This window comes from Dipodomys merriami, unplaced genomic scaffold, assembly GCF_024711535.1.
Source record: "Dipodomys merriami isolate MVZ:Mamm:240054 unplaced genomic scaffold, mDipMer1.0.p SCAF_16, whole genome shotgun sequence".
In the NCBI taxonomy this organism is placed as follows: domain Eukaryota; kingdom Metazoa; phylum Chordata; class Mammalia; order Rodentia; family Heteromyidae; genus Dipodomys; species Dipodomys merriami.
This window is the reverse complement of record NW_027202937.1, coordinates 13079539-13151627: the sequence shown is the minus strand read 5'-3', so window position 1 is coordinate 13151627 and position 72089 is coordinate 13079539. Positions and strand designations below refer to the sequence as shown.

At 36.4% G+C, this 72089-nt stretch overlaps 7 protein-coding genes and 2 pseudogenes across 7 annotated transcripts; 4 read left to right on the top strand and 5 right to left on the bottom strand.

Moving 5' to 3' along the window:
* Nucleotides 1–1444: 1444 nt before the first annotated feature.
* LOC138827799 (olfactory receptor 2J3-like) lies at nt 1445–2374 on the top strand. Its single transcript, XM_070023414.1, has one exon. The coding sequence runs from the start codon at nt 1445–1447 to the stop codon at nt 2372–2374; it is 930 nt and encodes a 309-aa protein (XP_069879515.1).
* Nucleotides 2375–6279: 3905 nt separating this feature from the next.
* On the bottom strand, nt 6280–7218 carry LOC138827798 (olfactory receptor 2B11-like). Its single transcript, XM_070023413.1, has one exon. It carries the CDS (start codon nt 7216–7218, stop codon nt 6280–6282), a length of 939 nt encoding a protein of 312 aa, XP_069879514.1.
* Nucleotides 7219–18540: 11322 nt separating this feature from the next.
* On the bottom strand, nt 18541–20137 carry LOC138827978 (ankyrin repeat domain-containing protein 13C pseudogene; annotated as a pseudogene).
* Nucleotides 20138–20720: 583 nt separating this feature from the next.
* Nucleotides 20721–21728, bottom strand: LOC138827977 (olfactory receptor 2B6-like). Its single transcript, XM_070023551.1, has one exon. It carries the CDS (start codon nt 21726–21728, stop codon nt 20721–20723), a length of 1008 nt encoding a protein of 335 aa, XP_069879652.1.
* A 9070-nt stretch (nt 21729–30798) lies between these two features.
* LOC138827797 (olfactory receptor 2B11-like) lies at nt 30799–31737 on the bottom strand. The gene has a single exon (XM_070023411.1). It carries the CDS (start codon nt 31735–31737, stop codon nt 30799–30801), a length of 939 nt encoding a protein of 312 aa, XP_069879512.1.
* A 12160-nt stretch (nt 31738–43897) lies between these two features.
* On the bottom strand, nt 43898–44848 carry LOC138827976 (olfactory receptor 2B11-like). Its single transcript, XM_070023550.1, has one exon. The coding sequence runs from the start codon at nt 44846–44848 to the stop codon at nt 43898–43900; it is 951 nt and encodes a 316-aa protein (XP_069879651.1).
* A 5261-nt stretch (nt 44849–50109) lies between these two features.
* LOC138827796 (olfactory receptor 2J3-like) lies at nt 50110–51002 on the top strand (annotated as a pseudogene).
* A 5927-nt stretch (nt 51003–56929) lies between these two features.
* On the top strand, nt 56930–57874 carry LOC138827975 (olfactory receptor 2H2-like). Its single transcript, XM_070023549.1, has one exon. It carries the CDS (start codon nt 56930–56932, stop codon nt 57872–57874), a length of 945 nt encoding a protein of 314 aa, XP_069879650.1.
* A 4956-nt stretch (nt 57875–62830) lies between these two features.
* On the top strand, nt 62831–63805 carry LOC138827974 (olfactory receptor 2H2-like). Its single transcript, XM_070023548.1, has one exon. It carries the CDS (start codon nt 62831–62833, stop codon nt 63803–63805), a length of 975 nt encoding a protein of 324 aa, XP_069879649.1.
* The last annotated feature ends 8284 nt before the right edge of the window (nt 63806–72089 follow it).

Below are 72089 nucleotides of genomic sequence, written 5' to 3'. Positions count from 1 at the left end.
TTAAGTGGTGGATTCTCCTGTATTAACAAGACAATTATAAGATAAAATGAAATATTAACCTTTCCACTGGAAAAAAAAAAGGAAAACACATAGGAGAAAAAGAACCACATATGAGTTATAGATCTTTGTGTATTATAGAAGGTGAAAAATAGGAACTAATGTTCAATCAGGTTAAAAAGTAAGTAGTGATTGTATCACATTTTCTACTCCTCTGTAAAGTAAAATATGACCAAATAAACAACCCTACCAAATGACAACAATGTAATTTTATATTTCATATAGATATTTGTGTTATCATAGAATAAATTACTTTCTAAGCATCAAGGTGACAGCTGAGTTAATGATAATCAAGGATATCCTTAACCTCACTAGGGAAGATAACTGTCACAAAATAGTCTTTTGATAACACATTAGTGACTTCAGCTTTCTTTTCAGCATTTTCCAGGCGATTTCTATTTAGTGCATTACACAAAAGAATGATAAATCAAATATCCTCATATAAGGATGAACAGTCAGAAGAAAGAATGACAAAGTTAGTAGAATATCAAATGGCCTATGTAGAATAAAGTACATCTAACCCCAATTACATCCTTATATTCTGATTTGCTTGTTCCACTCAAAGCTCATTTCTAAGTGAAAAAATAAAGCGTAATTAGGGATACCAACAGACACAAAGACACAAAGATGCATGCACAATAACCTATGAATATGGAGTGTAAGAATACTCCTAAAAGGATGTGTAAATATTACTAAATTGGAAATAGATAAGTATAGGAGAAGGAAGATAAAAATTCTGTGTGAAAGCATAAAAAAACAAAGAAGATACGAGAGTTAGGCAAGGTAATGTTGCTGATAGCATTTAGAGTGGCACATATGTATGCTACAAGGCTGAGAAATCTAAACACAGAGACTGGACAAAATCTCCACATAATATCAGTTACTTGTTGCACTTAACTTATACAAATTAAAAAAAACTTATTGTTATTGTTGAGGTGATGTACAGAGGGGTTACAATTGCATAACTCAGATAAAAACTACATTTCTTTTTTTTAACAATGACACCCCTTTCCTTACTCTTTCCCAGTTTTTCCATCCTGTACCCTCCCACAAGTTGTATAGTACATTTTCAACAGGGTCTAGTGAGTACCACTGCTGTACTTATTTGTTCGTACTTTGGTCCACCATTTCTGTGACCCCCCTCCTTACACTCCCAAAGACAGATAAACAAACAAGACAAAAGGAAAACAATAATTAAAATTATACGAAGAAATTTAAATTACTACATAATTTTGCTCTTCAGTTTAGAAAAGAATTATGAATCATTAACAAAGGCTATGAAGTGGATGTTGCCATTACTGTACTGTCCTTGTGAACCGTAGGGTATTTAATTATATGTTTTTGGAGATGATGTGATGTTTTTCCTTCAGATCACAGGGAGCACATAATGATGGAACAAACCAACACTTCTTCTAACGATTATTTTGTTTTGCTGGGGTTTTCCAACTGGCCTCATCTAGAAGTAATTCTCTTTGTGGTCATCTTGATCTTCTACTTGCTGACACTGATAGGAAACCTGTTCATCATCATCCTGTCATACCTGGACTCCCACCTCCACACTCCCATGTACTTCTTCCTCTCAAACCTCTCTGTTCTGGATCTCTGCTACACCACCAGCTCCATCCCCCAATTGCTGTTCAACCTCTGGGGCCCAGACAAGACCATTTCTTATGCTGGTTGCATGATTCAGCTCTATTTTGTTCTTGCATTAGGAGCCACAGAGTGTGTGCTGCTGGTGGTGATGTCCTACGACCGCTATGCAGCTGTGTGCAAACCCTTGCATTACAATGTTCTCATGCACCCTCGCTTCTGCCGATTATTGGCTTTAGGCTCATGGGTATGTGGCTTTACCAACTCAGCACTTCATTCCCTCTTTACTTTCCTGGTACCCCTGTGTGGACATCGCCAAGTGGATCATTTCTTCTGTGAAGTTCCAGCTCTGCTGCAAATATCATGTGTTGATACCCGAGCCAATGAGATGACCCTCATGGTCACAAGCTCTATTTTTGTTCTCATACCACTCATCCTCATTTTCACTTCCTATGGTGCCATTGCTCGGGCAGTGTTGAGAATGAAATCAAGCACTGGACTTCAGAAAGTCTTTGGGACATGTGGAGCCCATCTCATGGTGGTGTCCCTCTTTTTTATTCCAGTCATGTGCATCTATCTCCAGCCTCCAACTGAAAACTCCCAAGACCAAGGCAAGTTCATTGCCCTGTTTTACACAGTTGTCACACCTAGCCTCAACCCTCTCATTTACACCCTCAGAAACAAAGATGTGAGAGGGGCAGTAAGGAGACTGACAGGACGAGGGTAGTCTGTGTCCTTGTTACACTGACTCTAATCTGTATCTCTTCTTGACCAATAAGTCATAAATTCATCAGTTCACCAACTACCCTTCTATTCAATAAACATTTACTAAGATAAAACTTTCACAAGCATGGAGGAGTTCTTCCTGGCAAATATATATTAAGCACAATCTGCCTGACTCATACTAGTATGGAGAACACAGCCATGTAAATTCAAGATTGCCACATTTTTTTCAACATCCCAACAAATATGAATCTGAAATCCTTTCTTAATTGAACATGATTGTAAAACAAATTGTAAATATTTTCAGAAGAGCAATGTATAATTCCAGTGGAAAGTCAAATTTTTTGATTAAAAACATCTCTACAATGTATCCTTGAATATCTTGTTTCCTACATAGTCAAGTTAGAGACATTGTGAAATATTTTAAGTAAAGCTGGGGGTTGTGGTAATTCAAGCACTCAGGAGGTGAAAATAGTAATGTGAAAAGTTTCAGGCCTAGACAGGGGTTGGTGTGACCTACGTCTATAATCCTAGCTACTAAGGATGCTGAAATCTGAACGATTCAAAGCCAGCCCAGACAGAAAAGTCTGTGAGACTTGTTATCTCCAGTTAACTACCAGAAAAACAGATGTGGCACTGTGGTTCAAAATGGTTGAGTGCTAACCTTGAGCAAAAGAGCTCAGGGAAAGTGCCCAGGCCCCACAACCAACCATAAAAAAACAAACCTTTCAGCCACTCCTCTACATAATGAGTTTTCTCCCAGCCTAGGCTACATAGTATGATTCTGTTTGAAAACAAACTAAACAAAACAGAAAAAAAAAGAAATAACGGAACAGGAATAGGATTTTTTACAATAATTTTCTTCGTTGAGCTAGGGCTGTTAGTTGAAATAATTATCCTACAAAGGTTCCTGTGATCACATTTCTCACCATCTAAAGTTTTCCCTCCAGTTATATTAAGGTATATTTGACAAATATTGTATGTATTTATGATACATAATATGAAGTTTTAGTATATATACATCAGAAATTCACTTATTCAAGCCAATTGTTATGTCCATTTCCCTTTTTCTACTTAGTATCCTTTTTTCAAATATAACCATAGATTTGTTACATCACCATATTTATCCTTTTTCTACCATATTTTCATGCCTCAGTGGCCTCTGGGATTCCTAAAAGTAATATAATTCTGAGTATTACAGTTTGAAAAGACACTGTATTTATCATCTTTCTTATAAAAAGGATGACATACTTTTTTTACCAAGCCAGTATTATGCTGTGCCAATCTACAAATCTCTCTTTTTTTATTATGAAAATACTGTACAGAGGAGTTACAATTACATGGGCAAGACAATGAGTACATTTCCTATCAAGCATGGTTGCCTCCTCCTTTGTTTCCCTTCCTATCCCTTCCCATCTCCCCCACTACCACCCCCCATCTCCCCTTTCCCTTCGCCCCCCGCCCCCCACCCCGCAAGTGTTGAGGAAACCATTGTTTAACTAATTTAAAGATTTTCACAACATGCACTTTTGTTTTCTTTAAGGAAAGTGTTCAATGTTTTGATGTCTTCCATTTGTTCCATAAGAAAGCCCTGCCTGGCTTGCTTGGCCTTGAGGAAAGTTTTTGGATCTCTTTTATGGAAAGTGTAATCTCAGCATTTGTTTCATCTCCTGCTTAGTTTCAAGGACTCAACATACCTTCCTCACCCAATAGGTACTTTTCCTTTAACATATTTTTCCCAAAGTTAACTGACTCAGCATTCATGCTGCTTATACTGAATATACACCCCAGAAATACATTATTTTCTAGGAAAGTATCATATAAAATATTACTGTATTTTTTTACCCTTCAGCACTCATAATAGTCTTTATCCTGTGATATTCAACATATTTCCTAGAATTCCTATATTTTCAGAGTTTGGGTGAATTACGAGTATCTGTGGATTTAAACATGAGTGCACACATTAACTAGCCCAGGATTGAGGATGACTGAAAAACTTACAACATTTGTAACCTGTCTCTATTGTAATGCTTACAACACACATAGACCTTTCTAGGACCAAGCTCTAAAACTAAAAGCATTCTATATTTCTCTGTATGTAACACTGACGAAGATACTTTAACTGGTAATTATGATTTGATTTGATTATGATGTAATTTCCCATCAGAGAATCCCAACTCTTAATATGGATATGGTTTGTGCATGAATGCAAAATTCAGAGATTTTGGCGGTCAGAAATCTGCTAATTTTTAATTTCTTACCACGTGGTCTGTTATTTTTCAGAATTAATCTGGGTTTTTGGTTGTTTCTTGTGTGGAATAATATGAAATTAATTTTATTTCCAATTATTTTCTTTGATGGCTGGTCATATAAAAAGTATGTTAGAAAGATTCTATCGAATTGTTTTACTTACAAGTGTTTATTTCTTCATTACATTTGTATTGAATTCTCAACACAAAATCAATATCACATGACCATACAATCTATTCATTATTTTTATAAATTGTAACTAATTTAAGGACAGAGCATTAAATTTTCATTATGAGTCATAGATCTGTATGTTTATCATTTTCATCATTTAGTTATACAGACTTTGAACATTCTTATGCTCAAAAAATACATAAATAAATACACACTCATGTTGTTGGTTGAAGTAATTAAATTGCATTCTAATTGAGGGTAAGGTATTACTTTTTCATGGTGAGTGTTTTAGGTTGAAATGTTATTTTGTGTTTGAAGGGGTTTTTTTTAATTTGATAATTTATGTAATGTCCTTTGATTCGACTTATCACATCTATATTTTTTTTTGATTAAATCCCTTTTTCTCTTCTCCCCTCTACTTAAGTTTTTAGTGAATTTCATGTGTAAATAATCTTTGTTTCAATGAAATACTGAAATGTTTGCAAGTGGTCAACCCTAATAGCATATCTTCTTTCAACTGACTCAGAAAACTCATGCTAAAATATTTAAAAAGACTTCTTAGAAATTTACCAGTAGTAGAACTTCAATTATGCTACATGTTTTATTACTTAATGATAAATTCTTCACTGAAATATAGAAAGACATAGCACACTTGCTAGTCAAACAAGATTAATTTTTTGTGGTAGAGGTGTTTAAACTCAGAGCCTCATGTGTGATAGAGTCTCTTCCGCTGAGCTGTGTATCCATCTTTGTTACTGTGCGAGTTATCCTTAAGATAAGGTCTTGCTTCCTGCCTTGTCTGAGCCTGGACTGAGAACTAACGATTTTAGGCTTCCTTCCCATGGCTAGGATAACAAATGTGTGCCACCACCCCTAACTTCCTCTGATGAGATAGCATATAACAAACTTTTCTGCTTGGGATATATAATAGATACTAGACATTTGCACATGGCATAATATTCTTCTTAAAAGATAAGGCATCCAAATATATTAAAGTTGAGGAAGTGATGACTCATGAGTCTTTGAAACTTTAGAATGTTCTACAAATGATGGCCTGTGCGTAAAGCTGCCCCAGACTCTTGGGAAGCTCAAAGGATCATGGAATGTTTCTTAAAAGGCACAAATAGGAAGCCCACTCATGAGTGCTTGGCAGGGAACTTTTATGATTAGCTTAGAGTAATGGAATTATATCATAGTATTTTAATATTTTTGCTATTTCAAGAAGTTACTATTCCTGATAATTATCTTGTTATATTTTATTATTTTTATTCTATTTATTCTATTATAATTATTATATTATCTTATATTTTCAAATCAGAATGTCCATACTGGAACATTGTAGCCAAATATAATCATTGGCTGGTACAATTAAAACAATACATATAATGACATTTTACAAAAAGAATATATAAGAACTAATGAGAGGTGAGTCAGGAGAGACAACTTTATAAACCTATCCTAATTGTAAAATTGGATGTCTACAAACTTTCACTTCAGACGGAAAATGCTCCTCACCAAGTTGCCTAATGCCCCCTTCACATCCTTATTCCTCAGGGTGTAGATGAAGGGGTTGAGGGTAGGAGTCACCACTCCATAGAAGAGAGCCATGAACTTGGGCTGGTCCCTTGTGATGGAGGAGGGGGGTTGAAGGTACATGCTAATGGCTGGACCATAAAATAACAAAACTACAATGAGATGAGATGAGCATGTCCCAAATGCTTTTTTTCTTCCCTCAGAAGATTTGATCTTAAGCACAGCACGTCCAATGCTAGCATAGGAAGCAAGAATTAGGCATAGAGGAACGGCTAGCATAAAAATGCATACCACAGAGAGTGTGAGCTCATTGGCCTCCTTCTCACCGCAGGCAGTCTTGATCAGGACTGGGATCTCACACACCAAGTGATCCAGTGTATTTGTGCCACACAAGGGCAGCTTTAGTGTAACTGTGGCCTCTGATACAGCATAGGTAATGCCACACAGCCACACGATGCACATTAACAGGATGCAGAGGCGCTGGTTCATGATGAGGGTGTAGTGCAGAGGTCTGCAAATGGCTACGTAGCGATCAAAGGACATAAGACCCAGAAGCAGACATTCTGTGCCTCCCATTATGTGAAAGAAATAAAGCTGAACTGCACACCCCACATAGCTGATGTTCTTCTTAGAGCTCCCCAGGTTAAACAGCATCTGAGGGACGATGCTGGTGGTGTAACACATGTCCAAAAAGGAGAGGTTGGTGAGGAAGAAATACATGGGGCTGTGGAGCCGGGGATCTAATCTGGACACCAGGATGATGATGATGTTTCCCATCATGGCCAAGGGGTATGTAATCAGAAGAATAATGAATAGAGGAAGCTCCAGCCAAGGTCTTTCAGCAAATCCTAGTAGAATGAACTGCTCAGGATGACTTCCATTAATGAGAGCCATTCTTTTCAGTTTTTTTTTCTACAGTAATAGGGTAGGTTAATGATAACATAGAGAGAAATGACACATTAGTAATGTAATATATAAAATGGAATATTAGTGTCAGTTTGAAATACCATGAAGGATCTGCCACCGTGTGATCTAGATTTCTTTCCTAACACTAAAAACTAAAAGAAGTTAAGTAAGTCACGTTAAACAAGTAATCCAATCCCTACACACTGGATTTCTTCTGTAGGTGTCAATGGCTGAAATATTGAGATAGAGATAGAATAACATAATTTAAGAATATATTCTTAAGTTAAAAATAACGTAAGAATGATTAGGAGTTAGACAATGATCAAAATAGGTGCCACAGGCTCAATCTAGTTAGGTAAAAAAAATCATGTCATTTCTACAAGGAAGGGGAAGATTTTGAATTTTTTTAAATATCTATCTTTAGCATTTGAAATTAAGGAAGAATTTAAAAAACTGAGCATGTCATATTATAATTATTAAGGAAGAAATTAAAAAGCTGTTCGAGTCATATTATAATTATTGGTGACCTACTCAATTTCAAAGTTGGAAATCTTAAGGTTCTGAGGATTCTTCATGAAGGATTTTTTTTTCATAATGTACTTCTCCATAATTGTTTGTTCACGCTTTTGGTATCTAATATTTTATGTTGAATTTTCATTGCTTATCCATTCTGTAGAGATGTTTCTTTATCAAGTGACATTTATTTCTGTTAGCCTAAATTCAACTGTGCTGATAATCCTGTCAAAAGAGATCCTTATTTAGGATAAGTAACATTGAAATCTAAAAGCTATTTTACATTTCTGTTTTTTGTTGGTCATGGGGCTAGAACTAAGGGTGCTGTCCCTTAGTTCTTTAGCTCAGGGCTAGCATTCTACCACTTGAGCCCAGCACCATTTCTGGATTCCTGGTGGTTTATTGGAGATAAGAGTCTCACAGACTTTTCTGCCCATGCTGGCTTTGAATTGTGATCCTCAGATCTCAGCCTCCTGAGTAGCTAGGATTACAGGCATGAGCCACCAACCCCTGGCTGTTATTTTGCATTTTTACAATATATTTCTTAGTATTTTTAGTCTAAAATAGACATTAATATAGGAATAAAAGGAAGAAAGGAGTGCTTTAAAAAAGGAAAAGTTAAATTTCATTTACCCATTTGCCTTCATCAGTGTTTCAGAGAAAGTACAATCTGTAAAATGACAGGTATTTGGGCATCAAGTTAAGGAAACATCTCATTGATGGTATTCATTTTATTTATTTATTTTTTTGTCAGTCGGGGGCTTGAACTCTGGACTTAACTCAGCTCTTCAGCTCAAGGCGAATGCTCTACCACTTGAACTACAGCACCACATCAAGTTTTCTGGTGGTTTATTGGAGATAAGAGTTTCACGGACTTTCCTGCCTGGGCTGGTTTTGAACCACGATCCTCAGATCTCAGCCTTCTGAGTAGCTAGGATTACAGGCATGAGCTACCGGCGCCCAGCTCATTTTTATTCTTGTAGCCAGAGATGTGATTGTTCCAGATTATATTGTGAGAACTACAAGGTAAAATTTCCTTATACTTTATTTGAAGAAGTGCTCAAAACCATCCTGTGAGCTGCCATCCAAAGTGACTCTGTGCCAGAATGTGAACCTTGCCTTTCATTATACATTATTATGAAATAAAAATGATAATGTGATAACTCATATACTAATAAAATAATAATTACAATAAGTTCTTAATATCACATTTATATTAAACTCTTCCATAAATCTTTTCATCTTTTCAAATCATCTATTGCTCACGCCAAGTATTACAACATAGGGCATGTTATATATATCTTAGGCTATTTAAAAACATATATTTTGGTGTTCTGCTAAATAACTGGGGATAATCTAAGCATCTACCAGTTCTCTATGCCTTGTGATCATCAATGAACATGGCACTTTGATAATCTCCAGAAAGCATCTGTATTCTAAGAATGTCACTCGAAGAACTGTGGCCCTTACAAAATGTGTGACCTCAATGATCAAAGTGTAATGTGCACACAGTCAATTTAGGATCATCTTTAACCTCAGCTATTTTTCATGAGTATTATGTTTTGTATATGAGACATAAAATAAAAACAGTACTAATTAAGTTGATTATGAAATGACAATATTGTAATCTACCCATGTAATGGAAAAATTGTGATACTATACCTACTACGCATTCATTTAAATTCTTTTTATTTTCTTTTTATTTTTTTTCTGGTTGTGGGACCTTGAACTCTGGGCCTGGGCACTGTCCCTCAGCTCTTCAGCTCAAGGCTAGCGCTCTACCACTTGAGCCACAGCACCACTTCCGGCTTTTTCCTTATGTGGTGCTGAGGAATCGAACTCAGGGCCTTAGGCATGCAAGGTAAGCGCTCTACCACTGAGCCACTTTCCCAGCCCTCATTTAAATTCTTATATCATAATGTATTAGCTTGAGTCATCCATCAACTTCATAAAGAGAAATGCAAAATTTGAATATCCAACATTTTTTCTAAAATTCCTTTGATCTAACCCTAAAAGCAATGTTTATTTAGATTGCCTCAGCAACTATAGCAAATTTGTATAGTTTGAGAGATTTTTCATATTATTTACCTTGTTAAGAGCAGTTTTGCTGGGCATCAGTGGTTCACGCCTGTAATCCTAGCTACCCAGGAGGCTGAGATCTGAGAATCACAGTTCAAAGCCAGCCCAGGCAGGAAAGTCCACAAGAAAACAAGAGTGCTGCTGTGGCTCAAGTGGTAGAGTGCTAGCCTTGAGCTGAAGAGCTGAGGGACAGCATTCAGACCCAGAGTTCAAGCCCCATAACCAACCAAAAAAAAAAAAAAAAAAGAAAAGAAAAAGAAAAAGAGCAGTTTTCTTTGTGAGTGGAAATTGCTTTGAGCTTTGCTCTTTCTTTTTGTACTTTCCTTTCAGACTTACTCTTGCAGTTAAATTAAAGTCCATATTTCTATCCTTGGATTTGTCTTGTTTTATGGGCTTTTTCATGTTGTTTCATTATGTTTAGCTTTTTGAATTTCATAACTTTTGAATTTTGTATTTCTAGTGATTTTTAAAATCACTATGTCAATACCTAGAGATCTATTCATCCAGGAATACTCAACTTCTCTTCAATAAATCACCTGGCTGTAACATCTTGTCTCTATTTCCACACATTTTTATTCTCTTGTAGCTAATTCATACTTTGTTATATTTCATACTACATTATATTTCATTTATACTTGTTGCACATTTTAGCTTTATAGGTTGTAAAGAATAGGAAAAAATAAAAGCAATTTGAGACCATAGTAATTGAATGAAACAAGTAAACAAGTCTATTCATCATTTTGAAAATATATTTAGAAACTGAAAAGATTACAGACTTCATACATTGAAATTTTGGGCATATTGTATTTGGGGAAAATAGTGCTTGCTGAAATTGAAATAATTTTTAAGTCAGAGACTAAGAAAGAAATTAATTACAAATAATAGTCTAATTGTTCCTAAGAGGCACCAAATGAAGTCTTTGCAAAGTTTAAAAGAGGCTCTCTGAAATGCAATGTTATTTTTTTCTTTAAAATTATCTTTTCTTTTTATTATCATCTTTAAATAGTTGTACAAAGGCGTTACTACTTGACAAAGCAGTTTATGAATATATCTTGATCAATGTCACTCCTGTCAACATTCTTACACATCCTTCACCTACCCATTCCTTCCCTCACTCTTCTTAATGTTGTAGACTATACATGGGATTCTGGATGGCATTCTCCCCTTCGTTTATCTTCCCCTCTTCCATTCTTCCCCCACCCTACCCCGCCCCGCCCTTTTCAGGTCCCAGCTTAATTTCAATTTTGCTTATTTTTTGTTTAATTTTGCTGAACTTTGATTTTCTTTAACATGTACATTAGGCACTGTGATCTCCAACCTTCCCTGAGGATGTATGACCTTGGAAAAAAATAATCTTTTTACTCACCTTATTTTGATAATCTTTGATAAAAAATATGAAGAAATACCCTTGAATTGTTCAAAATCTGAGAGAAGGTCAGAGAAATTTGTCATAGGACTGTTAATATACTAGATAGAAAAATGCTTAGTTAAGGAAGGCAATATAGAAAAAGCTCACAGAGGATTGTGAGTATACTATTTGACTGCTATTCCTGAGGCCCCGTGAGCATTATTTCTTCGTAGGACACTCTTTAATTCTGCTTCCACATCAGACATATCCTGGGAATAGAATTCTCTATGGAAATATTCCTGTGCACAATTAGGTATCTGCTGAACTGAGCCGGTAGCAAGTATCTTCAATTGTTGGATGTGTTTCTGAAATAAACTGGTTCCATTTCCCAGCACACTGAACACCAGCTTAAAGTGAAGGCCAGCTATTAGGATAAATACTTCTAAGGAATTTAAGTGAGAATTTCTTGAAATTGTTACTTTATTGAGCAAGATTTTTTAAAAAATAGGTTATAATTTTTTAAAATAGGTCATGAAATGGTTGCAACATGAAAATAAAGTCGAATGTTTACTTTTCATAATATCTAAGATCATTGACTTTCTGTTTTGAGCTATATATTCTTTCACAAATACAACCAAACATTGATTACTTTGCAACATATTTAACCATTTTCACCCTACTTTCATTCCTCAATGATCTTTGAACTCTTGAAAGATACTGTAAGTTTGAGTATCACATTGTGAAAAGACTTGGAATTATATTAGTTATAATGTATTTGTTGAATTATAATCTTGTAAGAAATATGATGTATTAAAAAAAATCTTAGCAGGTGTAGGGTGCCAGTGGCTAATGCCTGTAAGCTTAGCTACTCAGGAGGCTAAGATTTGAGGATCATGGTTCAAAGTCAGCTGGGGCAGGAAAGTCCATGAGACTCTTATGTCCAATAAACCACCAGAAAACTAGAAGTGGCACTGTGGCACTGTAGAGTGCTAGCCTTGAGCTGAAGAGCTGAGGGACAGGACCTAGGCCCAGAGTTCAAGCCCCATGACTGAAAAGAAAATGATAGCAGGATTTTTTTGTATATATTTTTTATTGTAAAAGTACTATACAGAGGGGTTACAGTTACATGAGTAAGGTAATTAGTACATTTCCTATCTTGCATTGTTACCCCCTCCTTTGTTTTTTCCCTATCATCCCTTCCCTCCCCACCTTCCCAACTTCCCCCCTCCCACCCCCGCCACAAGCTGTAAAATTGGTTTTCAAAATAGCGTCTTGTACATCTCATTGTTACAATGGGTCATCCTGTTACCTTATTTCAGCATTTTGTTATTTCCCTTCCCTTCCCCAAATTAGAAAAATGTATGTACAAGATTCAGGGCACAGGAATCAAATGCAGTGAAAACAGGGATTATTTCATGGTGGAAGAACATACCAAAGAAACAAAAAAATCTTATGCTTGTTAGATATACATTTCAAAAATAAACAAACAAAAAGCATGTGTCAAGTGGTGTTGTAGCTCAACTGGTAGAGCGCTTGCCTTGAGCTGAAGAGCCCAGGGACAGTGCCCAGGCCCAGAGTTCAAGCCCCACAACCGACAAAATAAAAAAAGCATGTGTCACCTCTAGATTGTGGATGCATTTGAAGTTGTTTTGTATATACAAAGGTTTCTTCATTAATAGTTCTTTTGTGGGAGTAATTATCATAAATTTAACAAATAAGGCTTTTTGAATATCTTTTCCAATATAAATAACATCTCAGAGCGAGTCTTGCAATTTCTGAAAACCCTTTGAATATTTTAGTATTATTTCAGTTCATTGACTATAGAGCTAAAGACATTTCTGCAATAAACATTGTTAAAATCTGAAAATGTAAGTGTGTATATAGGCTTTTTATGCATCATTTTATGGAAAGCCAGTTTTTTATGAAAGTAAAAGAAATAGAATAAAAGAATGTAAGTGAATTGGGTAAGCTAATTATTAGTATAACTTTGTTTTCTATTAGCACAGTCCTTTGAATGTAAATGATGCTGTTAAATTATGTCCTTTGTGTCACTGTGCTTCAGTTACTTTTAGAATCTTTGTAGTTATAAGAGTGAATTTGTAGTATAAATAAAGGTCTTTGAAAATGAAAAAAAATCACGTTACAATTTAAATACATTACAAACAATAGCAAGAAACACATATGTGTTTTCCCATTCTTTTCTCAAAATTCAACAGATGCACATAGGGGTAGTGATAAGTCTTTGAATCTTTTTTATTAAGTTTTTTAATTGTAAAATACTGTACAGAGGAGTTACAGTTACACGAGCAAAGTAATGAGTGTGTTTCCTATCAAGCATTGTCACCTTCTCCTTTGTTTTTCTCCTACTATCCCTTCCCTCCCACCTCCTCAACTACCCTCCCCCAAATTGTAAAGTTTGTTTTTTAACAGTGTCTTGTACATCTCATTGTTACAATGAGTCAACCTGTATCCTTATTTAAACATTTTGTTTTTTCCCTCCCCTCCCCAAATAAGAACATCAAATACAATGAAAACAGAGGTTATACCATGGGGAAGGAACATACAAAGCAACAAAAGAATCCCATGGTACATTATAAATATGTTAAAATGATAGCAGAAAAAGAAAAAAATTATTTGTGTCCTTATCTTGGGGTTCATTTCACTTAACATCATCTTATCTGGTCATATGTACCTAGCCTTTGAACTTTTCTGCTTGTCCCAGACATATACTAGTTATTGCAAAAAAGGGAAACCATTGGACCTATGTTGCTTGGGACTGGCTTACTTCACTTAATATAATTTTTTCCAAGTCTTTCCACTTCCTAACAAATGGGGCAATGTCATTCTTTCTGATGGAGGCATAGAATTCCATTGGGTATATATACCACATTTTCTTGATCCATTCATCTACTGAGGGGCATCTGGGTTGGTTCCATATCTTAGCTATGGTAAATAATGCTGCAATAAACCTAGTTGTGCTGGTAGCTTTAGTATGGTCTTCTTTGTGATCATTTGGGTAAATGCCCAAAAGTGGGATTGCTGGGTCATAGGGGAGCTCTATGTGGAGTCTTTTGAGGAGCCTCCATACTGCTTTCCAAAGTGTTTGAACAAGTTTACATTCTTACCAATAAGACCCAGAAACACAACAAATCAAAGAAATGTTGGACAAATGGGATTGCATGAAGCCGCAGAGCTTCTGCATGGCAAAGGACATAGCTAGCAAGGTCAATAGAAAGCCCACAGATTGGGAGAAAATCTTTACTAGCCATACAATGGATAAGAGTCTCATATCTAAAATATACTTGAAGTCAAAAAATTAAATCCCCCAACAACAAATCCTCAAAGAAACAACTGCCTGATAAATAAGTGGGCTAAACAAGTTTACATTCCCACCAACAATGCAGTAGGGTTCCCTTCTGTCCACATCCCCTCCAGCATCTGTTGTTATTAGAGTTCTTGTAGCCATTCTAACGGGGGTGAGGTGGCATCTCAATGTTGTTTTGATTTGCATTTCTTTTATGGCTAGAGAGCTTAAGCATTTCTTCATGTGTCTATTGGCCATCCTTCTTTCCTCTTTGGAGAAGTTTCTCTTTAATCTTTAGCCCGCTTATTTATTGGGCAGTTGTTTCTTTGAGGATTTGTTGTTGGAGATTTAATTTTTTGAATTCCAGGTATATTTTAGATATGAGACCCTTGTCTGTTGTATGGCTAGTGAAGATCTTTTCCCAATCCATGGGCTTTCTATTGATCTTGCTATCTATGTCCTTTGCCATGCAGAAGCTCTGCAATTTCATGCAATCCCATTTGTCCAACCTTTCTTTGATTTGTTGTGTTTCTGAGTCTCTATTGAGAAAATTTCGACCTGTGCCAAGGAGACTTAGGGTTTCTCCTGTTCCATCCTGTAATGTTTTCAGAGTGTCTGCTTTGACTCTGAGGTCTTTGATCCATTTGGAGTTGATTCTGGCGCAGGGTGATATATAAGGATCTATCTTTCTACAAGTAGTTAACCAATTTTGCCAGCACCATGTACTGAAGAGACTGTCTTTCTTCCATTCTATTTTTTTTAGCTCCCTTATCGAAGATTAGATGGCTATAGGTCTGTAGGTCCATTTCTGGGTTTTCAGTTCTATTCCATTGGTCCTTGGGTCTGTTCTTGTGCCAGTACCAAGCTGTTTTGATTACTATGGCTTTGTAGTAGAGTTTGAAATTTGGTATTGATATTCCTCTAGCACTGTTCTTTCTGTTAAGGATCGTTTTTGCTATTTGGGGTCTTTTATTGTTCCACATAATTTTTTGGATTGCCTCTTCTATTTCCTTGAAGAATGAGGTTGGAATATTGATAGGTGTCACATTGAATTTGTAGATAGCCTTGGGAAGTATTGCCATTTTCACAATGTTGATCCTTCCAATCCAGGAGCATGGGAGTTTTTGCAATTTTTTAGATCTGTTTTGATTTCCTTTTTCAGGTTTTTAAAGTTGTCATCATAGAGGTCTTTCACTTCTTTGGTTAAGTTAATTCCTAGGTATTTTATTTTTTGTGGGGTTATTATGAATGGAGATGCTTTCCTGATTTCAACTTGTTCAACCACTTTGGAAAGTAGTATGGAGGCTCCTCAAAAGACTCCACATAGAGCTCCCCTATGACCCAGCAATCCCACTTTTGGGCATTTACCCAAATGATCACAAAGAAGACCATACTAAAGCTACCAGCACAACTAGGTTTATTGCAGCATTATTTACCATAGCTAAGATATGGAACCAACCCAGATGCCCCTAAGTAGATGAATGGATCAAGAAAATGTGGTATATATACCCAACGGAATTCTATGCCTCCATCAGAAAGAATGACATTGCCCCATTTGTTAGGAAGTGGAAAGACTTGGAAAAAATTATACTGAGTGAAGTAAGCAAGACCCAAAGAAACATAGGTCCCATGGTTTTCCCTTATTTGCAATAACTAGTATATGTCTGAGACAAGCAGAAAAGGTCAGATAAGTTGATGTTAGGTGAAATGAACCCCAAGATAAGGATTCAAATGTTTTTTTCTTTCTTGTGATTGTTTCTAACATATTTATAAGAAGATTTCTTTGTTGCTTTGTATGTGCCTCTCCCACCGTATAACCCCTGCTTTCATTGTATTTGATGTTGGTATAATTTGTGGAGGGGAAGGGCAAAAATAAACCATTTAAATAGGGATACAGGTGGACCCATTGCAACAAGGAGTTATACAAGTAGTTATGTTGAAAAATGAACTTTACAACTTTGGCTGGGCAGTGCGTGGGTTGTGGGGGGCAGGGAGATGGGAAAGGAATGGAAGGGGAAACAAAGGAGGAGGCAACAATACTTGATAAGAAATGTACTCATTACCTTGCCCATGTCATAGTAACCCCTCTGTACGATATTTTTACAATAAATTTTTTTTTAAAAAGTGGGCTAAAGATGTAAAGAGATAAGAAATATAGTTGTTATCTTGCCCATGTAATTGTAACTCCTCTGTACGGTATTCTCACACACACACACAAAAGACAAAGAGAAACTTCTCTGAATACGAAATAAGAATGTCCCATAGACACATGAAGAAATGTTCAACCTCTCTAGCCATAAAATAAATGCAAATCAAAACAACATTGAGATTCCACCTCACCCCAGTTAGAATGGGTGTAATCAAGAACTCTAATAACAACAGATGCTGGGGGGGATGTGGCCAGGAGTCTTTGAATCTTTAATGATAATCATTTTTCTTCACTGTAAGATATATTAAAAAATGTTAACATATGCAATATGTTTTCAATATGGAAGATGCAGCTTTAAAGATTATAAATTTTTTCTTTGTTTTTTTTTTTTTGGGTCCAGTCGTGGGGCCTGAACTCTGGGCCTGGGCGCTGTCCCTCAGCTCTTCAGCTCAAGGCTAGCACTCTACCACTTGAGCCACAGCACCACTTCCAGCTTTTTTCTTTTTGCTTATGTGGTGCTGAGGAATCAAACCCAGGGCTTCAGGCATGCAAGGCAAGTGCTCTACTACTGAGCCACCTTCCCAGCACCCTATAAAATTTTTCTTATGGTTTCTTTGGAATTTAAATAAATTATGTCCCAATAAAGGAGCCTAATATAATTTCAAATTATCTAAAATACTGGAAAAATGTTAAACTTCTAATCTTTAAAAAATTCATTCTTGACATATTCATTAGGACAAATTAAAAAAGATTTAGCTAAGTTCCTTAAAAAAAAGTTGGTATTGTATAACTGTTATACATTATCCTCCCTAATTTATTTTTGTTCTTGGACCTTCAAATCATCTTGTAATAAATATGAAAATTTGTTAGTGTAAAAGTGAATTCATGATTTTGTCACTTTGGAAACAAAATTAACAAATATTTTCCTGTGACTTAATAGGAACTGTCATTCTTATATACACTTCTGAACTTTATAACTTGTAACAAATATATTGCTATCATATAAAATGTTTTTAAGATTATATTGAAAGCACTAAATATGTATGGTTGTCTAAAATATGTGGGTTGTTTTTAAAATTGATATCAATGCATCCATATTGCATTGAAAACATACTCATCAGACTTATATGCACTTTTTAAGAAGCAAGTTTAAAAATCTGGAATTTTTTTTAAAGTGATATGACTTGGAAGAGAATCTTAAGCATGCTAAGCATACCTTATCTGAATTTAGCAAGGACTTTTAAACTAATTTAGAAAACAAAAAATTCCCTGCAGTGTGAATGCTCCTTCTGAAATATATTGCAATATAAATGCAATAACTTAATGGTTACCATTTGGTTACCATTTACAGAAAATTGCATTTCTTTTAGATCATTATATTGAACATTCAAATTACTGAACAATACATAATGTTACAGTTTACATTATTTGAAAACAAAGTGAAGGAGTATTTATGTCACCTTAAATATAAGATGATGAGTTTAAAAGGGCTTCATATCTCTTTTAAGACATTTAATTTATACTAATGGTTCAGGAATGTTTTTTATATGTGTGTGTGTGTGTGTGTGTGTGTGTGTGTGTGTGTGTGTGTGTGTGTGTGTGTGTGTGTATTTCAACAAGAAATGTAAGTATCTTTAAAACCAGAACATAGCACTGGTAGCTGCTTTACATATGGAGGTCTTAGGGTCATTAAGGTCAAGCTACTACAGTTACAGTAAGTATACTTTTAAAAAGACTGAAAACGGCAGCAAACTTGCTGAAATTCTTATTAGAAGTCCATTTCTTTAAATCCTACTGATGTGTCAATTCAAGGTGTAATTCACTTTACAGAAATCATTTGTTCCTTCCACTTGGATTCACTTCTGGAAGTCTCTATGTTCCTTGATCTTGTATGAATAGCATCATTTTCCATGTCAGTTAAAGATCAGGAAAACAGCTTGGGTCTTCCTTGTAGTCATCAGACATGATAAAGATAGAGCCAACAAACTCATCATATTGAAACTGATCATGGGAAATACAGGCATATCTAATTTTACAGGAAGCTTCATTTCAACAAATTCTCTAAGCTTGTTAAATTGCTTGAAGGGAGCTATTACTTCTAGAACATTCAATAATAATTCAATCCCTATGGGAAATTCCTGGCTCATGGCTCTTGTGGCTTTAAATGTCTTTTTACTTTCTTTGGATACTAGTTCTTTCCCCAGATGAAGATATATACTCTTCCCAAGTAAGAGTTTTCTGAGGAGGAGGATTAAGGGACTCTTCGAATAGGCTCAAAATTCTGTTCCGTTATGTTTCCACCATTACTCAAACTTTCCATGCCTTATTTCGAAGAATATCCTCTTCCCTAAGATGTTCTCTTCTTTTCCTTGATTCTAAAACAAGTCCATTCACCAGATAGAAGTCTGCCAAAAACTTTCCTACTCTCTGTTTTGTCTTCTCCAAGAGGCATCTGGTTAGGGAACATGTGAAATAAATTGATTTGGTTGATGAAGTTGCAGAATATCACTGCTCATTAAAATGTCAACCTCTTCTTTTGTGTCCATCTCTGATTTATCATGGTATATCTGCTGATAAAACTTTTGTTCATTGTCTAATACCTCAAAAGATTCAGAGGGTGCCACATACCCATTGAAAATAAAGCTCAAATCCGTCGTTAGCACTTCATGTCAGTAAAGTCTATGAGAGTTGTGTCAAGCCTGATACTGATAGCTTGTTTGTCTATTTTACATGCATCAGCAGGCAGAATTCAGGGAAATAAAGGCAACCAGCTTCAAAAAGTATTAGATAAAAGTAACCTAGCTCTTTCAAGATTTTCAATAATCCAGGTGGTTTTTCTTCAACACTTTCCCTGGATTGCTGCTTAGGTTTGCTTAAAAGAGCGGTAGCCGTCTATCTCCATTGCTGATGGCTTTTGCCAGAGGTCTCCATCCCTCAGCCTCAGCACTTTGCGCTTTTGCTGGAGCATTGTGAGCCAAAAAACAAATTCTTTATTTCCTAACATCACAGCAAGCTGTAAAGGAGTGTTTCCGTGATTACCCTTCTGCCCCATCCTGTGCGTGCGGATAAGGGAGGAGAGTCCTCACCACCCCCTTTAAGACGCACTGGTGCACCAGATAGTGTGCTGGGCAGTTGTGTCTCCACAGCCTTGGGGTTGGTGCCAGCCACAGGAGCTGCAGCTGGTGCTGATGGTTACTGACGATCTCATGGCAGGTTTGGCAGCCCTTGCCCACACTGCCTCCTGTGGTGAGGCCAAAGGAAGCCTCCAATTCCTCATCGCCAGACTCCAGCAGGTCACCCTCCTCCTCCTTGCTGGGCTTGTGGTCCCTCCGCAGTGAGTGGATCTTCTCTCTGTCATCACCTTCACTGGGGGACCTTGAGGGGATTTCAGAGGCTCACTGTGAGCTGCTAGCTGAACCGGGTAGCGGTAGCTGCGGTGGCACAGGTTGCTTAGAGCTGCAGCCTGGAGCATGGGGCAAAGCATGAACTACCAGAGTGCCCCAGGGGCCCACATCTCCCGGATAAGCATCATTTTGTATGTGCATATTTTCATAGCTATTGAGCCTTTGTGATCCTCTCCTAAGAATATCTTCCTTTGGTCTCACTGCCCAGAGATTTGGGATAACTAGAAGAGAAACACAAAATATAGGAAATCAGCTGGTGAATGTTGGCAATGCTGTTTTACTGATAATCTAATTAACTAAAATTAAATGGTCTTTATAATTAATTTATACTATATTATTAATAGAATTGTATGTAATATTTTACATTATTAATATTTGACTACTTCAAGTGAATACTGTATACTAACTGAAATAGAATTATTATTTATATTTATATTTTGTTATTTTTTGGTGGTTGTGTGTAGTGACCTGCTTTGTTTCTAGTTTATTTCCAGAGAAAGTCTCATTTTTTGTCAAGATGGACTTTAACCAAATCTTTTCTGCCTCTCAAGTAGGTAGGATTACTAAGTTACATACATGCCTGACAAATTATTTGTAAAATATCCACAACATACAATGCCATAGTGATACAAACAGCCTAAGTATAATCTGTACTAACATGATTATAAAAGAACATAAGTAAAATGGCATATTTTAAGAGAAGAACAGGGACTTTATAAGAGAAACCTGAGTAATAAAATATGAATTTATGTCTACAAACTTACACTTTGAATGGCAGATGCTCCTAACCAGCTTATGTATTGCCCCTTTCACATCCTTATTCCTCAGGGTGTAGATGAAGGGGTTCAGGGTAGGAGTCACCACTCCATAGAAGAGAGCCATGAACTTGGGCTGGTCCCTTGTGATGGAGGAGGGGGGCTGAATGTACATGCTAATGGCTGGACCATAAAATAAGAAAACTACAATGAGATGAGATGAGCATGTCCCAAAGGCCTTTTTCCTTCCTTCAGAAGATTTAATCTTCAGTATAGCACGTCCAATGCTAGCATATGAGGCAAGTATTAAACACAGAGGAACAGCTAAGAGAAGAGTGCATACTAAAGAGAGTGTGAGCTCATTGGCCTTCTTCTCACCACAGGCAGTCTTAATCAGAACCGGAATCTCACATAACAAGTGATCCAGTATATTTGTGCCACACAGGGGCAGCTGTAATGTGAGAGTGGCCTGTGAGACAGCTATGATCACTCCACACAGCCACACAGTGGACACTAGCAGAATACAGAGGCGCTGGTTCATGATGAGGGAGTAGTGCAGAGGTCTGCAGATGGCCACGTAGCGATCAAAGGACATAAGAGCCAAGAGGAAACATTCTGTGCCTCCCATTATGCTGAAGAAATAAAGCTGAACCGCACACCCCATGTAGCTGATGGTCTTCTTAGAGCTGCCCAAGTTAAACAGCATCTGAGGAACGATGCTGGTGGTGTAACACATGTCCAGAAAGGAGAGGTTGGTAAGGAAGAAATACATGGGGCTGTGGAGCCGGGAATCTAATCTGGACACCAGGATGATGATGATGTTTCCCATCATGGCCAAGGGGTATGTGATCAGAAGAACAATAAATAGAGGAAGCTCCAGCCAGGGTCTGTCAGTGAATCCTAGTAGAATGAACTGCTCAGGGTGACTTTCATTAATGAGAGCCATTCTCTTCAGTTTTTTTCTGCAGTAATAGGGTAGGTTAATGATGTTAGCATAGAGAGAAATGACACATTAGTAAAATAATATGTAAAATGGAATAGTAATGTCAGTTTGAACTACCATGAAGGATCTGCCACCAAGTGATTTAAATTTCCTTCCTGACACTAAACACTAAAGGAAGCTAGGTTAAATGAGTAATCCAATCACTACACACACACTGAATTTCTTCTTCTGTAGTGACAATGGCTAAAGGATTGAGATAGTGATAGAATAAAATAATTTAAGAATACTTAAAGACAGGGAAAAACCCTGAAGTCAGACAATTACCTAAATAGGTGCACCCTGTTCAATTTAGTTAGTTGAAAAATTATGTCACCTCTGCAGGGAGGAAGAAGATTTTGGAATTTAAACAAATCTATTCTTGGTGTTTGAAATTAAGGAAGAAATAAAAAAACTGATTATGTCATACTTCTAGATTTTTTTTCATGATCTACTCACTTTCAAGTCGGAAATCTTAAGTTTCTGAAGATTCTTCAAGAAAGATATTTTTTTGCATGATACTTCTCCATAATTGTTTGTTCAAGCTTTGGTATTCAATATTTTATGTTGAATGTTCATCACTTATCCATTCTGTAGAGATTTTTCTTTATCAAATGACATTTGTTTTCTGTTAGCCTAAGTTCAACTGCTGGTAATCCTGTCAAAACAGATTCTTATTAAGGCTAAGTGGCATTGAATCTAAAAGTTATTTTGCATGTTCATAATATATTTCTTTGACTTTATCTAAAAATTACATTAATATAAGGATGAAAGGAAGAATGGAGTGCGTTAGAAAAGGAAAAGTTAAATTTCATTTACCCATTTGCCTCCATTAGTGTTTCAGAGAAAGTACAATCTTCTGTAAAATGATGGATATTTGGATGTCAAGTTAAGGTAACATCTCACTGATGATATTCATTGTTATTCTTGTAGCCAGAGATTTGATTGTTCTAGATTATATTGTGAGGGCTACAAGATAAAATTTCCTTATATTTTATTTGAAGAAATACTCAAAATTACCCTGTGAGCTGCCATCTAAAGTGACTCTGTGCCAAGATGTGAACTGTGCCTTTGATTATACATTGTTGCGAAGTAAAAATGATAATGTCGTAACTCATACACTAATAAAATAATAATTCCAATAAGTTCTTAATGTGACATTTATGCTAAACTCTTCCATAAAACTTTTCATCTTTTCAAATCATCTATTGTTCATCCCAAGTATTACAACATAGGGCATGCTATATTCATATGTTCGGCTATTTTGTAATACCAATGCTCTAACCCTTGAGCTATAGGGCTGGACTCTTAGGCTGTTTAAAAATATATGCTCTAGTATTCTGCTTTAAAAAAATTGAGGATAATCTAAGTATCAACCAGTTCTGTATGCCTTAAGTGAGATATTGTGATCATCAATGAACACGGCACTTTGATAGTTTCCAGAAAGCATCTGTATTCCAACAATGCCACCTGAAGTACTGTGTCCCTTACATTGTTTGACCTCAATGATCAAAATGTAATGGGTCCACAGTCGATTTAGGATCATCTTTAACCTCAACTGTTTTTCCTGAATATTCTGCTTTGTACATGAGACATAAAGTAAAAACATATTGTTAATTAGGTTGATTATGAAATGACAATACTGCAACCTACCCATGCAATAGAAAAATTGTAATACTATACCTACTATGAATTTATTTAGTTTCTTGTATCATAATATACTAACTTAAGTCATCCATCAACTTTTTAAAGAGAAATAAAAAATTTAAGTATCCAACATTTTTCTAAAATTCCTTTGATCTAACCCTAAAAACAATGTTCATTGAGAGTATCTCAGCAACTATAGTAAATTTGTATAGTTTGAAATTTGTAGTTTAGTTTTGTATACAAAAACTAAACAATCTTTTAAATTGTTAAGAGCAGGTTTGTTTGTGAGTGATATTTCCTTTGAGACTTTTGCATTTGAAGTCTACATTTCTACCTTTGGATTTCTCTTGTTTTAAGGTTTTTTTCATGCTATTTCATTATGTTTAGCTTTTGAGTTTTGTATGTCCAACTATTTTTAAAACCACTATGCCAATACCCAGAGATCTATTCATCCAGGAATATTCAACATTTCTTTAATAAATCACCTGGCTGTAACATCTTGTCTGTATTTTCACACATTTTTATTCATACTTTATTTTCATCACCCTGTATTTCATTTATATTTATAGCACATTTTAGCTTATAGGCTATAAAGCATAAGAAAAAAATAAAAGCAATTTTGAGACCATAGTAATTGAATGAAACACATAAACAAGTCTATTCATCAAATTTTGAAAATATATTTTAGAAACTGAAATGATCAAAGACTTCATACACTGAAAATGTGGGCATTTTGTAACTAGGGAAAATAGTCCTTGCTGAAAGTCAAATAATTATTGTAAGTGAGAGACTAAGAAAGAAATTAATTACAAAGAATAGTCTAATTGCTCCTAGGAGCCACTGAATGGAGGCATCCCAAAATTTAGAAGAGGCTCTCTGAAATACAATGCTATTTTCTTTTTAAAAAGTTTTTACCCAGGCTGGGAATGTGGCTTAGTGGTAGAGTGCTTGCTTAAAATGCATGAAGCCCTGGGTTAGATTCCTCAGTACTGTGTAAGCAGAAAAAGCCAGAAGTGTTGCTGTAGCTCAAGTGGAACAGTGCTAGCCTTGTACAAAAGAAATAGGGACAGTACCCAGGCCCTGAGTTCAAGCCCAGGACTGGAAAAAAGAGCTTTTAACCTTTTCTTTTTAGTATTACCTTTAAGTAGTTGTACAAAGGAGTTTCCATTTAACAAAGCAGTTTATGAATATAATATATCTTGATCAATGTCACACCTGCCAACATTCTCACACATCCTTCCCCTACCCATTCCTTCCATCCCCCCCTTCCTCCTCCTCCTCCTCCTCCTCCTCCTCCTCCTTGTTTTTCTTCTTCTTCACCAGTTTTGGAGCTTGATTGAACTCAGGGCCGGCACACTGTCCTTGAGACTCTCTATGATCAAGGCTCTACTACTTGAGCCATAGTGCCACTTCCAGCTTTTTCTGTTTTCTGGTACTGAGGAATCAAACTGAGAGCTTCATGCATGCTAGCTTCATGCACTCTACCACTAAGCCACATTCCCAGCCCCCTCACTCTTCTTAATTTTGTAGAATATACATGAGATTCTTGTTTGGGTTTTTTTTAACTGTATTTTTTTGTCTTTTCTTTTTTGGTACTGGGGATCGAACCCAGGACGTTGTACTTGCTAGGCAAGCATTTTGCCACTGAGCTACATCCCAGCCCTACATGAGATTCTTGACTGCATTCTCACCTTCATTTATGTTCTGTTCTTCCCTTGTTTCCTCTCCACCCCTTTTCAAGACCCAGCTTAATTTTAATTTTGCTTAATTTTTTTAAGTCGAACAAGTGAAGGGAAAGAATTATTTTATTATTGTCAAGGTGATATGCAGAGGGGTCACAGTTACATAAGTAAGGGAATAAGTACATTTCTTGTCAAACTTGTTAGGCCTTTTTGCTGAATTTTGATTTTCTTTAACATGTGTGCATTAGGCACTGTGATCTGCTCACATTCCAACCTTCCCTGAGGATGTATGACCTTGGAAAACAATGACCTTTTTACTTACCTCATTTTGATAATTGTTGATAAAAAGTATGAAGGAAGACACTTGATTTGTTCAAACTCTGAGAGAAGGTCAAAGAAATTTGTCATAGGACTGATAATATACTAGATAGAAAAATGCTTAGTGAAGGAAGGCAATATAGAAAAAGCTCACAGAGGATTGTGAGTATGTTATTTGACTGCCAAGCCTGAGGCCCCATGAGCATTATTTCTTCGTAGGACACTCATTAATTCCTCGTCCACATCAGACATATCCTGGGAATAGAACTCTCTATGGAAATATTCCTGTGCACAATTAGGTATCTGCTGAACTGAGCCGGTAGCAAGTATCTTCAATGGTTGAATGTGTTTTGAAATAAACTGATTCCATTTCCCAGCACACTGAACACCAGCTTAAAGTAGTGCACAAATGAAGGTCAGCTAGTAGGATAAATACTTCTGAGAAATTTAAGTGAGAATTTCTTGAAGATGTTACTTTATTAGACAAGAATATTTTTAAATTCTGGATTATTTCTAGTCATGAAAATTATTAAACCATGAAAACTAAGTTGAATGTTTACTTGTCATACTATACAAGATCATTGAGTTTCTGTTTCAATCTAAATTATTTCACAACTACAATCAAACATTGATTCCTTACAACATATTTAACCATTCTTACCCAACTTTCATTCCTCAATGATCTTTGAACTTGTAAGAGTATTTTAACTCTGAGTACCACATTCTGAAAAGACTTTGGATTTTATCAGTTATAATGTATTTGTTGAATTACAATCTTGTAAGAAATATGATGCATTTTCACTGTATTTGAGGTTGGTATAATTTGTGGAGGGGAAGGGAAAAAACAAATCGTTTAAATAGGGGTACAGGTGGATCCATTGCCACAATGAAATGTACAAGTCGTTATGTGGAAAAACGAACTTTACAACTTTGGTGGGGGGGATTGGGTGGGGGGTGAGGGAGGATGAGAAGGAATGAGAAGGGGAAACAAAGGAGGAGGCTACAATGCTTGATAAGAAATGTACTCAGTATCTTGCCCATGTAATTGTAACCCCTCTGTACAGTATTTTCACAATAAAAAAAAATCTTAACAGGATTTTGCTATGTGGATCCTTGAGCATTTCTTAGTGTTGTAGAAAATATTTTTTAATCTTTAAAAATTCTTCTTTGAGAATTTTCCCCATGAATCTACAGTACTTTTCAAGTTAGGGTTAAATGCCTGATGATTCCCATTTGTTCTTTAAGAAAGGTTTGCCTGGGGGCTGGGAAGATGGCACCATGGTAGAGTGCTTCACTTGCATGCATGAAGACCTGGGTTCGATTCCTCAACACCACATAAGCAAAAAAGCCAGAAGTGGCCCTGTGGTTCAAAGTGGTAGAGTGCTAGCCTTGAGCTGAAGAGCTGAGGGACAGCGCCCAAGCCCAGCGTTCAAGCCCCACTACTGACAAAAAAAAAAAAAAATTGCCTGGAATATGAGAAAAGTTTTGAATTACCTTCCTGATTATGCTTGGTATGAAGGACAGAGCATATTTTCACCATTCAATATATACTTTCTCCTTAACCTGGCTTTTCAACAGTCAACTAAAGTAACAGTGATGTTGTTTACAAGGAATGTGAAGCATTCTGGTACCAGTAAAACATTTCTGTGATTAATACCATTCCCTACTATCTTTTTCACTCTGAGATTATTGCTCTGTGTGTGTGTGTGTGTGTGTGTGTGTGTGTGTGTGTGTGTGTGTGTGTGTGTGTGTGTGTGTGTATCCCGCCAGGGCTTGAACTTAGGGACTGGGTGCTGTCCCTGAGTTTTCGTGCTTAAGGCTAACCCTCTACAACTTGAACTACAGCTCCACTTTTGTCTTTTCAGTGGTTAATTAGAAATAAGTCTCATAGACTTTCCTACCCAAGCTGGCTTTGAGCTACAATTCTCAGATCTCAGGCTTCTGAGTAGGTAGGATTACAAGTTTGAGCCACTAGCACCCAACCTATTATTATTATATTTCCTCATATTGTCAGCATCTTGATATTATAAAGCCTCTTGAAATGAGAAACTTTATAATCCTAAATATTAGTAGCAAACTTAAACTATGGGAGAATAGAAGATGATTTTTAAAAACACAGTGTTTACTGGTGTGTGTGTGTGTGTGTCTGTGTGTGTGTGTGTGTGTGTGTTTCTTGCCAGTGTGGGGCCTGAATTCTGGGCCTGGGCGCTTCAGCTCTTCAGCTCAAGGCTAGTACTCTACGACTTTGAGCAACAGTTCCACTTCTGGCTTTTTCTGCTTATGTGGTGCTGAGGAATCCAACCCAGGTCCTCATGCATACAAGGCAAGCACTCTACCACTGAGCCACCTTCCCAGCCCTTACTGATGTGTTTTTGATATTTTTCCTTTTGTATTGCATCTCCAAAACTAAAACCACTATCTTATGTAATACTAACATAGAATATATTAACTAGTACATATTATCTAAGATATCATTATACATTTTAGAATTATAATTCTTTATTTTCCTATATGTTTATATGAGAAATTTTAAACATTTTCTAACAATCAGGAAGAATCTGCCAATTTAATTTCTTAGTTTTCTTTTCTAAACTGTACAGGGACTATCGGTCCAAAGAATTGTTCAATACCCAGTGACCTGGAATTTTTCTGAGGGAATCTGGGTTTTCAGTTAGCTCTCATGTGGAATAGGATGAGGCTTTTCATCCAATTATTTTGTGTTAGATCTTCATTATGTCAGAAGTTTTATTAGAAAAATCTGAATGACTTTTCATTTTTCTTTAAGGTGTTTATTTTTTCACAATATCTCATGCTAATTCCTAAGATATTAATTCAACAGCACAAAACACTTTGATCCACTCATTTGTTTTACATTAGCTACTACTAATTTTATGAGCCAGTTTCAGCTTTTTGGTGTGAGGCCTAGCCGTGTGTTTTAGCACTTTCAAATAATAGCAATACAGATTTAACAATTCTTATGTCCAAAAATGTATATCAGTAGGTACTCTTACTGTTTATCAAATAAATGAATTATAAATTATAATGCTTTGCTTTTTGAGTTTAATCCTTTGTACTTTTTTTTCTCTTGTGGGGCTTAAACTTGGCCTGGGCGCTGTCCCCAAGCTCCTTTGCTCAGGGCTAGGGATCTACCACTTTGAGCCTCAGCTCCATTTCTAGTTTTGAGTGGTTAATTAGAGACAACAGTTATGTACATATGACCATATAAGATGATGCTAAGCGATAGAAACACAAGTGGTTTTTATCTTTCTTGCTGTTGTTTTTAATGTATTTATAATGTACCATGTGATTTTTTGTTTCTTTTGTATGTTTTTTCCCCATGATATAACCCCTGTTTTCACTGTATTTGATTCCGGTGCCCTGCATCTTGTATATACATTTTTTCTAATTTGGGGAGGGGAAGGGAAGTAACAAAATGCTGAAATAAGGATATAGGTTGACCCATTGTAACAATGAGATGTACAAGAACCATGTTGAAAACAAACTTTACAGCTTTGGGAAGGGGAAGGGAGGAGTTAGGGAGGAGGGGAGGGAAGAGATGGTAGGGAAAAAACAAAGGAGAAAGTAATAACACTCAATAGGAAATGTACTCATCACTTTACTCATGCAACTGTAACCCTTCTGCACAGTATTTTTACAATAAAAAAATGTATACCAAAAAAAAAGAGCTTCACAGAGACTTGCTGCCCTGGAGTTGGCTTCAAATCAGGATCCTCAGATCTCAGCTTCCTGAGTAGCTAAGATTACAGGCATGAGCCACCAACACCAAACTAATCTTTTGTACTTCTAAAAAAGATTTGTTCTTGTTTCAATTTATGCACAGAAAACTTCTCAGGTTGTCAATATTTATATCACTTTCTTCTTTCCAGTACTTTTACAGGTTCAGAAGACTCAAAAGATTTTAAAGAAACCAGTAAAATATTTCCCCTTTTTTATTCTGTCCCTTTCAGTTTTTTTCACTAATTAACCATATAAAAACCACTGCACATTTATGTGTCCATCAAAAAATAACAATGCATTTTTAAGGAGCAGATCATCTACACAAACTGAAGTAGAACAGATAAAACAGGGGATTTTAGTTTTATTGTTATTGTAAAGGTGTTGTACATGGGGATTATAATTACCTAAGTCAGGTAATGAGTGAATTTCCTTTTGAACAGTGTCAACTCTTCCTTTATTTTCTCCCAGTTTTTCCCTCCCAGCCCCCATCTCCACAAAAGTTGTATGGTTCATTTTCTACTGAGGGTCACTGCTACATTTGTTTACCCTTGTCTCATGATTTCTGTGCTCCCATGTACCCTGCCCAAATCAGATAAACTTACATGCAAGACAAAAGGTCTAGAAAACAAAAGCAGTGACAAAGAAGGAAAAAATCCAAAAAACTAAAATAACAAAAACCCCACTTGTTTCCATTTCTCAGAGTTCATTTAGATAAACACCATTTTACATGTGCATATGTTCATAGCTATTGAGGCTTTGTGATCCTCTCCTAAGACTATTCTCTTTTAGTCTCACTGCCCACAGACTTGGGATAACTAGAAGAGAGTAACAAAATGTAGGAAATAGGCTGGTGAATGATGCAATGCTCTTTTTCTGATAAACTGTCATTAAATTAATTGACTTTACAATTAAATAATTTTATATTATATTATTAATAAACCTGAACATAATATTTTATATTATTGATATTTAGCTACTTGATGTGAATACTTCACTAATTCAAATAGTATTATTACTATTATTTATATATTATATTTTGTTATTTTTCATGGATCTGAGATATGAACTCAGGGTCTTGTGATTTGCTTTGCTTATTTTCAGAGAAAGTCTCATTTTTTTGTTTTTGTTTTTGTTTTTGTCAAGATGGACTTTTTTTTTTTTTTTTTTTTTTGTCGGTCATGGGGCTTGAACTCCGGGCCTGGGCGCTGTCCCTCAGCTCTTCAGCTCAAGGCGAGCGCTCTACCACTTGAGCTACAGCGCCACTTCCGGTTTTCTGGTGGTTTATTGGAGATAGGAGTCTCACGGTCTCTCCTGCCCGGGCTGGCTTTGAACTGCGATCCTCAGATCTCAGCCTCCTGAGTAGCTAGGATTACAGGCGTGAGCCACCAGCGCCCGGCAAGATGGACTTTAACCAGAATCTCCTCTGCCTTTCTAGTAGCTGGAATTACTAAGTTACACACAAATGCCTGATTTAAATTATTTATAAAATATCCACAACATACAATGCTGTAGTGATGCAAACTGCCTAAGTATAATCTTACTAACATGATTATATAAAAGAACATAAGCAAAATGGCATATTTTAAGAGAAGAACAGGAGCTTTACATTAGAAACTTGAGTATTAAAATGTTAAATTAATGTCTACAAACTTTCACTTTGAACGGGAGATGCTCCTCACCAACTTATGTATTGCCCCCTTCACATCCTTATTCCTCAGAGTATAAATGAAGGGGTTGATAGTAGGAGTCATCACTCCATAGAAGAGACCCATGAACTTGGGCTGGTCCCTTGAGACAGAGGAGGGAGGCTGAAGGTACATGCTAATGGCTGGGCCATAAAATAAGAACACTACAATGAGATGGGAGGAACATGTTCCAAAGGCCTTTTTCCTTCCTTCAGAAGATTTGATCTTCAGTATAGCACGTCCAATGCTAGCATATGAGGCAAGTATTAAGCACAGAGGAACAGCTAACACAAAAATGCATATCACAGGGAGTGCGAGCTCATTGGTCTCCTTCTCACCACAGGCAGTCTTGATCAGGACTGAAATCTCACATAACAAGTGATCCAGTATATTTGTGCCACACAGGGGCAGCTGTAATGTGAGAGTGCACAGTGAGACAGCAAGGCTCGCTCCACACAGCCACACGGTGCACACTAACAGGATGCAGAGGCGCTGGTTCATGATGAGGGAGTAGTGCAGAGGTCTGCAGATGGCCACGTAGCGATCAAAGGACATAAGAGCCAAGAGGAAACATTCTGTGCCTCCCATTATGTGAAAGAAATAAAGCTGAACCGCACACCCCACATAGCTGATGGTCTTCTTAGAGCTGCCCAGGTTGAACAGCATCTGAGGGACGATACTGGTGGTGTAACACATGTCCAAAAAGGAGAGGTTGGTGAGGAACAAATACATGGGGCTGTGGAGCCGGGGATCTAACCTGGACACCAGGATGATGGTGATGTTTCCCATCATGGCCAAGGGGTATGTGATCAGAAGAATAATGAATAGAGGAAGCTCCAGCCAAGGTCTGTCAGCAAATCCTAGTAGAATGAACTGCTCAGGATGACTTCCATTAAGGAGAGCCATTCTCTTCACTTTATTTTTACCTATGACAGAGAATTGTCAGGGAAGTTTAGTAAAGTGGTGAAAAGAGAAGGAGATTGGCACATCGTTTGCATGGGCACAAAAATAGGCTATGGTAATATGCTCTTAAAATTACGTATCTAAGCCGGGTGCCAGTGGCTCACATCTGTAAACCTAGCTACTCAGGAGACTGAGAGCTGAGCATTGAGGTTCAAAGTCAGTCCAGGCAGGAAAGTCCTTGAGACTCTTATCTCCAATAAACCACTAGAAAACCGGACGTGGAGTTGTGGCTGAAGTGGTTGAGTGCTTGCCTTGAGCTGAAGAGCTGAGGGACAGACCCAAGCCCAGAGTTCAAGCCCCATGACCACCACCAACAACAACAAAAATTACATGCATGATCTAGGACCAGGTGGTTTAAGTTTCCTTCAAACAGGAAAGTATTAGAGGTAGTTATCTTAAGCAACCAAGACATTCAGATATTGAATGTCCTTTGTCTGGTGAGGCTGGCAATTCCTGTTTTCTAGTGACGATTACATGAAAATAAAGTATGCTTGAGAAATTCCAAAACAATGGATTCTAAACTTTTACCACCATAAAAATCAGTTGAGAAAAGTTATTAATATCAAATTTATCGCTTTGTATTTTCAGTTGTTGCATCTGAGTATCTGAAGCCAAGGAACTGAATAGTTTAATTTGCAAAGCACAGCTGTAAGATGTTAAAAAGTCTGAAGAAGAAGAAACAACAGCTCAATGAATAAGTGGGCTAAAGACTTAAAGAGAAACTTCTCTGAAGAGGAAAGAAGGATGGCCAATAGACACATGAAGAAATGCTCAACTTCCCTAGCCATAAAAGAAATGCAAATCAAAACAACATTGAGATACCACCTCACCCCAATTAGAATGGCTATAATCAAGAACTCTAATAACAGCAGATGCTGGAGGGGATGTGGACAGAAGGGAACCTTATTGCATTGTTGGTAGGAGTGTAAACTTGTTCAACCACTTTGGAAAGCAGTGTGGAGGTTCCTCAAAAGGCTCCACATAGAGCTCCCCTATGACCCAGCAATCCCACTTTTGGACATTTACCAAAATGCTCACAAACAAGACCACACTAAAGCTACCAGCACAACTAGGCTTATTGCAGCATTATTTACTATAGCTAAGATATGGAACCAATCCAGATGCCCCTCAGTAGATGAATGGATCAAGAAAATGTGGTATATATACACAATGGAATTCTATGCCTCCATCAGAAAGAATGACATTGCCCCATTTGTTAGGAAATGGAAAGACTTGGAAAAAAATTATATTAAGTGAAGTAAGCCAGGCCCAAAGAAACATAGGTCCCATGGTTTCCCTTATTTGCAATAACTAGTATATGTCTGAGTCAAGCAGAAAAGGTCAGATAAGTTTATGTTAGGGAAATGAACCCTAAGATATGTATTCAAGTCTTTTTTTTCTTTCATGCTATTGTTTCTAACACATTTATAAGATCATTTCTTGGGCTGGGAAGTGGCTCAGTGGTAGAGTGCTTGCCTTGCATGCATGAGGCCCTGGGTTCAATTCCTCAGCACCACATAAGCAAAGGAAAAAAGCCGGAAGTGGCCCTGTGGCTCAAGTGGTAGAGCGCTAGCCTTGAGCTGAAGAGCTGAGGGACGGCGCCCAGGCCCAGAGTTCAGGCCCCACAACCGGACCCCCCCCCAAAAAGATTAATTCTTTGTTGCTTTTTATGTCCCTCACCCATGGTATAACCCCTGCTTTCACTGTATTTGAGGTTGGTATAATTTGTGGAGGGGAAGGGGAAAAACAAATCGTTTAAATAGGGAGACGGGTAGACCTATTGCAACAATGAGATGTACAAGTTGTTATGTGGAAAAACGAACTTTACAACTTTGGTGGGGTTGGGTGGGGGGTGGATGGGAAGGGATGGGAAGGGGAAACAAAGGAGGAGGCTACAATGCTTAATAAAAAATGTACTCATTATCTTGCCATGTAATTGTAACCCCTCTGTACAGTATTTTCACAATAAAAATATTTTTTAAAAATCTGAAGAAGAAATTATGTACTGAGAGAATAATAGAAGGAAGAGAACACATTAATATGTGAGAAACAACAAAACAGGCATGTCCAGCAACTTCCTATTAGTTGAATAACATATTTTCTTCGTGAGGAAAAAGAAAACTGAATTTCAACAAATCTAACCTAGATATTTGTAATGAAACACATTTAAACACCATGAACATACATTTCTTCATGCTTGTACAGTATTGAGGAGATACTTACAAGTTGGAAGAATTAAGTGACCCAAACAGAGCCTTTTTATATTTGCAATTTGATTTTGTAGTCTTTTTAAAAATATATTTCATTGTTATTGGAGAGGTTATGTATTAAGAGGTTACAGTTAGATAAGTCAGGTAATGAGCATTTCTTTTTAAAATAATTTTGTGCTCTTGTATATAACTAGTTCAAGCTTTGAGAAATTAATATCTGCTGTAAAATTTTAGTTAGTTTATCCACCTTGTAGGGATTTTCTTTTATCAAGCAAATTTAATATTCTCTTTTGTCTAACAGGTTTTGTATTTGTCAGGGACCCACTGATTTTATGTAAATACAAATACATATTTCAACTCAGATAACTTCGGTCAAAAAAATCTTAGTTCAACTGTAGCAACATTCAATTCTTGGATTATACATTTTCAGCATATTTTTGGTTTTTGTTTTTTGCTTTTCAGATAAAAGGCATATTGAACAACAAAATCACTGAGTAGAGTGAAGCAGTATTTTGGAAAAGAAAAATGGTTTTTATTTACAGATTTTCCTTTATTACTATTTTTTTAAAATCCATCAGCTTCTGTAACATAAGGAATATTCAATTGCATTTATGAGATGATATCCCACTGACAAAATTTCATCTTACCCTTTCACTCAATGAGCAATCTCGTGGAAACATTATATTGTTAGTTTTACAAATCACAATTTTTGTAGTCTCTATTTCATTAAATTCTCAAAGCATTTACGTGAATTTTCATACATAACTACTACTACTCATACTCAGAGGTAAGAGGTGAATGTTGCCCTTTCATTATATATTATCCTTCTTCACACATATGCTATATTAATTTGACAATGTAATTAGATATAATAATAAAATAATAATAATTCTAAGGAATTCTTAATGAAGATGTTTTGCTAAATTCTAAAAAGCATTCACCACCCTTTAAAGCATGTAATATGCACCCAAAATATTATAACAAAGGCTACTTTGTATCTATGTTGATGTATATTTGTTGTGCTGGTCTGATAGGAATAATCTAAATAGTAAAGGATAATAAACAATAAATAATCTAAGTTAATAGATAATCAAATAGTTCTCAATGCTTTAATTGAGGTAACAAAATTGTGGACTATAAAAATCAGTAGTTCAAGATTCCATAGAAAACATTTCTTCTCAAAGGATGTTATCTGAATGAGTGTGCCCCATACACATGGACTCACTTCAATTTTTATTTCAAAATTTAATATTTACACAGATAATTTAGGACCATCTCATGACCTAAATTATATTTTTCTAGGAACAGTTCTGTGTCAGAACTAAGATAGAAAACTGTGGTATCAATTAATTTGATATGAAGTAAATTAAATGAATATCTTAAAAAATCTATAACTCCATGCTATTGAACAACTAGAATATGACAACTACCACATATGTATTTAACACTTATAATTATCTTTTCAATTCATCAGTTTTTAAAGAAGGATTTTAGATTTAGGCCTCCATGAATTCCCCTATAGTTCCTTTGATCTAACCCTAATAATAATGCTCACTACAGTATGTTTTCAGTGCCTTCATTAAATTTGTAGTTTTTTAGAGTTTTTTTCATATTACTCTCTGTATTTGGTTTGTGCATACTAAATCATCCCAGGGGTATTTTCCTTTCTTGTAGTTTCTATTTTCTTACAGATCAATGAATATGATTTACATTGGTAATATATTTACAACCTATACTTTTTTCATTTTTATATGTATTTTTATTGTAAGATACTGTACAGAGGGTTACAATTATATGAGTAAGGCAATGAGTAAATTTCCTATTCAGCATTGTTACCCCTCCTTTGTTTGCCCCCTACCATCCCTTCTCTCCCTACCTCCCCAACTCCTCCCTCCTCTCTGCGTGCCCCGGCATCCGAAGATGTAAAGTTCTACAACCTATACTTCTACCTTTGCTTTTCCATCACGTATGTGTTAGTCCCATGATATTTTAATCTATTTGGCTCTCAGATTCCATTACTTTTGAATTTCTACTTCCAGTGATTGTTTTTATTCATTATTTCAATGCACGAGGAATTACTTATCCAATCATGTTTCAAAATCACATTAATAAATTGTAACAATATATTTCTATTGATTCTTCAATTGTGTGTCCACTCACATTTTTATCTTACTATATATTATTCATATTTCATTTCCAATGCACACAGCATTTTATTTATATTCATAGCAATGTCGGCTTTATTGATAACAAAAGATAATGAAGAAACAAAAATCCTTTTACCTGAGACTTTATCAATTGGATGAAATGACATAAATCAATTCCTCAAATTTTAAGCATAGATTTGTAATTCTGAATGATAGGTAGAACACTTCATACTTTATTTAGACATTTAAAATCTGAGTATTTACTAATATTTAATAACTTTTTAAAGTTTAGTCAAAGTAAAAGAGGAAGAGAGTTATGAGAAAGAGAAGTGAGATTTTCTTAGAGCCAATGAACTAGGAATTTCTGAAGTTTGTGAATGCTTCACTGAAAATATTTGCTCAGTCTGTCAGATATATATTAGGTGCTATGCACTATACACAATATAACTTTCTTAAGAAGACGTAATCTTCAAAAATTATCTTTTTACTTACCTTCTTTTGACAAGTATCTCTCAATAAAAGGAATTTTGAAGAAAAACACTTGTATTTTCAAACTTTCAGAGAACAGAAAAACTGTTGAAAAGAGATGTATTTAAGAATTTGCAAACAGTATAATTCTTTACAAAGACTAAGTCAGAGCCCAACAAAAGTACCAAGAAATGGGAACTTGTAAGAGGGAAGGATGGGGCCAAGGGAAGAGGGGTAGAAGAATGGAGGGGGAAGTGGGGAGGACGCAGGCAAGAATTCATTGTATAATCACAGAATTGAGAAATACAAAAGAAGGAATGGGTTAAAGGGAGCTGAAGATATTGAAGTGATGACACAGATCAAGATTCATCATACATATAAACTGCTTGTTAAATTGTACATATAAACTGCTTTGTTAAATTTCAAAAAAGTTCAATGCATAACCTAAAAAGTAAGCGTGGGAAGGGATGGGTTGGGGGGGGGGGTGAGAATGTTGAAAGAGTAACATTGATCAAGATGCACTCTATTTATAAACTGCTTTGGTGAATGGCAATTCCTTTGTACACCTACTTAAAGGTATATATATATATATATATATATATATATATATATATATATATATATATATATATAATAGGTATGTATGTATTGTATATATGGAGGGAGGGAGAGAGAGAGAGAAGAGACAGAGACAGAGAGAGACAGAGACAGAGACAGAGAGAGACAGAGAGAGAGAATTTGCTATAAGCAAGGTGCCAGTGATTTATACCTGTAATTCTAGCTACTTAGGAGGCTGAGATCTGAAGTTCTTTGTTCACAACCAGGCAGGACTGGAAAATCTCCAATATTTATCTCCAATAAACTACTCCAAAAAGCCACAAGTGGTGCTGTGGCTCAAGTGATAGAGCACAAGGAGGCTCAGGCACAGTGCCCAGACCCTCAGCACCAGCCAAAAAAACCCCAAAACAAAACAAAAAAAAAAGGAAAAGAATTTGTTATAAACTGAGACATTCAGTTGGAATGCATTGCACAACTATTAGAGGATAATTAAAAAATAAGAATTTACAAAATGCTGAAACAAGGATACAGGTTGACTCATACAAGATACTATGTTGCAAATGAACTTTACAACTTTAGGGTTGGTGGGCAGGAGGAGGAAGGACTTGGGGAGCTGGGGAGGGAAAGGATATTAGAGGAAAAACAAAGGAGGGGGAACAATGCTCAATAGGAAATGTACTCATTACCTTACTTATGTAATTGTAACCCCTCTGTACAGTATCTTTACAATAAAAATATTTTAAAAAATTACCATACAATTCTTAGTATTTCAGTTGACATAAATGTCCCTGAGTTAGAAAGGCAAGAATAGAAAATGTCAAGGATGTTTGTTCTTGTGGTATTTGTATATTATTATGGAGGACTCTTGAGCTTTGTTTTTACACAGGACATTCATTTATTCTTCTCCCAAATGAGTTAGCAGAGATAGTTCCTGGAAACAGAACTTTCTGGAAATACTCCTTATGTTATACAGCGAATGGAGATTGATATCATGTGTCTTCTGTTGTTGAATGTGTTTTGAAATAACCAGATTCAATTCCCAACATATTGACTATCAATTTTTATCAGTATAAAATTGAAGATGAGCTTGTTTGAATAAATGATTCTGAGGAAATTGAGTTTCTTGAATGTGTTATTAATTGAGCCTTATAGTATGCCACATAATTGTCTCTAGCCATAATAATAAGGGGTCAAAAAATATAAGCTTAGAAAAAACTACAATAAAGAACATGTCCAAATAAAAAAGAATGAAGTTATACCTGAAAACTTTTATTATTTTATAACAAAAATATGAATGATAAACCAATATTTTTTGTTGATATAAATGCACAGCATATAAGTCAGATATTTGGATAATAAGATTTTAAATTCCATATGTTAGTCAAAAATACACAGATTTACTAAATGACAGGTGTAATTTCTGTGGTGTCCAGGATGCCTATAGCAGAAACCTGTCATTCAAGCAGAGAGCTTCATAGCTTTCAAGGGCAGTCCAGCTTCTTTGAACAAAGTAACAATTGTCATTAGGGAATCAAATTGTCCCATCTCCCAAAATCAGGCTTATTTAAAGGAAAAGCAAATACCAAATTTTGTTTATGTAATAGAAAGAATGATAATCTTTCCCTGACATTAATAACAATGTAGTTATTAGCATTTTATTAAGATTTTTAATGGGTTGTCATTTTTCAGTTTCAACCTGCTGTATTTTTTAATCTAAAATACATTTCTATTAGCTAGCATATTCATGAATCTTATTTTCATGCCTTCTAAGAGTGTTGTTTTTTATCAGTTAACTGGATACCTAGATTATTATCTGGTTCTTTTAAAAATAATTTGTATATTTTATTAATAATCTGTATGTAAACATAGTTTTCAGATCATCTTATAGATATTTATGTTCTATACATCATCCATACTTCATTATTCTTTTTCTAATTTTGTGTTAAGATAAACATTTAAGGTATTACAAATGCATATCAATATTTTATACATTGTATCTAAAATAATGCAAGATGTAATTTATTAAGTATAATGGCTACCCATTAAAGAGTTACAGTTTCAGACAAGAGACACATTTTCAATTAAAAATATTTTTCTTTATTTTAATTTTTAAAATATAACTAAGTTATCATATATGTAATAACTACTCATACTATTAGTAAGAGGAACAAATTAACCTAGGAAATAGTCTTCAAAATCACAAACATAATATTTAAACACAACCAATATATTAAAATTTTAAACACTACTGATGCTTCAGATACTTGGGAAGATAGGCAGCTTTCTCTTAATATCCACAAGACTTTAATAATAAATTGACTTCACATTCAACACAAAGGTGAGATTTTCCTTCCCCCTTCAACTCTGCTGCAGTTCTAGGATTCGCTGTCTTCTAAGGCATCGTTTTTTTACACTGTGCTTTGATTTCCCAGTTCTCATCTGGCATGACTGTTCTAGGAAGTCAACTTCCCTCCAAATTACAGCCCTCAAAAAGAGCAAATCTGGATCCTCCTACCCTTGAAGTCTAAAAGGGAAGGGGTAGCTTATTATATTAAATAAAGTATAAATTGAAGAGAGAAATTACATTTTAGTTACTTATTGTAATAAATGCATCTCTGAGAAAAGTGTGGCTGAAATCAGGAAAGCAACTCCATTCATAGTAGCCCCACAAAAAATAAAATACCTAGGAATTAACTTAACCAAAGAAGTGAAGGACCTCTATGATGAAAACTTTAAAAACCTGAAAAAGGAAATCAAAACAGATCTTAGAAAGCAGTAAAAACTCCCATGTTCCTGGATTGGAAAGATCAACATTGTGAAAATGGCAATACTTCCCAAGGCTATCTACATATTCAATGTGATACCTATCAATATTCCAACCTCATTCTTCAAGGAAATTGAAGAGGCAATCCAAAAATTCATATGGAACAATAAAAGATCCCGAATAACAAAAATGATCCTTAACAGAAAGAACAGTGCTGGAGCAATATCAATACCAAATTTCAAACTCTACTACAAAGCCACAGTAATCAAAACAGCTTGTTGGTACTGGCACAAGAACAGACCCCAGGACCAATGGAATAGAGTTGAAAACCCAGAAATGAACCTACAGACCTATAGCCATCTAATCTTTGATAAGGGAGCTAGAATGGAAGAAAGACAGCCTCTTCAGTAAATGGTCCTGGCAAGATTGGTTAACTACTTGAAGAAAACTAAAGCTAGATCCTTATATATCACCCTGCACCAGAATCAACTCCAAATGGATCAAAGACCTCAAAGTCAAAGCAGACACTCTGAAAACATTACAGGATGGAATAGGAGAAACCCTAATTCTCCTTGGCACAGGCCGAAATTTTCTTAGTAGAGAACCGGAAACACAACAAATCAAAGAAAGGTTGGACAAATGAGATTGCATGAAATTGCAGAGCTTCTGCATGGCAAAGGACATAGATAGCAAGATCAATACAAAACCCATGGATTGGGAGAAGATCTTCACTAGCCATACAACAGACAAGGGTCTCATATCTAAAATATACCTGGAACTAAAAAAATTAAATCCCCCAACAACAAATCTTCAAAGAAACAACTGCCCAATAAATAAGTGGTCTAAAGACTTAAAGAGAAACTTCTCTGAAGAGGAAAGAAGGATGGCCAATAGACACATGAAGAAATGCTTAAGCTCTCTAGCCATAAAAGAAATGCAAATCAAAACAACATTGAGATACCACCTCACCCCAGTTAGAATGGCTATAATCAAGAACTCTAATAACAACAGATACTGGAGAGGATGTGGACAGAAGGGAACCTTACTGCATTGTTTGTGGGAGTGTAAACTTGTTCAAACACTTTGGAAAGCAATATGGAGGTTCCTCAAAAGACTCCACATAGAGCTTCCCTATGACCCAGCAACCCCATTTTTGAGCATTTACCCACATGATCACAAAGAAGACCATAGTAAAGTTACCAGCACGACTATGTTTATTGCAGCATTATTTACCATAGCTAAGATATGGAACCAACCTAGATGCCCCTCAGTAGATTAATGGATCAAGAAATTGTGGTATATATACACAATGGAATTCTATGCCTCCATCAGAAAGAATGACATTGCCCCATTTGTTAGGAAATGGAAAATCTTGGAAAAAATTATATTAAGTGAAGTAAGCCAGGCCCAAAGAAACATAGGTCCCATGGTTTCCCTTATTTGCAATAACTAGTATATGTCTGAGTCAAGCAGAAAAGGTCAGATAAGTTGATGTTAGGGGAATGAACCCCAAGATAAGTATCCAAATGTTTTTTTTTGTTTTCTTTTCATGCAATTGTTTCTAACATATTTATAAGATGATTTCTTTGTTGTTTTGTATGTCCCTCCCCCACAGTATAACCCATGCTTTCACTGTATTTGATGTTGGTATAATTTGTGGAGGGGAAGGGAAAAAACAAATCATTTAGGGGTACATGTGGACCCATTGCAACAATGAGATGTACAAGTTGTCAGGTCGAAAAATGAACTTTACAACTTTGGTGGGGGGTGGGGGGAGGGCTGGGTGGGGGGAGGGAGGTGTATGGGAAGGGATGGGAGGGGGAAACAAAGAGGGGGCAACAATGCTTGATAAGAAATGTACTTGTTATCTTGCCCATGTAATTGTAACTCTTCTGTATGGTATTCTCACAATAAAATAAATAAATGCATCTCTGAGTCAGATGGCTATACACTATGAGTGTTCTTGCTCCTTTGAAGTGGATACATCAAGGATGAGGTGGTATATGAAGACTTCACATAAACAGACTCATTTGGAAGAACAACAATTTTCCTTAAATAAAAGCTGAGAGAATTGTATTGTATTGTAAGGATAGGATCATACATCTATGATAAAATGACTGGTTTTAAAGAATAAGATTTGATATTATTGATAAAATCAACAGAATATCATCTCTTACTTCATCAATCTTTCTATTTCACCTCTATGTCATAGTTGGTAGTCTCATGAAAAATTTATTTTTCCATTTTTCCCTACTATCTTGTTCTGTCTCTCTTATGCTAACAACCTAACGCTTTGATTCCTAGTTGATCAAGCAATCCCATTGCTTGTTTATCTATCCAACACATAAAAAATTGTTATTTTGTGTAGATGAGCAAACCAGCAGAACCTAAGTGATTCTCAGTGCTAAAAGCCACATATGGATTTTTAATGATTTGAACATCAACATTGGAAGCACTGGAAAAGTTATACACTTCAGAAGAAAGGAATCCATAGAGACCTGCAGAAAACAAAGTCAGACACTCATGAATTATCTATTCTGAAATAATCAGTGGGTGTGTGGCTATAAAGGCTGGTTATAGAATGTATGCCTTTGATCCTACTGGTAACTCACAGAATGAGTTTGTTTGCATATAAAAGATTAATAATAAAATCTTTTCCATAAGAACAAAGGATATTTGTATTTGAGTTACTACCTTTTCCTTCAAATTATACAAAAATGTTTTGAATGTGTCTGTTTTGTTTTGTTAATTAATTTCATTGTCAAGTGAAGTGCAGACAGGTTACAGTTACATACATAAGGTAGTGAATGCATTTCTTGTTGAACAGTGTTAACCCCACCCTTGTTTTTCTCCCACTACTCCTCCAATTCTCTCCCCAAGTTGTACAGTACATTTCCAACATATTGTCTTGTGAGTATTGCTGTTGCATTGGTTCTCCCTTTGTCCTTTGTCTCACCATTTTGTTGTTCCCCTTCCCTTCCCTAATTCAGTTAAATGTATATACAATACATAGGGTATCAAAATCAAATACAGTGACAATAGTGGATAAACCATAGGGTGGGGGGAGAAATGACTTCACATAGTACATTAAAACAACAACAACAAAGAGAAAACCTCTTGTTTCCATATCTTGGAGTTCATTTCTCTTACCATCATCTTTTGTAGTCACATGTACATAGCTATTGAGCTATTGTGATCCTGTTCTAGGACTCTCCTAGACACACACTAATTATTGCAAATGAGAGAAACCATGGAGTCTATGTTTCTTCGGGAATGACTTACTTGACTTAATATGATTTTTTCCAAGTCTTTCCATTTCCTTACAAATGGGGTGATATTATTCTTTCTGATGGAAGCATAGAATTCCATTGTGTATATATGCCACATTTTCTTGATCCATTCATCTACTGAGGGGCATCTGGGCTGACTCCGTATCTTGGCTATGGTAAATAATGTGCAATGAACATGGTTGTGCTGGTAGCTTTAATATAGCCTTGTTTATGGTCATTTGTGTAAATGCCCACAAGTGGGATTGCTGGTTCATAGAGGAGGTCTAGGTTTAATTTTTTGAGGAGTCTCCATACTGCTTTCCAGAGTGGTTGAACAAGTTACATTCCCATCAGCAGTGTAGTGTGTAATGTGTCTGTTTTAACCCAAAAAATGTATCCACCAGTAAGTATTTATTTATTGCTTACTCCTTAGATTTCAGCAGCAAATTCTTTAGATGGATACAAACTAACTTAATTACATGGTCCTCACTCTCATAACATTATAGAAAAATGAGTTTAGGATTAATACTTGATAGTTAACAAACTACACTAATATGATACAAAGCCATATGTACATAGAATAGGTATTAAAGGAGTCCGACAGTTTGGAGGGGCTTAAGTACAAAGATAATTTTACAATTGGAGATCTTCTAACCCAAACATGGTGGATGTGGAACTGAGATATAACTATTTTTCATCACTTCCCTGATGGGAGAACGAGACAAGAAGCCTCTTCATTGCTCCTTTCATGTCCTTATTCCTCAAAGTATAGATAAAAGGGTTAAGCATAGGAGTTACCAAACTGTAGAAAAGAGACATGAGTTTGTTCTTATCCTGGTAGTTCGTTGCAGAGGGTTGTACATACATGATGATTACTGGCCCATAGAATAGAGTCACAACAATAACATGAGAACCACATGTATTAAAGGCCTTCTTCTTACCCTCGGAGGACCTGATCCTAAGCACAGTAGCTACAATAAACCCATAAGAAACAAGGATAAGGGACAGAGGGACCAAGGAATAGAATGTCCCCACAATGGAGAGCATGGCGACATTGAAGGTAGTGTCAACACAGGACATCTTAATCATCACTGGAACTTCGCAGAGGAAGTTATCTACCTTATTGTTGCCACAAAGTGGCAGCTGGACAGTAAGGGATGACTGAAGCAAGGAGTTAGCCAAGCCACTTATCCATGCCACAGCCACCAGGAGGATACAGAGTCGCTGGTGCATGATCGCTGAGTACCTCAGGGGTTTGCAGATGGCAATGTAACGGTCCAAGGACATAACAGCCAGGAGGATGCACTCCGTAGCTCCCAGGAAGTGAAACATATAAAACTGGGTCACACAGCCCCCGTAGCTGATAGATTTATCTGGGCCCCAAAGGTTCAGCAAAAGTTGAGGGATGGTAGTTGTAGTAAAACACAGGTCCAAGAAGGAGAGGTTGGAAAGGAAGAAGTACATAGGGCTGTCAAGTTGAGGATCTACTCTGGATACCACAATGATGGAAATATTGCCCACCAGTGTGAAGACGTAAGCAAGGAGCACCACTGTGAAGAGGGGGGTTTCTAACCAAGGGTGATTGGAGAAACCCAAGAGAATGAAGAAGTCTGGAGCGCTTGCATTGCCTGGGTACATGACTGTTGCTGGTGAAAGTACAGACTTGAATTTTGTTATTACATGTCTGCAGTGGTTAACCTATTCAGTTAGGTAAAATGAAGGGAGTTGAGAGATTTTTTTTTCCTTTGTGATATCACGCCACCAAAATGAGTTGATACTGGTGAAAGTTTAAAAATGAATAATCAAAGAAAAATATTGCTTCTGTAATGTCTCCAAAAGAAGGGCTAATGAATTTATTTCAGCAAAGAAACAGGATCCCACAGAATCTAACATAATCAATCTATCAAAGAAAACTAGCCACTGATCTCATATAGAATGGAAGAAGAATAAAATGAATGAATAACTGATTCTAAAAAAGCTGCCCTAGAATCACCTCTACTCACTTACCACAAGTTCAGTTCTTTTTTCTATGATCTGCTTGTCTGTGCCAGGTACTGCTTAGATTTAGGAGTTGATTTAGGTGAGCTCAGAACTTCAGAAGCTCGAGGTGGATCACCCTGGTTTGCACTGAAAAAAAAATATTGTTATTCTTTAAGTTGTATTCTCCAAAAAAAGCCTAACTATTGCAACTTAACCCTTTGTTATAAAAGGGAATAAGCAGCTGAAAGGAAATGATCTCTTTGAATACATTCAGAACTTAAAAAACAAGACACAATAATTGATTCCAAAGCCATCACAAAGTATGATGTTTACTACTGCTTTGAAGATTGTGAGCTGTAAGTGGTCATGTAATTTTATATTTATGCTATTAATTTATTGTATTTGTTTCCATTAAAATGAGCAGATACATATCTTTGTGATTTGAACCATGATGTAAAATATATTTCTTACTATAGACAGTGGTAAATAATTTGAAAAACACTGGTGTAGTAAAAAAGAAAAAGGATATGACATCTGAACAAAAACTTGGATCTAGTTCATCAACAATAGTTAATAGGCATTGCACAAATATCCAGAACTCCCTTACTGACCTTGCTGTGAGAATTAATTAGTGCAGTATACGTTGCCACACCTTCATAAGAGCAGTGTTTAATGTTGAGTTTGATATTTTCACAAAATACAATGTCATATTAATTTTGGATCTATATAAGCAAGGCAATTTTTCTTCAGGTTGGCCCGTCTCATCCTCATAAAAAAAATCTCTAAAGACTGAATTTTTATCTTCCATTTCCTTAAATTACTTAGATCATCTGATTGGACTCTTGTTGATGCCTTTAAATTTTTTATATCAGCACACATTTATCTTGAGAGAAATTCCCAGTAACGTAAACAGTACTCCAATATGACTTTTGAAAATCTGATTTATATTTTAAATTCTATATGATGGCCATTAGTATTAAAAAGTATCAACTTATTTACCCATTTTCTAATATGCAATTTTCCTAAAGAAATCATAACACACATGAAGTTGTCCCAAGATTAAGTCCCACAAACTGAATAAATAATTTCCACCACTATGTAATGCCTACCTTACACAATATTGATGTTCCATAGTGGTATCACATTCTCCTTATTATAATGAACGTTGATCTTTGCATCTGAATTCAGTATCAATTGGAAGATTATATATCCTCCCTTTATTTGATAGCTTTGTGCAATATCATAGATCCTTTCTTACATAATGTAGCTTCTTACTTTAAATGAGGGAAACATTTCTCCCTCAATAATAGTTAAGGGACTTTTCTCTTTTTATAAAGCTGTGGGAGTTTTATCTCCATATAGTTAATAAATCTCAGTGGAAATTTCTCAGCAAGAGACACTATAGAAATTCCCTAGTGGATATAATTCCCTCTAACATTCTTATACCAAAAATTGAAATGAAAAAATATTGACACTTGTGGAGATTGAGTTTATGTTGAAAAGACTTTTAGAAATCTCAATATAACAAAAAACATGGGGAGAAAATTTTCTTACATCACCAGAGAAAAATTAAGAAAATTATTTTTGGTGTCAATATCCAATTTACATATGTATGCATATATATATGTATATAGTTTTTCTCAGGGGATTATTCTTAAGATTCCAGATATGCTAATAGTATAGTAAACCTGGTTCTACATAGATATGGTGAGGCAATCATTTTACAATATGATTTTTTTGCTTTGTTTTGTTTTGGTACTGCAGTTTTGAACTCAGGGCTTTGTGCTTGCAAGAATTCTACTTAAACCAGCAATATGATTAAAAAAAAAAAAGACAACCATGGGTGCCTCTCCCATCACTTCTCTCTCCCTTTTTCTTAGCTTCTAGGCAGCATGACTGGAATGCATTCTTCACAGAGGGAGGAGAGGAAAGGTGAAGTTAGAGGAGGCAAAGAATTCAAAGAGAAAAGGATGTATTAAATGGTGTGTTCCCCTACCTTGCCACAATAACTACACAATGAAAAGGAATCCTAATCTTTCTTACAAAAACTCAAAAACATGGGAGAAAATGAATCACCCATCATTACTATTTGTATTTCTCTGCTGTATTTTGTGCATTTGTTAGAATAGATAGCTCTTTCTTTTGTTATTTATATTTATTTCTTTAATTTTTGTTGGAGTGCTCTTAATGAAGTGTTTTTTTAAAGTTTTATTTTATTTTTCATTATTGTACAGGTGGTATACAGAGGGGTTACAGTTACAGGAAGCAGGTAATAAGTAGAATTCTTTCTGAAACCTTTCCTCACTCTCTTCCAGTTCTTCCCTCCCATCCCCATCCACAAGGTACAGTCATTTTTCATATAGTGTCTAGTAAGTGCCACTGTTGTATTTGTTCACCCTTTGTTCCACCTTTCCTGTGCTTCCGGCTTTCCCTTCCAAATACAAACTAACAAACAGGACAAAAGAAAAAGAAAACAAAAACAGCAACTAAGAGTCTCTTGTTTCCTTTACTTGGAGTTCCTTTCATAAAATATTATTTTATATGATCATATGCACATAGATATTAGGTCTTTGTCAGCCATTCCTATACATATTCTCCTTTGGCTTCAATATGTGAATGTCTGGAGTCCTATATAATTTATCATGTCCCAGTGTGGGTGTCTGTGTGTGTCTCTGTGTGTGTACACACGCACATTATATATATATATATATATATATATATATATGTATATATATGTGTGTGTATATATATGTATATATATATATATATGTATAATCAATCATTCAGTGTTTTGACTTGTAGATTTGTAGGCACATTCTAGCTACCATAAATGAGGGAAAACATGCAACATATGTTTCTTTGCATCTATAATTTTTCCAAGTCTTTCCATTTCCTTACAAATGGTACAATATCATTCTTTCTAATGGATTGGTAGAACTCCATTGTGTATATATACCACATTTTCTTGATCCATTCATCTACTGAGAGGCACCTGAGTTGATCCCATATCTTGGATATGATAAACAATACGGCAATGAACATGGTTGTGCTGGTAGGTTTAGTCTGGTGTTGTTTGTAGTCTACTGAATAAATGTCCAGGAGTGGGATTGCTGGGTTATAGGGCAGTTGTATGTTTTGTTTAGTCTATTTTTTTTTTGTCTGTCATGGGGCTTGAATGCTGGGGCTTGGGCACTGTCCCTGCACTCTTCAGCTCAAGGCAAGCGCTCTACCGCTTGAGCCACAACGCCACTTCGGTTTTCTAGTGGTTTATTGGAGATAATAGTCTCAGGGACTTTCCTGCACGGGCTGGCTTTGAGATCCTCAGATCTCAGCCTCCTGAATAGCTAGGATTACAAGCCTGAGCCACCGGCACCTGCCTCTATGTTTAGTCTTATAAGGAACTGAAGTTTTCTCTTGGGATCACAATCTTTACTTTCATTCAAAGGTCAGAAAGCAAACAGGGCGACAAGTCACATATTTAAATGTAGTTTTTAAAAAAGAATCCACTACACTCTTGTAAGATTTGTCCTCTCCCTTAGCCATGAATCAGACTATTTTGTTTCAGGGTTGTACCATCTTTCAGGTATCTGCATCTTAAGTCCAAGGACATAATTTTACATGAACTCTGTACCCTACTAGAAGATGCAAATTTGATTAGGATGAAATATTCTAGTTCAAAGCCTGGCACCAGTGGCTCACACCTGTAATCTTAGCTACTCAGAAGGCTGAGATCTGAGGATAAAAGTTCTAAGCCATTAGGAAGGTCTGTGAGACTCTTATCTCCAATTAACCACCAGAAAAAAACAGGAAGTGGTGCTGTGGATCAAGTGGCAGTCCCTAGTTTAACTGCAAATATTTTCCAGTGGTATCAGAAAGTTTGTTAATATTTTTCCAAGTGCAGGTACAGACACTTAGATATCATACCTTGTTGATTTCCTCTAAGTGGAACCAATTCAGAGTTCCTCTGTCTTTATGGATCTTGGCAATTTGAAGAATACAGGCAAGGTATCTAGCCTCAATATGAATTTGTCTCATATCTCTTCATTATTAAAATTACTCTGCAAAGTTTTTGCAGGCATGTCACTTTAGTGGCATCATGGCCTATTGAGAGCATCATGTGAACAGCCATATATCATTCATCTGTCTCCACAAGTGATGCTGATATCTAGCACATAGCACTGACCAGTGCTAGTGCCGAACATCCACTGGATTTGATGGTGATCACCTGGGCCTTCAAGTGAAACTTCTACTACTTTTCGCTTTGGAAATAACAAATTGTGGAGAGAATGATTTAGACTTTACAAATAACTGTATACTCATTTAATTTTTAGCCACTAATTTTACCTCCAATTATATCTCTCCAGTGTTACCATTCCTATTTCTGTGTATGTATTCTGGTCCTGGCCCTTGAACTCAAGACCTCGGATGCTGTTACTGAGCTTTTTTTTCTCAAGACCAGACTCTACCATTTGAGCCTCTTCCAGAGGCTCTTGGAAGCAAGAGTCTCACAGACTCTACTGTCTGGGCTGGCTTCAAACCATGATACTCAGATCTCAGCTTCCTGAATAGCTAGGATTACAGGTGTGAGCCGCTGGTGCTCAGCACCACTACTCCTTTTACACTTATTAATTTGGATACTAGTGTATGGAACAGTTTTTGTTTTCATCATTCTTTTTTTCTTTTCATATTTTATTTTAGTATATTTTTTCCTTTTATATTTTATTTTAGTATAACCTTGAAGATTCTGTTTGATATAGGAAATTCATTTTATTAATGTCAAAATTCCTCTAGAATTGAATAGTGATAGGCCCTTAAATTTGACATTGTATAAGTTCATATATCTCTATGAAGTTTAGAGCATTTCCTTCCTTTTTATGAGTTTATGCTATTCATTTTCCTCAGGCAACAGAAAACCTACAATGATGGATAATATCAATGTTACTTCTCAAATCTCCTTTATCCTCCTGGGTTTTTCTAACCTGACTCACCTGGAAATACTTCTCTTTGGGATTATCTTGATCTTTTACTTGCTGACACTGATAGGCAAACTGTTCATCATCATCCTGTCTTACTTGGACTCCCACCTCCACACTCCCATGTGCTTCTTCCTCTCAAACCTCTCTGTTCTGGATCTCTGCTACACCACCAGCTCCATCCCCCAGTTCAACCTCTGGGGCCCAGACAAGACCATTACTTATGCTGGCTCCATAAGTGTGCCCTGGGGAGCACAGAATATGTCTTATTGATGGTGATGTCCTATGACCACTAAGCAGCTGTGTACAAACCCTTGCATTACACTGTCCTAATGCACTCTAGCTTCTGCCCCTGGTTGGCCATGGCCTCCTGGGTAAGTGGCTTTGCCAACTCAGCACTTCATTCCCTCTTTACCTTCTGGGTGCCCCTGTGTGGACATTGTCAAGTGGATCATTTCTTTTGTGAAGTTCCTGCACTGTTGCAACTAGCATGTGTAGATGTTTATGCTAATGAGTTGACCCTCATGATTATGAACACTATTTTTATTTTCATACAACTCAGCTTCATTCTGACATCCTATGGTGCAATTGACTGAGCCATACTGAGAATTCAATCAACCAGTGGGCATCAGAAAGTCTTTGGGACATGGGGAGCCCATCTCATGGTGGTGTACTTTTACATTCCAGGAATGTGTATACATCTCCAATCTCCAACTGAAAATTCTCAAGAAAAGTTCATTGCCATGTTTTACACTGTTGTCACACCTAGCCTGAGCCCTCTCATCTACATCCTCAGAAACAAAGATGTGAAAGGGGAAGTAAGGGGACTGATAGGGTAAGAGTAGGCTGTGTGTCTGTGACATTAACAGCCCAATGGTGAACCTCTTCACCAATGGGTCATTAGCCAGTCCATTGTCAATCTCCCTTTCTGTCACCTTTCTGACTCATTACACATATGTTTTCACAACGTTTCAGAGTTCTTTCTAATGGATATAAATAAAACACAGACTGCTCAAATACTTATACATTCCCTATGGAGCAGTGAAATTATCACTATAAAACCCTCTATATTTTTTGCTTTGTTTCATTCTTTCTAGGGGAAATAAGTTTGTATCTTGGTTTATTTAAATATATGGTGAAATAGCTGAAATATTTATTAGGATACTGGTTTTTTAGTAAATTAGTAAATTTAGTAAATTAGTAAATATTGAGAGGGAGTTTGGTCCATATTCTTCTCCTATGGAGAGTAAGAAAATAAGTTTAAACTTGCAGCAAAACACCTTTGAAGAATTTAGCAGAAGTAATTATTTTACCTTCCTCTTTTGGTACAAGCAAGTAAGAAGTGTATAATGTATAGGGAGAAAATAACTTAAAAATTTACAGGTGCTTCATCAAGTAATAACATCAGGTGAATATAATGTTGTGAAGTACATGTTTCGAGCACCTTCATACCCTCAAGGAGCTACAGAGAATGCAAAAGGCAGGTGACCAACTAGGCTCCAAAAATGATATGAAGCTGATAGGCTTCTGAGAAAATTTCTTCATAATATACTGTATTGGAAAGTATTTTTAATCATAAAGTCTGTTCTTTTGGAATTATATTTTTCTCTTTATGTTTGATCTAATTTGAATATTTGTAGTTAATAATTATATTGTTACACTAATATTTCATACCTAAAGAAATGTATTTTTATTAAAGAAATCATTGTGTTTATATTATTTTCAACTATCTCCATTTGACCTAATTGAACTATAGATTTCATCCTTTGATCTGCCAAAATATCAACTGGAGTGGAGTAATGACAGAGTCATTCTAAACTAACATAGACATAATATATTTTATCTCTAAGCCAAATGTCAGCTGTAGTCTCTGAGACCTTTATGATTAGGCTGTGATTGACTCAACATGACTTACTACATTGTAAAAGAAGATGACATTCAAGTTTCCATTTCCTTGGTGCATTGCTGTTATTCTGGTTCTACTGACTTTATCCTTTTCTGTGTCTGTGACTCTTCCTTTCTCACCAAGTAGCAAGAGTAAGAGCCTGGAATACATTCCTTTGCACTTTGCCTTCTACCCACAAAATTAAGAACCACAAATTGTGTACATAAAAGAACTGCTAGTAATATTAAAGCCTTCAGAGAGTGGAATAACACATAAATTGAGATATTGCAAAACATAGGAAGTACAGCTTTGGACTGTCTTGCAGTGAGAATCTTTGGGCAATTTATGTAGCATTCTCATCTTTTATCAACTAACTATTTTCCTACAGTTTTAGTAAGATATAGTTTACAAAAATTGCATGTGGTTATATTACTTTAGATGAAGTTTGGATATATTAATATTTTTCTTATCAATTCATCTTATAAATTCTCATTTAGTCGATTAACATTTTTATCACTTCCCATACTTAACAGATGGTGTCTAATAGATACATGACCTCCTCTGGGCTCTATTCATTTGAAATCCTATCATCTACATCAAAAGCAGAGAGCTCAGGCCCATGAAGGAATTTTCTATCATCAACCTTACAACATTAATATTCTTGAAGCCATTTTGTCTCATTAATTAATGGATTTCTTATTCTTTTACATTTTTAATAATTTTTATTTTTAATCTTTTGTACAGGAGGTTTGAATTTATTTTTATAATGCATCTTTTTTTGTTTGTTTGTTTTTTTAACTGTATTTTTTTGTCTTTTCTTTTTTGGTACTGGGGATCGAACCCAGGACGTTGCACTTGCTAGGCAAGCGCTTTGCCACTGAGCTACATCCCAGCCCTTATAATGCATCTTGATCAGAGTCATCGTTTCTATCATTCTCTGCCCCTCATTTATCCCTTCTTCCCATCTGTATCATCATGTTTTCTAGTTCCATTTTAATGAGCATTGAAAAGTTAAAGAGTTTCCTATTTTTCTGAGATAAAGGAAGTGTCCTTTGGGCCATCATAGAGAATGCATTTCAGTGGGAAACTCTCTGTTTATACCAATCTATGCAATACTTACCTCGCTAGTCTATCAAAGCATGCAATAACTCTACTTCATTCAATAGAAATGTCATTGCATCAAAATATTACAGAGATAGTCTGAATTACTAGAGCTGGATTCACATTGAGTGTGAATCCAGAAGGTTGAGGCAGACAGATCTGGACTCAAGGCCAACCTGACCAACATAGTCAAACTCCATTTCAAAACCAAATCATCTTCAAACCAAACAAAGTAAAACAAAACAGGCACTGAGCCCAACAATGGTTTCCAGAAGTCTTATTCTTATATTATAGAGTATATTCATGCTATTTTCCTTTATCCAGCACTACAAACTGTTTTCACTCAAGACATGTTTCTGATTGGATATACTAGTGTGGCCCAGCACATTTTGGAATAAAATACTTTTCCTTCTAATAGGAATCATAAGTATTCCCCTGCAGTTTTGAGTAAGGCAGTGAGAAATTTTGAAAAGTCTGTACTGTACTACATTGAATCAATCTAAGATAAAAGCATTATATGATTTCAAATTGAGTAAAGGCTTTTCTCCTCTAGCAATCAGGATACTGATCTTGGTAGTTTGAAAAGATCAAAGGGAGCTGGTGTTTTTGATGTACAACTGTACAGTGGTGCTTTCACAGTCTCCTCCTTTCTCTTTCAGGGCCCTGGCTTTAGCATATAAAACATGGTGAACTTACTATTTTTTTTTTGCCTTTTCTTGCTAATATGTAATCCTCAAAAATTAAGACCTAGTCTGATTTTCTTTTGTGTGTGTGTGTTGGATGTGGGGCTTGAACTCTTGGCCTAGGCACTGTCCCTGAGCTTCGGTTTTTGCTCAAAGCTAACACTCTACCACTTGAGCTACAGCACCACTTCCAGCTTTTTCTGAGTAGTAGTTTACTGGTGACTCTTATGAGTCTCCCTGACTTTCCTGCCTGGGCTAGCTTTGAACTGTGATCCTCAAATCTCAGCCTTCTGAGTAGCTATGATTACAGGCATGAGCAGCCACCGGCGCTGGGCCCTAGTCTGATTTTGAACAGCCTTTCTCTAGGACTACAGAGAATAAGAATCTCTTTATATGTGGCCCAAAAAGTTTTCTTCTTTTCACAACATTCACTAAATCAGTGGACCTTACAATGTAGCTCCTGGTCATACATCATTGCTGTCACCAGAGAGCTTGTTAGAGTCTCTAATTTTTGGACCTAACTAAAGACATAGAATTGAAAACTGTGGGTGGTGCTCTAAAATGCTGTGGGAGAACCCTTCGTTGATAAGTTGGCTGGTTTAATTGTGCTAATAGTTCACTTCAAGTCAATGAAAGCCAAAGAAATTGAAAATAATCTTGACATTGTCCTCATGTTTCTAGGGTTAACGGTACCACATACCCAGTGCTTTTCCTTCCACTTCTACCTTTTATCACAGGTGAAAGTAAGAACTTTAGGAATGATGTGTTGGCCCCTGACCAGAGTTCGTTGCAATCTGACTGGTATATAATTCATCCCCTTACTATGTGTCTTATTTCTAAGTCTACTTTCAGAACCAAAGCTTTATGTTAGGTCCTCTGAGAGCAGAGCTTTGTTTAAGAACCTAGTTAGAAATAACTGATTTTTGGAAGGTGATCTAGGGATAGATATAGGAGAGGAAAGGAAGTATGAGATAACAAAGAAAGGCAATCTTGGGGTATAATGGCCTGCATGTGTCCACCAGGAGCTCAATTCTCTCAGGACCTTCCTGAATAAAAGAAATTGTCACCTGAAGAGTGGCTGAAGTATTTATTTACTTGCTACCATACCTTTATAGTTTGAGGGTTTTCCCATGGGTCATTAAATCTTTTGTACTTTGGGGCAGCACTTGTTTGTGTGCCCGACGGGTCCCTTGGTGTCAGGCAAGGACTTTGAACAGATATGGAAGATATATATCACACTTGATATATATATATATATATATATATATATATATATATATATATATATATATATAACACTGTCAGTATATGTAAGATGAGTCAGTTCACACAAAACTGCTCCATAAAGTCTGGACGGAGGAGGTGAGCAACACCCTCATCAGAAGCATTTGCTTTAGTGGATAAATTGCAAATGCAGTCAGAAAAATCAGAGTGCATCAGATTTCTTCATGAACTCCCCGGGGTACTGTTCCAAAAAGCAGACGAGGTGAGCTGATAAAAATCACAGGGACATTTGATATTTTCAGGCAGAACTATTTCAGCAGAAACAGATGATGCATATATGAAGTAAAAAATGAGTTAGATTAAGATTTTGCCCCCTAACACAAACCTTTTGAAAGTATTTGAGTTATAAAAAAAAGTTAATCTCCTGAAAGACTAGAAAAGAGCAGTCTCAATAGACAAAGAATATGAACCAGATGTTGGTTTCTAAGAATTGGATAAAAATCAAAGGATGTACAGGAGGCACAAGCTTTTGGAGAATCATAAAAATCTGTTAATACTAAATTTATTAAAACATCCAACAATTCCTCTATAACAACCAACTCAAATTCACAGCCAACGTACTAAGATTTCCTCACTAAATTCAAATAAAAATTCTTCAGGGAGTATAGGAACAATGACACACAGAAAAGGGAATGGAGGCACAGGAATAACATTGATTTTCTAAAATGTATACAATGGAAAGACAAATCTAAATAAGGTAAAAATACATTGAAATTTGAATTGTAAATAACCAATGCATCTAAAGTCCTTGTTTTGGCATTACTGTGGCTTTAAATGATTTAACCAGAATAACTATTGATTGTGATAACTTGTCCTGAATCTGTTTCTAGTATGTGACAAAGTAAAATTATGATAATTTAATAAATTGTGACTACTAAGCCAGATCATAATTTTTTTCTTAAAAAGATGATCGTTTATTTGATAAGCTAAGAAAAGTGAAAAGGAAAAATGGAAGAAAGAAGAAAGAGAAGAGGTTGAAAGGACGTAGGGCACATAGTATGACAGGAGAGAAGAAGAAAAAGGGGAAAACATAAGAAAAAGACAGACACACTGAGATCCACAAAGACAGACACTCCAAGACAGAGACAGGGAGATACGAAAAGACGATACACATTGAACTGCATTGTATGTATAAAATAGTCAAAGAGGTGCTAAATAGTCAATCTTAAAAGCAAAAATACAACAGATATGTCATACTGAACAAAGTAATAATATGCACAATACTTAAAATGGACAGGAATGATCAGAGACAAAACTAAAAATGATGGAAAAGGAAGAGAGGAAGAGAGAATGTGAGGGGGAGAGAGAGAGAAACAGAGAGAGAAAGGTGGCTATCAAAGTTTAAAATGCTTAACTAAATGGGTGTTTCCCCCAAATGTAGGATCTGAAAGTCTTATTCTTAAGTCAAAAGGAATCAAATATCTGCATCTTGTATATACATTTTTCTAATTTGGGGAGGAAAAGGGGAATAACAAAATGCTGAAATAAGGATATAAGTTGACCTATTGTAACAATGAGATGTACGACACACTATGTTGAAAACGAACTTTACAACTTGGGGGGGGGGAGAGGAGTTGGAGAGGTGGAGAGGGAAAACAAGGAGGTAACAATGCTTAATAGGAAATGTACTCATTGCCTTACTCATGTACTATAATCCCTCTGTACAGTATTTTTACAACAAAAAATATACACAAAAAAGAAAGGAATCAAATAGTCATACTCCCTATCTTCCTGTCTCAGTACTTGAAGAATCACAAGCCTTGGCACAGCCAGTTCAAATCCATCCGCTGAAGAGGTAATTGTCCCAGAAGCCATGATCACACTTTGCAATGACAGCCACAGTGATTTCATCCTCCTAGGCTTCTCCGACAAGCCATATTTGGAGAAGGTCCTTTTCTGGGTCATTTTGATCTTTTATTGCTTGACCATTTCAGGAAATATGGTCATCATCCTTGTTTCCTGGAAAGATCCCAAACTCCATATTCCTATGTATTTCTTCCTCTCCAATCTTTCCGTCCTGGATCTGTGCTTCACCAGTAGCTGTGTTCCTCAGATGTTGGTAAATTTCTGGGGCCCAGAGAAGACCATCAGCTACCTTGGCTGTGCCATTCAGCTCTACGTCTTTCTGTGTATTGGAGCCACTGAATGTGTCCTTCTTGTTGTCATGGCCCTTGATCGCTATGTAGCAGTATGTCATCCACTGCAATATACAACTATCATGCACACCAAAGTCTGTGTGCAGCTGGCCATCCTGGCCTGGGGCACTGGCTTGGTTCACTCTCTGATTCAGTCCTATGCAACACTCCAGTTACCATTCTGCTCTCGCCGGATGCTAGATGGCCTTTTCTGTGAGGTCCCAGCCCTGATCCAGATCTCCAGTACAGACACTACCTACAATGAAGTCCTGATGTCTATGGCCAGCATTATTCTCCTTGTGGTGCCCTTGATCCTTATCCTTTCCTCATATTGTGCTATTGCGAAGGCGGTGCTGAGGATAAAGTCAGCAGCTGGGCAGAAGAAAGCCTTGGGCACCTGTACTTCTCACCTTCTGGTGGTCTCCCTCTTCTATGGCACCGTCACTAGCGTCTACCTTCAACCCAAAAATCACTACGCCCATGAACGGGGCAAGTTTCTCACCCTTTTCTACACTGTAGTGACCCCAAGTCTTAACCCCCTCATCTATACTCTGAGGAACAAGGAGGTAAAGGGGGCACTAATGAGATTAGGAAGGAAAACCTGGGATTCCCAGAATATCTAGTCAGGCTAGTCTATGCTTGCTGAACCTGACAATAGAGAATAATCTTGTCATTAAGAACCTTGAGATTTCACTACCAAAGTTAGGTAAGAGCTGCATTTCTTAGGGGAGATTTCAATTTCATTCATTAATCATTGATGATAAAACAATTTCTTCATGATGCTCTCTAAACACAATGTGCTATGCAAATCAATGTATTTTATAGTCATTGTCTTCATTTGGGGGGAAATGAAACACAAAACTTATTGTTCTTATTTTTAATGTACTATGTGATTTCTTTTGTGTGTGTTTTTTTCCTATACTTTATCCCTTGTCACTGTATTTGATTTTGGTGCCCTGAGTATTGTATAAACATTTATCTGAATTAGGGAAGGGAAGGGGAACAACAAATGTGAGACAGAGGACAAAGGGAGAATCAATGCAACAGCGATACAAGACAATATGTTGGAAATGATCTGCACAACTTGGGGGGAGGTGCCAGGGCGGGGTGGGGGGAGGAAAGTAGGAGGAAAATGAGGGAAGGGGTAACAAGTTCAAGAAGAAATGTATTCACTATCTTCATATGTAACTGTAACTCCTCTGTATATCACTTTGACAAGAAATTAAATTTAAAAATAAATAAATAAAATACAAAGTGAAATATGTACCATGTTTTTCTGTTTACTTGTTTTTAATTCTATTTTTCTATAAGTTTAAGCAGTTATTTTATCCAAGAACCTAGAACTTACATATTTTCTAAAGTTTAGAAAGAGCTACATTTGAACAAATTTACACATACATCTTGACTTAAGTCCAATGGCTTTGCCTTTTGTCTTCCTGTCTCTGTTTGAACCACTGATGAAGTTTGACTTGCTACCTCTACCCAGAACAAAGTTCTATATAAGCAAACCTTGCTCACTGTTCTCTGTGCCCATCTGCATTAGTATTATCACTGATATTCTGGAGTGTTATGGAAGTGCTATTTTTCCACTCACTCTAAGTTCCAAATTTAATAAAATGTTTGTCTTTTAGTTTAGCAGATGTTGTTCTTTTCCTTCTTCCCTCTCTCCCTCCCTTCATCCCTCCCCTTCTCTTTCTCTCTCTCCCTCTCTCTTTCTTTCTCTCTTTCTTTCTCTCTCCCTCTCTCTTTCTCTCTTTCTTTCTCTCTCCCTCTCTCTTTCTTTCTCTCTCTTTCTTTCTTTCTTTCTTTCTTTCTTTCTTTCTTTCTTTCTTTCTTTCTTTCTTTCTTTCTTTCTTTCTTTCTTTCTTTCTTTCTCATTTGGTGTCTGTCCTGAGTAATTCACTTTGCTGTCCCTGAGCTTTTGTGCTCAAGGCTACCATCTGAGCCACAGTTCTACTTTTGGCTTTTGGTGGTTAATTGGAGATAAGAGTCTCCTGGAGTTTCCTGCCCTCTGGCTTAGCTAGGATAACAGAGGTGAAAAATTGGTACCTGGCTAACAGGAGATAGTTTCAGAATAAAGGCATTATTGTCTCAAGGGCTATATGTGATGCTGAAAGATGTCACTTATCTGATACCTTCGTTTGGGATGATTTCATTTAAGTAGGGCTCCTTCATTTAAGCCTGTAGTACTTTTCTAGGAAACCTAAATGGAATCCCAAGGGAGTTTTAAAATTCAATCTATTTCCCCAACTCAAGATGTAGCCTGATCTTTCATTTCATACTGATGAATCTCTGTAGGATGTGGTGGAATTTTGTAAAGCAGGAAATCTAACTTGACTTTATCTTCAATCCCTTTCCTTTTTATGATGCTGATTCAATAAACCTGCATGCTTGTTTCCATCCCTGAGTCTACTTCTTGTGAAACTTGATTTTCAATGTATATTTAAGAATCAGCAGATCAAATGGCAATACACTTGTAGTCAACCTTCCACCAGTATGGCATATCCTCCTGGTTTCAGCAATTATAACCAACATTGAGCCTGGCACTTTCTGACTTGTGCAAAACTCATTCCCTGAATATTCTTCCAATCTCAACACATAGCTTAGGTTCCATAAACTAGAAAAGGAATTTAGGTGCAAACTGCTAATTTTGGAAGTGATTAGAAACAAAAAATATAAAGGGAAAACTAGGGCACATAAGAAAGGGAGGAAGATAGGGGGTTGAAATAGCTAGGCTGTGTGCAATGGGAATTCAGTTCTCCCAGGACTATGCCGAAAAAGGAAACTGTGAAGAGTGGAAGAACATTTATCCACTTGCTTTTACTTCAATTGTCTGACAGTTTCCCGAGGGTAATTAAATACCTTGAAGTTTGGGGCAGCATTTGTCTGTATGCCAAATGGACTCTCACAGTATCCAATAAGACCTTGTGGCACAGGTGGAAGAAATATATAGCAGTTCAGGTACATCACTGTCAATATGGGTGAGATGAATCTGAGTTCATATCAGGTCACTCATCACAGCTATATTGAAATATAAGCTGCTCTGAGGAGATGAGCTACATAGGCACCAAAGCCTTCTGCTTTCTAGAGGATGAAATGCAAACTCTTGTGCACATTTGCAAGTCCAGGAATGAGGACACTAGATTTCTTCTTGAACTTCCCTGGTTAGTCTTTGGAAAAGTAGAGAGGTGAGATAAAAAAAAATACCAAAGGGTGTTTGGTATTTGTAGCAAAAATACATTACAGAAATACAATATATAGATGCAAATTCTTGCATTTTTTTTCATACTGGAAACCAGACAGACTAAAACTTTGCTTCTAGCCAAAATGCCTGTGGAAGGAGTTCATTGTGGAAAAAATTAATTTGCTGTAATGATTAGTCATTGATTTGGAAAAAAGGGAAAAAAAGGATCTGGATGTGAATGTAAATATATGGAATCAGTTTGATATAGTTATATATAAACTAATAGTAAAAAGAAAACTGGGCCAGGTGCTGGTGGCTCACGCCTGTAATCCTAGCTACTCAGGAGGCTGAGAGCTGAGGATTGCAGTTTGAAGCCAGCCTGGGCAGGAAACTGTCCTTGATATTCTTATCTCCAATTAACCACTCAAAAACTGAGAGTAGTGCTGTAGCTCAAGTGGTAGAGCACTAGCCTTGATTGCAAAGGCTCAGGGATAGTGCCCAGGCCCTGAGTTCAAGCCCCATATCTGTCAAAAAAAAAAAAGAAGAAAGAAAAGAAAATTGGAGGTAGCACTGATCAAGATATATTATATTCATAAACTGCTTTGTTATATGGCAACTCTTTTGTATAACTACTTAAAGATAATTTTAAAAAGAAAACTGGGAAAGGAAGAATAATATGAACAAAGAACTAAAAAGTGGTTGCAGTGCAGTGGGTAAAAGAGAAAGGATGGAATTATAGATCATGTATTTTGGATATGGGAAAGTCTAAAATTCCTTACAGCATCAAAATAAACCTCTATTATAATATCAAATTCACAACCAAACTAATAACAATACAAAATTAAATTTATAAATTAAAAAAGAGAGAGACCCTAGTCATCAAGACAATATATAGATTCCCGACAATGCATAGAATCTTAAAGAAAACTTTGAGCAGGTAAAAATAATGTGATGAAATTTGATCTACAAGAGCTCATTGGCTTTAAATGATCTGAAAAAATAGCTATATTAGGGATAGCCCTATATATTAATGTTATTGATGATTATGAAAATTTCAAACAAATCTTATATATATATTTGTATGTATCACGTAATAAGTATGACTATGTGATAGATTGTTAATATTAAGCCACAGCATAGTGCTATTTAGAATCATGGCATTGCCCATTTGATATGATATATTATTTTCAAAAATTTAAATTTTTCATCTTATTTCCACAGTTTTTGTTTTTCTCCAATATACTTTCTCACTCAATCTATATCATTACCCACTGAGAGACATACTCATATATGAAATTTTGGAATCATTAAATAGGAATCAAGATTCCCCAAAAGTGAAGAATGTGAAATACTATAAGAAATGACCAAATGATACAGTTAATTTGATGAAAGTGATACTCCATACATTTATATATGTCCTATAATGCAAATATCCATAAACTATGAAAGGCAGGAAATTGTGTAAATGAAGTTTTCAAGTTCTTTTTCAATGAAGATAATCTAGAGATATGACATTCTCACAAATATTACTTTCATTCATAGTCACTGAAAAACATTGGCTGTATATGCTCTATACTTGGAAAAATGCTTGCTATACTATCAACATTTTTATTATAACTACCATGCTGAAGAGTTAATTAATATCAGACAGTCTATTTTAGTACTTTCCTGTGTTTTCATATATATTCTTCCCAATAAGCATAAATATATTAGGATGTATAAGTATCAAACTGCACTCTCTAGGAAAGACAAATTAAGGAAAATATTAAAAACTTCATAAGATTGCACAGCATGGAAAAGTCTGAGGGGGTAATTTAAGCTCAGAGATTCACAGAGAAAGTGAAAAAGTAAGTGGAGGAGATGAGAAAATAAAGGGAGCAAGTGGAGAATACTGCAGGACAGGAGGGTTGAAAAGAAGAGGAAACGTGGAAGATAAACTGAAAACCAGAGATACAAAAGTAGAAGGATGAAACAAAGAGATGAAAGACAATAAACATGGAAAAATGTCATATAACTGTATAAAATATTCAATAAATGTGAGAAATGTTCAGTCTTTAACAACAAAGATGCAACCTGTTTCTCATAATCAGCAAAGTCATTGATGCTAGCAAGTTCTAAAATTTATTTTGGACAGCTTACAATGAACATCTATGATCAGGTACGAAACTGAAGAAAGTGTAAAATAGTAGACAGAGACAGTGGTGGCTATTAACCACAAAAGCACTTCACTAAATCCTTTCTTTTCCCAAAATACAGGAGGTGAAAGTCTCACTTACTGAGTCCAAAGGAAGCAAGTTAGCCCTACTGCTCATCTTGATGTTTCTACTGGAATCATTACAAGATTTAAGCGTCGAATATTGAGATACCTTCCAAAGAGACAATTGTCCCAGAAGTTATGGTCACACTTTGCAATGACAGCCACAGTGACTTCATCCTCCTGGGCTTCTCTGACAAGCCATATTTGGAGAAGGTCCTTTTCTGGGTCATTTTGATCTTTTATTGCTTGACCATTTCAGGAAATATGGTCATCATCCTTGTTTCCTGGAAGGATCCCAAACTCCAAATCCCCATGTATTTCTTCCTCTCCAACCTTTCCTTCCTGGATCTGTGCTTTACCAGCAGCTGTGTTCCTCAGATGTTGGTGAATTTCTGGGGCCCAGAGAAGACCATCAGCTACCTTGGCTGTGCCATTCAACTCTATGTTTTCCTATGGCTTGGAGCCACTGAATGTGTCCTTCTTGTTGTCATGGCCCTTGATCGCTATGTAGCAGTGTGTCATCCACTGCAATATACAACTATCATGCACACCAAAGTCTGTGTGCAGCTGGCCATCCTGGCTTGGGGCACTGGCTTGATTCAGTCTCTGATCCAGTCCTCCACCACCCTCCAGCTACCCTTCTGCTCCCATCAAATGATAAATGATATTGTGTGTGAAGTCCCAGCCCTGATCCAGCTCTCCAATACAGACACTACCTACAATGAAGTCCTAATGTCCATAGCCAGTATTATTCTCCTTGTGGTGCCCTTGTTCCTTATCCTTTCCTCATATTGTGCTATTGCGAAGGCAGTGCTGAGGATAAAGTCAACAGCTGGACAGAAGAAAGCCTTGGGCACCTGCACTTCTCACCTCCTGGTGGTCTCCCTCTTCTATGGCACAGTCACGGGGGTATACCTTCAACCCAAAAATCCATATGCACATGAACGGGGCAAGTTTCTCACCCTTTTCTACACTGTGGTGACTCCAACTCTTAACCCCCTCATCTACACCCTGAGGAACAAGGAGGTAAAAGGGGCACTAATGAGATTAGGGAGGAAGACCCGGGATTCCCCACATTCCAGTGAAGATTCGTGTATGTCTATCTGTTGTTGAGCTTAAAAATAAAGAACTGTAATATCACAAAACCTGGGAAATATGCATCTTGCCATTAGCAAAGATTTAGGCGTGATTTCAGGTTTGTCTTTCAATCATGGATTGGAATCTAATATCTTCATGATGCTCTTTAAGCACCATGTGTTATAGAAATTACTATATTGTGGTGTCATTATCCTTGAGTTAGTAGAAAAAACAAAATTGCAAAATAAAATATCAAGTCTTAAGTATCAAGTCTGCCTTTTATTTAGTTTTTTTCCCATTTGTTTGTTTTTACAAGTTGTAGTAGTTCATTCATTCAAAAGTCTAGCCCCTACAAATTTTCTAGTTTGGAGTCAGAGGTATTGAATAAACTCACATGGCCTTCACTACTTAAGCCTTATGATTCACAGATGAGTATGGATTGTTAGCAATACCCAGTGAAAAAGTCTTGACCAAGCTGGTCACATTCACTCTTCCTTTGTGCCACAACACTAATACAACCTGTGCCCATGTGTCTTAGTATTATGCTTGATATACTTGCTTTTCAGTTATAGGATTAGAGTTCTGCTTTTCTCCCTTCTAAGTTATTAATTTAATGAAATGTTTGTCTTTTAACAGGTTTTACTCATTCTCTCAACTTACAGATGTTCCCTCATTTCTTATTGTCAATCTGTTATATATTAGATACTAGTGGTAGGATGGCAGATCAAGGTTACAAAATCACTGACTTCAGGTAGAGAATTATCCAATGGTAGAGACAGATATTAATCATAATGCTTTGTATTTATTATCATAGGGGAAAGAATGGTTCTTCAATTCTTGCACAAGGTTCATTACTGTATCAGTTGATTTTGGGGAGAGGCGCATTACTAGGGTTTGTACTTAGAACCTCACCTTTGCTAAGCAAACATGGGACCTATGTTTCTTTGGGAAACAATGTGATTGGCAAGGGAAAAGGGAGGGAAGAGGGGAAGGGAGAACAATGGAAGGGGTGAATCTGATCAAGATGAACTGTATTTGTAAATGAACATGTAAAATAGTAGCCCCCTTGTACAACCGTTCCTGGATTAAAATTTTAAATTATAATGAAATTGCTGTTGTTCTTAATGTATTACATGATTTCCTTTTTCTTTTGTGTTTTCCCCCCAATGGTTTATCCCTTGTTGTCACTGTATTTGATTTTGGTACCCTTGAGTATTGTATATATGTTTATCTGAATTAGGGGAGGGAAGGGGAACAACAAAATTGTGAGACAAAGGACAAAGGGGGAACCTATATCACAGCGATACGCACAAGACAATATGTTGGAAATGATCTGTATAACTGGGGGTGGGGTGGTAATTGGAGGAGGGCAAGAGGGAGAAAGATGAGGGTGAGGTTAACAAGTTAGACAAGAAATGTACTCACTCCTTACTTATCTAACTGTAACCCCTCTGTACATCACCTTGGTAATAAATTTTTTAATTTTTAAAAAAGATTCCAATTTATAATCCTAGTAAATTCAAATATTTTTCTTGCTTGTAGAATATGCTGCCAAGTTTTGGTAAATATGGATAATAAAGTAGTTTATAATTCCTAGGGGAAGATGGCCCTATCAACTTAAAAATTCCATAGTGTTTCTTCATAGGTCCCATGGTTTCCCTTATTTGCAATATCTAGTATAGGTATGAGTCAAGCGGAAAAGGTCAGATAATGTGATGTTAGGAAAATGAACCCTTAAATATGTATTTTAATGTTTTCGTTTCTTTCGTGCATGTGTTTCTAACACATTTATAAGATTATTTCTTTGTTGCTTTGTATGTCCCTCCCCCACAGTGTAACCCCCGCTTTCACTTTATTTGATGTCAGTATAACATGTGGAGGAGATGGGGACAAACAAGTCGTTTAAGGATTCAGGTGGACCTGTTGCAACAAGGAGAATTACAAAATGTCATGTCAAAGCAAGCTTTACAATGTCGGTGTGGGGGGGGAGGGGGGTATGATTGGGTGGGGGGGAGGGGGGAGGCTGGGAAGGGAGGTGAAGGGTAAACAAAGGAGGAGGCTGCAATGCTTGGTAAGAAATGTATGCATTATCCTGCCAATGTAATTGTAACCCCTCTGTACAGTATGTTCTCAAATAAAATAAAATTAAATTAAAAAAAATTCCATAGTAAGCCGGGCGCTGGTGGCTCACGCCTGTAATCCTAGCTACTCAGGAGGCTGAGATCTGAGGATCGCGGTTCAAAGCCAGCCCGGGCAGGAGAGACCGTGAGACTCCTATCTCCAATAAACCACCAGAAAACCGGAAGTGGCGCTGTAGCTCAAGTGGTAGAGCGCTCGCCTTGAGCTGAAGAGCTGAGGGACAGCGCCCAGGCCCGGAGTTCAAGCCCCATGACCGACAAAAAAAAAAAAAAAAAAAAAAAAATCCATAGTGTTTCTTTTCTGTTTTTTTTTCCTTTCTATGTAAAATACTTTTGTATCTTCAGATTATTTAAAGTTATAGTGAAACAAATAAAATTTATCCCGAACATTGTTACTCTTTAGTGACTATTAAATATTGAGATACATTTTGCTCCATAACCTTTATATGTCATTATTGATAGGTACAACTGTACAGAGACTAGCCATGCTAGATATCACTGTCTGACTCTTTCCTTTTCAGAGTCTTCCGCTAACATAAAAAAAAAGCCTGGGTGTTCATGCATCTTTTTTAACTCAGTAACTCTCACATTTAAGTCTTGGACTTCATACCAAGTGTATACAGTCATAAACTGAGGTAGAATGACCCAAAAATATGTTGAAAATAAATAGTTTGAGCATGGCTCTCCTAAACTGATAGTTGTCTCACTTATTTATGCTATTCTTTTTCTTTAAACTTCCAAAACATCTAACAAAAACCAACCAAGATGGCTGCCTGTGGCTCATGCATCTAATCCTTGCTATTAGAAGGCCGAGATCTGATAATCACTGTTCAAAGCCAGCCCAAGCAGAAGTCTGTGAGACTCTTATCTCTGAGTAGCTACTCAGAAAAAGCCAGACGTGACACTGTGGTTCAAGTGGTGGAGTGTTAGCCTTAAGCACGAAAAGGCTCAGCGACAGCACTTAAGCCCTGAGTTCAAGCCCCAGGACCGGCAAAAGAGAAAAAGAAAAAGAAAAAGACAATCATTTCCTGACCCTTAGCTCATACCATTAAAGGATTAGATGTTCCAGACAACCAAGTGCTTCTCCTTACATTTATACTTTCTTATATCAAAAGCCACAAGACACAAGTGAGAATAACAATCATACTGAAGTATGCCAAGGAGAGCCAATATTCCTCAACAGCGGAGGAGGTGTTACAATGTAACTAGTACATAATTCATTTAGTGAATATTCTTTTTTTTTTTTTTTTTGTGGGTCGTGGGACCTGAACTCTGGGCCTGAGTGCTGTTCCTCAGCTCTTCAGCTGTAGACTAGCGCTCTACCACTTGAGCTTCAGCCCCACTTCCGGCTTTTTTCTTTTTGCTTATGTGGTACTGAGGAATCAAACCAAGGGCTCATGCATGCAAGGTAAGCACTCTACCACTGAGCCACCTTCCCAGCCCTCTGAATATCTTTTTAGGGTCTTATTTCAAGATCTGCTTTCAGAGACAAGGATCTTAAGTTAGGTACTTTTGAAAGCATTTGGATAAGAAAGGTGCAAATTGCCAATTGCAGGAATACTACATGATGAAAAAGAAAAAAGAGAGAGAAGAAAGAAAACTGTAATATCCTTTTGAAGGAAAGATCCCTTAATTAGTATGTAATGGCTTTCTTTGTCTCTTCTTGCTAATTTTAATTTGAAGTCTATTTTATCTGATTGAAACTCTAGGGTCCCTTGGCACAAGCCAAAAATTTTTAAATAAAAACCCAGAAACATAACAAGTCAAAGAAAGTTTGGACAAATGGGATTGTAGAGCTTCTGCATGGCAAAGGGCATAGCTAACAAGATCAATGAAAAGCCCACAGATTGGGAGAAGATTTTCACTAGGGTCTCATATCTAAAATATACTTAGAACTCAAAAAATTAAATTCCCTAACAACAAATCCTCAAAGAAACAACTGTCCAATGAATAAGTGGGCTAGACTTAAAGAGAAACTTTTCTGAAGAGGATATATGAATAGCCAATAAGATACCTGAAGAAATGCTCATCCTCTCTAGACATAAAAGAAATGCAAATCAAAACAACATTGAGATACTACCTCATCCCTGTTAGAATGGCTATAATCAAGAATTCTAATAACAGCAGATGCTGGAGGGGATATACACACACAATGGAATTCTATGCCTCCATTTGTTAGGAAATGGAAAGACTTGGAAAAAAATTATGTTAAGTGAAGTAAGCCAGACCCAAAGAAACATAGGTCCAATGGTTTCCCTTATCTGCAGTAACTAGTATATGTCTAGGACAAGCAGAAGAGGTCAAAAATTATGCACATATGACCATATACCCAGATGCTAAGCAAAATGAACCCCGAGATAGGGACACAAGAGATTTTATCTTTCTTGCTGTTCTTTTTAATGTACTTATAGTGTACTATGTGATTTTTTTGTTTCTTTGTATGTTCTTCCCCCATGGTACAACCCCTGTTGTCACTGTATTTGATTCCAGTGTCCTGCATTTTGTATATACATTTTCCTAATTTGGGAAGGGGAAGGGAAATGACAAAATGGTGAAATAAGGATACGGGATGACACATTGTAACAATGAGATGCACAAGACAATATATTTTTTTATTGTGGAAATACTGTACAGAGGGGTTACAATTACATGGGCAAGGTAATGAGTACATTTCTTATCAAGCATTGTAGCCTCCTCCTTTGTTTCCCCTTCCCATCCCTTCCCATCTCTTCCTGCCCCCCCCCAGTACTCTCCACCCCACCAAAGTTGTAATGTACGTTTTTTGACATAAGGACTTGTACATCTCATTGTTACAATGTGTCCACCTGTATCCCTATTTAAACGATGTTTTTTCCCTTCTCCCTCACAAATTATACCAACATCAAATGCCTTGAAAACAGCGGTTATTCTGTGTGGGAGGGACATACACAGCAACAAAGAAATAATCTTATAAATCTGTTAGAAACAATCGCATGAAAGAAAAAAAAAACATTTGAATGCATATCTTAGTGTTCATTTCCCTAATATCAACTTATCTGACCTTTTCTGCTTGACTCAGACATACACTAGACATTGCAAATAAGAGAAACCATGGAACCTATGATATTTTAGGTACGCTTACTTCTTTTAATATAATTTTTTCCAAGCCTTTCCATTTCCTAACAAATGGGGCAATGTCATTCTTTCTGATTGAGGCATAGAATTCCATTGTGTATATATACCACATTTTCTTGATCCATTCATCTACTGAGGGGCATCTGGGTTAGTTCCATATCTTAGCTATGGTATATAATGTTGCAATAAACATAGTTGTGCTGGTAGCTTTTATGTGGTCTTGTTTGTGATCATTTGGGTAACTGCACAAAAGTGGGATTACTGGGTCAAAGGGGAGCTCTATGTGGAGTCTTTTGAGGAACCTCCATATACTTTCCAAAGTGGTTGAACAAGTTTACACTCCCACAAACAATGCAGTAAGGTTCCCTTCTGTCCACATCCCCTCTAGCATCTGTTGTTATTAGAGTTCTTGAGTATAGCTATTCTAACTGGGGTGAGGAGGTATCTCAATGTTGTTTTGATTTGAATTTCTTTTATGGCTAGAGAGGTTGAGCATTTCTTCATGTGACTTTTGGCCATCCTTCTTGTCTCTTCAGAGAAGTTTCTCTTTAAGTCTTTAGACCACTTATTTATTGGGCTGCTGTTTCTTTGAAGATTTGTTGTGGGGGGATTTAATTTTTTGAGTTCCAGGTAAATTTTAGATATGAGACCCTTGTCCGTTGTATGGCTAGTGAAGATCTTCTCCCAATCCATGGGCTTTCTATTGATCTTGCTAGCTATGTCCTTTGCCACGCAGAAGCTCTGCAATTTTGTGCAATCCCATTTGTCCAACCTTTCTTTGATTTGTTGTGTTTTTGTGTCTCTATTAAGAAAATTTTGGCTTGTGCCAAGGAGACCTAAGGTTTCTCCTATTCCATCCTGTAATGTTTTCAGAGTGTCTGCTTTGACTCCGAGGTCTTTGATCCATTTGGAGTTGATTCTGGTGCAGGGTGATATAGAAGGATCTAGTTTTAGTTTTCTACACGTGATTAAGCAGTTTTACCAGCACCATTTACTGAAGAGGCTCTCTTTCTTCCATTCTATTTTTTTAGCTCCCTAATTGAAGATGAGAAGGCTATAGGTCTGTAGGTCCATTTCTGGGTTTTCAATTCTATTCCATTGGTCCTGAGGTCTGTTCTTGTGACAGTACCAAGCTGTTTTGATTGCTATGGCTTTGTAGTAGAGTTTAAAATTTGGTATTGATATTCCTCCAGCACTGTTCTTTCTGTTAAGGATCATTTTTGCTATTCGGGGTCTTTTATTGTTCCATATAAATTTTTGGATCGCCTCTTCTATTTCCTTGAAGAATGAGGTTGGAATATTGATAGGTATCGCCTTGAATTTGTAGATATCCTTGGGAAGTATTGCCAATTTCACGATGTTGATCCTTCTTATCCATGAGCTAGGGAGTTTTTTGCCACTTTCTAAGTTCTGTTTTGATTTCCCTTTTAAGGTTTTTAAAGTTTTTATCATAGAGGTCCTTCATTTCTTCAGTTAAGTTAATTCCTAGGCATTTTATTTTTTGTAGGGCTATTATGAATGGAGTTGCTTTCTTAATTTCAGCAACGCTTTTCTCATTGTTGGCATACAGAAAAGCCATTGATTTTTGAGGGTTAATTTTATACCCTGCTTCTTTGCCAAAGTTTTGAATCAGCTTGAGTAATTTGCGAGTAGAGTCCGTGGGATTCTTTTTTTGTTTCTTGATATACTATTTATTTATTTATTTATTTGGTTCTGGTTCTGGTACTTGAACTCAGGGTATGGGCGCTGTTCCTGGGTTTTGGGCTCAAGACTAGTGCTCTGCCACATTAAGGCATAGCCTTATTTCGTCCGTGGGATTCTTTAAATACAAAATCATGTCATCTGCAAAGAGGGAGAGTTTTACTTCTTTCCCTATTTGGATCCCCTTTATGTTTGCATCTTGTCTTATTGCTGTAGCTAGGCATTCTAATACTAGATTGAAGATAAGTGGAGAGAGTGGACATCCTTGTCTTGTTCCTGAGATAAGAGAAAAAGGCTTTAGTTTTTCACCATTAGTTATAATGCTGGCTGTAGGTTTGTCATATACAGCCGTTATTGTATTGAGGAATGTTCCATGGATTCCTAATTTTTCCAGAACCTTCATTATAAAGGGGTGTTGGATCTTGTCAAATGCTTTTTCTGCATCTATTGAAATAACCATGTGGTTCTTTTCCTTGCTCTTGTTGATGTGATGAATTATATTAACTGATTTGCATATATTGAACCAGCTCTGCATCCCTGAAATGAATCCTGTTTGATCCTGGTGTATGATTTTTTTGGATAAATTTTTGAAGTCGATTGGCCAAAATTTTGCTGAGAAGTTTTGCATCAATGTTCATACAACTTTGTGGATGGGATGTTGAGGAGGTGGGGAGGGAAAGGATATTAGAGGAAAAACAAAGTAGGAGATAACAATGCTTGATAGGAAATGGATTCATTACCTTAATCCTGTAACTGTAACCCTTCTATATAGAATCTTTACAATAAAAAATATGTTTAAAAACAGAAAAAAGCAACAAAGGGACGAAATAGGCTGTATAAAATGAGTTCAACTCTATTAGAAACATAAAAGGACATTTTAATAGGATGGAAGAATGGCTGAAAATTTTATCGCCTCAGTACCATCTTCAATTGTCTTATTCCCCTAGAGTCATTAAATCCTTGCACTTCTGGGTGGCGCTTGTCTGTGTTCCAAATGGGCTCCCTTGATACTAGACAGAGACTTAGGACAGGGACCAAGATATATACAGCCCTTGAGGTAGATCACTGTCAGCATGTGTGTGATGAATCTAAGTTCGCACAGAATTGTTCATCAAATCTCTACTTGAGCCAGCATTCGTTTGAGGAGATGGACTGTATTGCTAACAAAGGCATCTGCTTCCAAAGGTGAAAATGCAAATGTGCTAGCCTGCATTTGTAAGTGCAGAAAGCAGAGGACATTGACTTTCTACATGATCACATTGGGTACTGTTTTCAAAAGCAGATGAGGTGAGCTGAAAATTAGGGGATACTTGAAATTTTCAGGAAAAGAGGTTAATCTCAACAGAAACAGAGATGAAGAAATGTCC

Excerpts from the sequence above, each read along its gene's own strand:
- LOC138827799 (XM_070023414.1), top strand. The coding sequence starts at position 1,445 with ATGATGGAACAAACCAACACTTCTTCTAACGATTATTTTGTTTTGCTG.
- LOC138827798 (XM_070023413.1), bottom strand. The coding sequence starts at position 7,218 with ATGGCTCTCATTAATGGAAGTCATCCTGAGCAGTTCATTCTACTAGGA.
- LOC138827977 (XM_070023551.1), bottom strand. The coding sequence starts at position 21,728 with ATGGCTCTCATTAATGAAAGTCACCCTGAGCAGTTCATTCTACTAGGA.
- LOC138827797 (XM_070023411.1), bottom strand. The coding sequence starts at position 31,737 with ATGGCTCTCCTTAATGGAAGTCATCCTGAGCAGTTCATTCTACTAGGA.
- LOC138827976 (XM_070023550.1), bottom strand. The coding sequence starts at position 44,848 with ATGTACCCAGGCAATGCAAGCGCTCCAGACTTCTTCATTCTCTTGGGT.
- LOC138827975 (XM_070023549.1), top strand. The coding sequence starts at position 56,930 with ATGATCACACTTTGCAATGACAGCCACAGTGATTTCATCCTCCTAGGC.
- LOC138827974 (XM_070023548.1), top strand. The coding sequence starts at position 62,831 with ATGGTCACACTTTGCAATGACAGCCACAGTGACTTCATCCTCCTGGGC.